The sequence below is a fragment of the Amborella trichopoda genome, chromosome 3 (genome assembly GCF_054954075.1).
Source record: "Amborella trichopoda isolate Santa Cruz 75 chromosome 3, AtrichopodaSantaCruz75HAP2 v2.0, whole genome shotgun sequence".
NCBI lineage: Eukaryota > Viridiplantae > Streptophyta > Magnoliopsida > Amborellales > Amborellaceae > Amborella > Amborella trichopoda.
In genome coordinates, this window is record NC_142338.1 from 19,876,978 (window position 1) to 19,949,066 (window position 72,089).

At 37.1% G+C, this 72,089-nt stretch overlaps 1 protein-coding gene across 5 annotated transcripts; it reads left to right on the forward strand.

Annotated features, from left to right (window-relative positions):
* Positions 1 to 16,769: 16,769 nt before the first annotated feature.
* LOC18435205 (la-related protein 6A) lies at positions 16,770 to 57,274 on the forward strand. 5 transcript variants are annotated; one of them, XM_020667823.2, is made up of 11 exons: positions 16,770 to 17,263; positions 28,390 to 28,471; positions 41,551 to 41,645; positions 46,958 to 47,029; positions 47,128 to 47,207; positions 47,294 to 47,381; positions 49,276 to 49,323; positions 49,446 to 49,514; positions 49,595 to 49,729; positions 50,407 to 50,503; positions 55,466 to 57,274. In XM_020667823.2, exons 1-11 carry the CDS (start codon positions 16,796 to 16,798, stop codon positions 55,483 to 55,485), a joined length of 1,254 nt encoding a protein of 417 aa, XP_020523482.1. In that variant the 5' UTR covers positions 16,770 to 16,795; the 3' UTR covers positions 55,486 to 57,274. The 5 variants fall into 5 exon arrangements, with proteins under 5 accessions (XP_020523482.1, XP_020523481.1, XP_088716436.1 ...); XM_020667822.2 differs by having other exon boundaries at positions 56,857 to 57,274; XM_088860310.1 differs by having other exon boundaries at positions 50,410 to 50,503.
* The last annotated feature ends 14,815 nt before the right edge of the window (positions 57,275 to 72,089 follow it).

The following is a 72,089-nucleotide window of genomic DNA, read 5'->3' on the forward strand; positions in this document are numbered from 1 at the left end:
ATTCCTCATTTTAATGATCCTTTGAGTTTCGTTCGATGTGTTGTATTTCTTTTTCATGCTCTCCAAAATATCTTTGACACACATGAAATTATCATACTCCTTAACAAAAGAATCACTCATGGTTGCAAAAATAATGTTCATGGCACTTTGGCTTTTTCTATGCCATGTCTCATATGCATTCTTAACAACTTGAGCAGCATTGATTGCAAGCGGATTAGGTTGTCTAAAAGTCAATGATCACAATAGACCATCTTTATGAAAAACATAACTAATTTTCCTTCTCCATTTGGAGAAGTTGGCTCCATTGAACCTTTCCTCCTTAAGCAATTCGGTGAGTATCGAATGAAAGTGGATGCAAAGACTAGAGCAAATTTTAAGCCAAAAAATAAGGTAAAATGCATACCTTCAACAAGCCACTTGCTTAAAACGAAGCTAAGTGAATAAGTTACAATTATTTAAATAACAATTACAACCATTTCTATCCTTGTAAAACCATTGTAAATAAACTCAAGTACCAACCCCTTATGTGGCAATTATATATAAAGAAATATTAGCTTATGAATTATACTTTCATAGCACACATTACATAAACTATGTCTCAAAGCTTAAATACAATATACAACTAATCTAAAAAAAATTATGAGGAATAAAATAAACTAAATAGGGAATTAGAATATCAAATTAAAATCGAGAAGCCTTGTTTCGAACCCCTTGTGTTGGGGTCATGCAATCGGGCTATAAGGACATAATTTTGTCCCTTCAAAAGTGGTTCAATCTTACAAGAGTGTCTAATCCAAATAGGAAGTAATTAAATACCTTAAAATCACTTTTTAATATCTCAACACACTGGTATTATCATCCAAAACATAATGCAAAAGATTTGAATCGAATCGGATAAAGAACAAGAGAGTTATGGCTAAACTACATATGGTGGTCCCTCGGACCACCAAAATAGTCTTGTACGAAAAGATTATGTACCCCCATAGGTAAAAATGTGATGAAAAACTTTTGAAAGTTCAGTGACACACTGAGACTAAATTAGTTGATGGATTTGATCTAAAGTAATCAATGGATACTATGCATGATCATGGATTCTCATGCATATAAGCTGTAACTCATGAAGAACCACATTATGAATAATCATGATAAAAACAATGATCAAATGTAAATTCTAAGATCAATGGAACTTTTGTAAATTCAAAACTCTAGCAGCTATAGATGTCAAGAATATGAACTTATTAAAAAAAAAAATTCAATGGAGTTTACCTTAATAAAAGTACATTATGAACTTAAGCATAAAAAATGAGGACCACCATCAAGATCACCATCAAGGGGACTCTAAAAGCCTTTTAAAAGAAATAAAAACATGGGGACTCTCTCTCTCTTCAATTTTCTCTCACAAAGCTCTAGAAAAAGGGGGGTGGCACAAAGTTTTCAAAATGGTTCAAGAGTTGAGATAGTTAGGGTTTGAGATCTCATTATGTGCTTTTAGAACATTGGTGTAACCTTATACTCAATCAACACCCTTGATGTATTAATCCAAAGGCACATGAGAGGCTAATATACCTAGCCACCCATCCCCATCTAACCACTAGGATGAAGAAATGTGATTTCACACCATTATCACTCACTATAACCATAAGTTATACCACTTTATCATTTTGTCATTAACCCATGTTTTTATTCTAATTGCATCCAATATGCCCTCACAAAACACCCTTCGTATTAGAGTAGATAATCACCAAGGGTGAAGAGCAAAGAAGTAATGGGTAAAGCTCACACATGTGAAGATATTCTACTTTATCAAAGCCAATCACTTTATAGATCTAAAATTTCAAACCAATCAATTTAAGGATAATGTCTCATTCACACGTGTATAGAGATATCTTTCAACTCAAATTTAAAAATCCATTTTTTCTTTAATATCAAAAAAATAAATAAATTAAACTTTACACATGTCATGCATGGCTCATGTATGAGTTAATTAAGACATGTGATTAAAGAGGCCTTGAGTTACAATACTATATAACAATATATAACAAGACACTATAAAACAAACCCCTTATAAAACAAGCAATCAAATGCCAATCTGGTCCCCCCACCTAGGGATCAGCCCCTAGCTGGGCGGTGATCCTTGAGTGAGGCGTGGGGTGCCACATGGCACCCCTATGGCCACTCGAACGCCACATGGCACTACTAGGTCAGAACTAAAGTGGAATTTGAGTCAAACAATTCAAAAAACCTCATTTTTTTAGCAAATAAAATTAAGAAAAATTATCTAAAATTCACAATAAATATTTAAAATATTTTCAAGCAATTATTAAGTTTTTTCATCATTATAAAATTGGACAAAAGGTATTGTGAGATCTCAGGCTAATAACTATAAGTATCGAAATATTCCATTGAGCTAGTCCCGAATGATGTTTCGTCGAGTCTCAAATCGACCCAATAGACCTATGTTCCGCAAGCTAAATTAAGAACACATAATTGGCCATATCAAAGCTGTTGAGCTAGAACTTTCGATCATCCGGCTCGCAATGGATTACAGGTGTACCCATGTGAGACATAATCTAACTCAATTTCTCAAAGTACATGTGCACTGACTCTTCCAAACTCGGATAATACACTTGGAAGAGTGTGTTCCCGTATGAATTGACAATGCACATGTCATTTAATAGTCTCGTGTTAGGATACGGACTTATGTTCCATAAGTCTTGACCATTCCAAACAAGGTGAATACTTAATAAGTACTCGGGTTCTATTTTTCTCTTGTGGATTCTCCAAGCCCTGGCCGATTGCAATTAAACATGAGGCTAACTTATAAAATCCTGACTAGGAGGTGACCCTCACACCTCCTTGAGAAATTACTTTCTCAACACGTGAACTCTCTATGCCTCATGCGTACTCAGGGTACAAGAATCTGGGCTCCATTTAGCAAGTGTCAATATTTCAATCTCTCAATCGCTCCTATTGAATGAGAGACTACTGGAATTTAGGCCTTGAGAGGCCATATTTTCAACAGGGCACACCCCAGCTCTTAGGATTTGTGTCTCTCTTCAGATCTCTCTCTCTAGGATGGCCTAAGGTGCACGCCACACCTAGAAGGTTTTCTCTGTCTCTCATCTTGCTTTGAAGCCTAAGGGTTGGGTAGTATTAAGAAAATGATATCCTAGACTAGGTCTTGAGGTTTTGAACCTAAAGTCTAAAGTCTTGTGATCAAGAAGAGTTCATGGTTCCATTGAAGGGCTTGGCCAAAATTTACTTTTCAGAGAGAGAGACTGAAAGTTGATCGTTGATCCCTCTCCATCAGATGATGGTGACTCCCCATGGGGTGGAATAAGCCCGGTTAAGGTAATCTCTGGCATATCTTTTGTTTATTGCATATTTCATTATATTGTCTTTAAATGCCCATGTATATGAAGTAGTGGTTATTTTCTTTGTTCAAAGAAAATTGGTTTAGTGGCATCAAGGTTTTAAGGTCTTCGTTTTATTTTTCTTTGAAGCATGAGTTATTGTAATAAGACCACGTGTAAGTGATCTTTGCCAAAATAAAAGGGTGGATAAGTGATCTTTGCCAAAATAAAAGGGTGGAAAAGAAGAAAATATAAATATAAATACCCCGACAAGATTACATTGGTCTTTCTTTCAATTTAGAGGTAGTTTAATGATGGAAATATCTGACCGACCTATTAAATAAAAAGCAAAATGAACGTTAGGGCATTCCGAAATTCCCAACATTGGATTGGTCACAGATATCTTGGGGCACCACATTGCCTTAGAGTTTACAAAAAATAAAAAAATAAAAAATAAATTGAATCAATGTTTGCAACATCTGACTGTGGCTAAAGATGGAATAAAAATAGGAAAAAATAATATGTAAATATCCATTTTAGTTTTTGTTATTATTGATATGTTCGTTTTTTGGACTTCATAACATTTTTAAAAAAAAATACAAAACTACCAATTTTTGGTTTTTCAAAAACTGAAATCAGGCCAATTTCGGTGTTTGAAAAACCAAAAATTTTAAGTTTTCACTTGTTTAAGAACTGGAATTTTTCTCTCTTGTGAGTCTCTACATATTCTCTCTCTACCTCTCTCTCTCTCTACCACTATCAATTGGGTCAGTGAAATCCAACTAGAAAGGCGTGTTTTCATATGTTTATTTAACATAATTTTAGGAATTTTCTTTCTTACATGGTCTTAGTTTTTTTTTCCTTTTTTATTTTACTGAAATACACCAAGAATCAAAATTGATTTCTTTTTATTTAGTTTTTCACATAGTTATCAGGAGCGGGAACGAGAACGGGAACGGCTCAGATTCTAGGAGCAAGAGCGTCAGATTGAGGGATGCCTAAAGCTCCAGAGCTCGAGGAGCGAGTTCCGGTGAGGGTAAAAGTTACGAATCGAGATCCCATATGAACAGGGAACGTGTTCTCGATACATTGGGATCGAGGTCCTTATTTAACAAGAACGTGTGCCATGTAAAATAGGATCGTGTTCCAATGCTCATTAGGATCGTGCTCCCATAAACAACAGGAACAAGATCCCATTTAAAGTTGAGTCGTGCTTCCCTCTAAGAAAAATGTTTTTCTATTTGGAATGGATCAAGCTCAATTCAAGGTTGGATTACGTTTCGCTTAACTTGGAGCCAATCTCCACTTGTACTCTCTCTCTCTCTATCTCTCTTTCTCTTGACCAGACATTCACCACCTCTTCAACCTCCACACCCCTAATCCAATGGACCCATCTGCCAAAACGTGCCCCTCTGTCTCTCTCTAAGTTCATGAACACATTTATCTGACTTTACAGTGAGTGGACTCTTTCTCTCTCCTCAGAAAGCATAACAACAACAAAAATGTACATACTCATCTCAATGTCCCTTGCTATCTCACTTGCTATCTCCATAACAGCAACAAAAAAGTACATGCAGCTGGGGACCTCCATGGCAATCTCCAAAAGGCCAAACAAGCTCTGAAAATGGCTAAAATCTTCGATTAAAAAATATTAATTGGATTGCAAGCAACTCCATGGTTGTGAAGCTTGGTGATATCCCTGACATAGGAGGAGAAGAGTTTAAGCTCATTTATTTTTTAGAAAAACGCAAGCAAGATGCAGAGAAATCAAATGGTAAGCTGTTAATTTATAGAGAAACCATGAAAGCCTGAATATATAAGAAGATTTCAAGTATGTTATAAAAGTTGGCCTTGACGAATTCAAGGATTGGGGTGACTGGTTTTCTAAAGGAATTCAAATGAAAAACCTTTGCAAAGGATTGGAGAAGCAAATTAACATTTTTAATGGAGTACCAAAAAATTACCCATCTGGAATTAGGGCTAGAATAGCTGCTTTGAGTCTTGGAGTCCCAATTTCTGCGCGTTTTGTAGCTGCTAACCCTACTATTTTAATGTTTGGTGGCTCTGTTTTTGTTCATGTTGGGATCTTCCCTAAGGATGGAGTTCCGAGAACACAGGGATTGCGATCCTAAAATTCTAGGAGTGGGGATCTAATTTGTTCGGGAACGCATTCCGTGGGACAGTGGGAGAGAGATCTGTGCGGTAGCGGAAGCGAGCTCCGTTGTGAATGGGATCGAGAATCCTAAAAATAAGAGTGAGCTCTCAAATATTTGGGAACGGATTCTGGATGAGATCCCGGCCATGGGTCCTGGAGCGGGAGCGCCACCCTAGTTGGGTGCTCTCGGTAACTTTGATCTTTAATCTTCTATAGACTTTATTTCTATTAGTCAATTTACTTTTTGTTATTTTAAATTACTTTTAAATTTTCTTTTAATTTATTATTTTTATACGACCCAATGCTCCGCTATAATCTTACATTGATCGCTCTCCTTCTCATTGTTTTATTGATTAAGCAAGCAAATACAAAACAAACCGAACGAGAGGAAGGTTTAGAGCAATGAGCGTCCAACAAGTGAAGTAGGTCTCTCTCTTTGAGCAACACTTCCCTCTTCTCATCCCTGCCAGTAGCAAATGAAACGGTCCGCTTTACAACAGACTCGTATAGACTTGCTTCCCTTTCGTCTTTCGTTGCTATCTTTGTTGATACCAGAGACGCTTCCTACGAAAAAGCAATGCGGCGAGGGCCGCAATATCTCCCTCCATGGCGGTCCTGTATGTGATCCATGTGATGTTTTTAGTTCTCAAAACCAACAGTTGTAGAGAACTCAGGTCCTAAGAATGAGCCATTGAAGAAATTAGGATTTTTCAGCGTATTCTCTCTCTACCTCTCTCTCTACGACTATCAATTGGATCTGTCTACGTATTCTCTCTCTACCATAATCAATGGAGGATTTCACTGATCCAATTGATAATGGTAGAGAGAGACAAGTAGAGAGCGAATACGGGAGATGATGAAATTTATTTTCGGTTCTTTAAAAACTAAAAATTTAAAATTTTCGATTTTTCAAAAACTGAAATTGATCTGATTTTGGTTTTTGAAAAATCGAAAATGGATAGTTTGATCTTTTTTAAAAAAAATTGCTATGAATTCCAAAAAATGGATATATCAATAATAACTGAAAATATTTGGTAAGTTTGGTAATAATGGAAATTAAAATGGATATTTACGTAAATTTTCTTAAAAAATATGAAAAAATAAGACTTCGAATGAAAATTCCGAAAAAATTGGATTAAATAGTAGCTTTGTCAATTTTGTCAGGTCCTTACTAAATATCTTTTATTGAGGTTTGTATGAGGTGGCCTCCTCATACGATAAAAGTAATTAGATAATTTGTTATAAAATACACTATTTTTAAGATAATATACATATTTTAATACCCATATATCTCAATGTCTAGATGATCAAATGGGAGGATCTCCTGATATCGGAGCACTCTCTTCTAGAGAACTTTTGAAGTGCTTCCCTAGTTCAATAGTGCAGATTAACAGCTTGTATAATTTTTTTCCAATAATTTGTTTTTGTAAATATATTTTCCCATGTTTGAAATTCCATGAAATGCCTATCAGTACATTTCCCCGTTTCTCCTCAGTACTTTTTTTGGCACAATAAATTTTGTCCAAAACTTCATGTGAGTAAGTTAGAAATTTGCCACGTGGCTTGAGAAACAGGGTTTTAAAATGGTTTTGGTGGGGAGTGTGAAGCAGGAGTAGAAGGGGTGTGGCTCGAGCTATGGCTGAAATCTTGCACCCACGTGTGCAGACTCCACAGACACGTGTGGATGAAGACCAGGAAACCTGAGTCTCCAAAATGGTTCCAAAGAAATAGAAGGAGAAGAAGCTTTGGGAAAAGGTCCATGCCCTGTTGTTTCAAGCCATGAGAACCAGGAAATCCTTGGGACTCATCTTGTCGTAGGAGCGATGGAAGAAAGTCTAGGGGTTGAAGATGATATCCATGACATGCAGAACCGGGAAACCCTAGGATTTCCTACAGATGAAGAATTGAAATTTAATGATGAAGGACATGATGGTGGCGAGGGAAACTCGGAAATCGTGGGGTCTCTATCTGTTGTGGAACTTATGGGAGAAAATCTAGAGTTTGATGAAGATGCCGGCCATTCAGACACGACTGGAACTCCTCCTACTTACTCCTCCACTCCTGTCCTTACTGATGAACTCAAAGACAAGATCATCAAACAGGTTGGTCGCGTTTGTTCTCGAGTTTCATATTTGTAGGTCATCACTGATCATATCGTCACGTATGGGAATTAGTGAATTGATGATTGCCTATTTACTTCTGGATATAATGTTTCCGTTTGATTGGTCACTGAAAATTACATATATATCTGTTATACTTTACGTTATTACGGTTATACCTAACAGTTTCCGTTATTACTCATCTATCCGTTTTTTATCTTTCATAAAGCCTTTTTTAAAAAAAGACATTTTTGCCCTTTTTTGGATGTTCAACATCCGAAAACAAGATTTAAAAAAAACATTTACTTTTCAACTTTCGGATGTTCAACATCCGAAATTTTAGGATTTTCAGATGTTGAACATCCGAAAAGAGCGAGACAGTGAGTAACCTTCTTCCACCCTATTTTTTGCTTTATTTTCATTCTTTCACAGTGCATTTGCTTTTTTCTCATTACTTGAGTGTGTGCCTTATTGGTAAAGAATAGCAGATAGTTTTTTTATTTTGATTTTCAACAGTGTTCGTCTTTGGCAGACGACATTTTTTGGATTTTGAAGCAAATTTCACATTGTGAAGGTATGTGGGTCGATTTTTTATTTAGATTGCCACCTGAATTTTGGTTAGGGTTTATAATCAAGCATACTAATTATTTGTTGTGATTTTGGTATAGATTGAATTAATTTGTGGCTCCATTGTGATTGAATTAGATATTTATAATTTGGGGGTTTTGAGAACTTGGAATTTTGTGCTATCTGTATAACTATAAATTACTTAAATTTGGGGGTTTATACTCTTAGATAGTATTAAGCATAGATTTGTGTTAGATTTATTGATATTTTAGTAAATTATTTATTTTTGTAGTTGACAGATTGAGTAGCTTAAAAAATAAAATTTGTATGTGATTGATGATTCAAGTACATATTTATTTTGAATATTTTGCAAAGTATTTAATCAATGAATTTATTTGAATTATGATTTATGATTTATGATTTATGATTCAAGTAACAATAACTACATTTATTTGAATATTTTGGATTTAATACGTTGATTGTATTATAAGTAGCATTATTCTCTATTATTGTTTGAAATTGTTGCTTGACATAAAATTGAATTTTTTCTTTTTTGATGGAGCCGTTCGTTTATCTATAAATCGATTTCTTCAGTTTTTGATTGAACTGCGTGGCTTTTTGAATAAATTGGTTACTAAGCTAACATGAATTCTTTGTTTTTGATGGGATGATTTAGCTACTTATAAAAGTTGGATTCTTGTCCTTACAATGAAATGATTTGTTGCTTATCAATGTCGAATTCCGTTGAAATAATTTTGTTACTCATTAAAGTTGAATTCTTTAGTTTTTGGTCCAGGATGGTCACTTGGAAGGGGACTACTGGCTTCTTTTTTTTTTTATCCATCTAGGGTTGATTATTGTTTAGCAGAGGTCCATTGAATTGGACTTAATGCAGTATTTCACGTGGTTTTGAATTTGCTACTAATAAAAGAAGTGGATGAGGATTGTGCACATCTGGTTAATTAAGCGGTCTGTATAGTAGTTTTTCAAGTAGAGATATTAAATTGGATTTAAGAGCTGAATAGGGGGACTGTTTTTTCATTGTAGCTAATTATGGAAGTTGTTTAGTGGTTTTTAAATAACTCTTTGCATTCTTTTTAGTTGTCTGTTTGACTCAAAGAAATCAATTCTTTATTTGGTCACCATATTCACTGCTTGATTTCGATTTTCAAGTATACGATCCTTAGTTGGACTAGCATTGCAATTTCATTTTAGCACTATTATTCTTTTATCAATGGATTGCAGCAATGTTCTTCTTCATCAATAGTATGTCATTATTGTTTTTTTGTTATCCGGTTAATTTTTACATGTGTAGCCTTATGATTAACATGGTGACCATATAGGATTTCAGTTAATATGGATCGTTTACATCCCGATGGAAGATATCCAAGAGGTCCTCAGGACCCTAGTTTGTTGCAACTTCATCCAGAACATTGCTTATGTTTCATATGAGAAGAACAGGTATATGCATATATTCATCTACCCATTCTATTTATTTATTAATTTTCAATAAATGGTAGTCTGGTTTAAACATCTTATGGAAAGTATATATATATATATATATATATATATATATATATATATATATATATATATATATATATATATATATATTGATTCTAATATGTTGTCTATTTGTTGTATTTCAGGAGAAAGAAGAAATTAGAATTGATGAGAAAAGTTATCAATTAAATGAATGGAAATTAACAAGAGGACAAGTTCAGTTAGTTCAGTCTTCTGGGTTGGGTCCGTTGGCTATCATTTGGCCAGGCCGAATTGATCATCCTTTGGTCGCAGCTAATATAGAGAGGTGGCGTTCTGAGACCAGCACCTTTCATTTCAACATTCATATTGATGAGATGACACCAACACTTTTTGATGTATACGAGATATTAGGATTGGCTGTGGACGGCGACCCAGTCACATGTCGTCCTATCAAGGACCTGTGAAAATTTATTGAAGATAATTTGGGTATAGTCCCTGATGGCAACTTGACAAGCTTGAGGCATACATGGCTGAAGGCAAAATTTAGGAAATTGCCACATGATGCAACCACCCCAGTTCAAGTTTATAGATATACTCGAGCATATCTACTCTTCATCATCAGTGTAACCATATTTGCTGATGCATCAGCTTCAACAGTGCCAACAAGGTACCTGCAGTTTTTCGAAGATATTGAGAGCGTCAGCACATATGTTTGGGGTGCTGCAGCCCTTGCATTCCTCTATCGCTCACTTAGAAAACCTTGCACTTTCAAGCGAAGATATTTTAGTGGTTCAGCCATTCTCATGCAGGTAACCATTTTGTTTTGGTATATGACCTAAGCGTAATATTTTGGACTGCTTTCTTAATATATTTAATATTTATCATACTTAATTTATTGTAGTGCTGGTCATATGAGCATATTATGTATATGAGGCCCATACTACATAGTATCCCTCCAAATATGCCTAGGGCCAAAAGATGGGAGCCACCAAAGAAATATCATGGCAATCCACATAACATAATGCCTCCCATCAGACAAGAAATTGATAACCTCCAACCTAATGAGGTTAGTGTATAATTTGATATTGATTTCTTTCAATAGTATTTGAGTATTTGTAATTATTTTTATTGACTGATTGCATATCATAGAACAGATAATTTGTAATCCCTATTTTAACCCTGATGAGGTCATTTCAGATGATAGGCAACAGGCATTTCAAACTGCAATGTGCCCTACAACTTTGATATTTGACGATATTGTCAAGCCGTACATGCAGGCAATTTGGAGCAAAACAGGGCATTCCTAGGAATTCCTTGGTTGTTAGTAAGAGGGCAAGCAGACAAGTTGGACAACGAGACTGGCGAAACGTCAATGCAGATAAAATCACTAACTAGTTGTCTCGCCATGACTGCACCATGTCTGATATTCAACAAGATACTGACAATGGGTTGCCTTCAGAGGAGTACAAGGTCTGGTACAACTTGGCGTCTCATCCTTTGATACATAATGTCACTAACCCACCCAAAGACATATTGCAACCTCATATTCATGAAGAAGAAGAAGTGGTTCATGCTCATGAACCACAACATACAATGAGACCTCGAGGTTATGAGGACCAGTTGGTAAGTTTATATTGACCTAAAAATTCTTATAGTATTTTATTTACCTATTAGTTCTATTCAATTGTTTAAATATGCTAATTATGTAATCTTGTTGTGAAGGTTAGTGCAGTTAAGGCATTTACAGTCATGTTAGTAGAGGCACTTCCACTTAGACAGAAGTGGTACCCTGAAGTTCTTAATCGTGTTAACAACACGTTTGAAATGTTGGCTAAGTTTGTGCTTGTGGATATGGGTGGCGTAGAAGCCACGATGGAGTATTTACAACGTCAACATAATGACGAAGCTGTACTTGACGAGGCCGGAGATGATAGAGTGGGTCAAAGTAGTCGGGTTGTAGAAGACCTAGCTCCCTCCACACAACTTGCAGTTGAGGAACCCAAAAGATATAACACACAAAATAAACAGTATCAGCCTAAGAGAAGGTGAGGCGTGTAATGGGTCATTTTGTAATGGGTCATTTTGAGGGTCATATAGAGCTAGCATATTTTTTTTATGAAAAGTTATAGTATTTGTATTATTACTACTCATTAAATATATTGTAGAATCTTCAGTATCACTATTAATATCAATGTGTGCTGTTGTGCTTATGTGCCAATATCAGATCCTTTCTTTCTCTTCATTTTTGGTTGCTACATGGGTCATCTTCAGAAGATTTGGAGTCTTGGTGAAATTTTATTGTTAGTGGTTGCATATGTGCATTGAGTTTAGCATCATATCACTGCCTAGAATTATCTAGAATATATTCGATATAAGATTAATGGGATTAATTAATTTAACATTATTTACATTACTTCTTGTGATTGATGGTGGTGAAAATAACAGCTACTGTGCATCCAAAATCATATAATCAGCAATGGAAACAATTGTGATAGCCTTAAAATAAGAAAATGAAATTCACATCCATACGTCCAGAAATGAGTTATTCTCATGTCCATGCATCTAGAAATGATGTCCATTTTTTTATCATGTCAATGCATCTTGATGTCCATGATCAATGTGATGTCTAAACAATTTCGGATGTTCAACATCCGAAATTGACATATTTTCGGACGTTCAACATCCGAAAATGGTACTGTTAAAATCCAGGAAGCTCTTGGATTTTCACAATGAGTTTTCAGATGTTTAATATTTCAGATGTTGAACATTCGAAAACTCACTGTGAATATCCATAATTTTCACATCAGAAAGTATTTTGGATGTTCAGCATCCAAAAACTCATTGTGAAAATTCTGGATATTCACAGTGAGTTTTCCGATGTTCAACATCTAAAAACCCAATGTGAATATCCAGGAGCTTCCTAGATTTTGACAGTACCATTTTCGGATGTTGAACATCCGAAAATATGTCAATTTCGAATGTTCAACATCCGAAAACTCACTGTAAAAATTCTGGATATTCACAATGAGTTTTCGGATGTTCAACATCCGAAAATATTACTTTTTCGGATGTTGAACATCTGGAAACTCATTGTGAAAGTCCAGGAGCTTCCTGGATTTTGACAGTTCCATTTTCAGATATTGAACATCCGAAAATATGTAAATTTCGGATGTCGAACATCCGAAATTTTTTAGACATCACATTGTTCATGGACATCAAGATGCATTAACATGATAAAAAAATGAACATCATTTCTGGATGTATGGACATGAGAATAACTTATTTATGGATGTATGGATATGAATTTCATTTTCTTATTTTAAGGCTATCACAAAGATTTTCAATATTGAAATCATCTATCTCGACACAAAGATTGGCAAACGTATCCATTAGAAGATTTATGACAACAAAGAATTTTGATTGCATTGACACAATTTTGACAACAAAAACACAATATTCACTTAATTCATTAATTCATGAAAATCATAATTCCATACAAGAATACAATATTAACATCAAGTTCACTCTATCGGTTATCTGTATGTTCTCCTATTATGACCCTTTACGCTGCATCGTTTGCACTTCAAAGGCCTGATGATCAGATGTTCCGTCTCGGATATTCTTCATTGTTTTTTTGGCCTACCAGGAAGGCGTGTAGTCCTTAGTGGCAACACTGTCTTGTTGTAAATACCTGTCAACTCAATATCATCCGGGATAGGTGCAAAGGGAGTTTCAAATGCCCTTTTAAAGTATTCCATTGTAAAATACTTAAGGCAGTACACAGTGGGATCTATATGCATATGGTTAATGGCCGTAATAACATGAGCACACGGATTGCCACTGAGTTGCCATTTTCTACAACTGCATATCCACTGGATTAGATCGACAGTGTATGTCTTCCCAAAATAGTGGATCTCAAAAAGCGTGTCCATGACGGATATAGCTTTGTGCAAAAAAGTGAGCCTTCATCTTTCGCGTGTCAAGTAATTCTTAACATGCCGCTCCAAGTATTACCTAATTCCCTCTTCTCTTTAAACCTGGTCATCAATTGTATCCTTATTTCTTCACACATTGTAATGATCGACTTCTCTTGAGCAGATAAAATCCAAGCATTTGAAAGACTCGGTCATGTTTGAGGTAAGATGACTGTATCTAGAACCTAGAAAATAGGCATCTACCCAAATTTTGAGTTGAATATTCTTAATCCAATCATATGTTTCTGGGTCGGTATACTATATATCAAACATTATTTTTTCAAACCCACTAATGGTCACTTTACCAATAGCCTTCCAAAACAGCATCAGCAATACTCAGTATTTGCTGACCTCTTTATAAAGCCCTTGAAGTTCTCTCCTATATGTCGCATGCAAAATGATGAAAAACATGTTGAAAAGCATTCTTCTATTGCTTCTGGCAGGCTTTTATGTCGATCTGATATAATGGTTAAGGCAGGCAGATTAGAGTACCCATTTAAGAGCTCACTCAATATACTTAAAAACTAATACCAACTCTGGTAATTCTCATTCTCAACCACTGCAAATGCCAATGGGAAAAGCCCATTATTTGCATCTGCCACGATGACGCATAATAAAATGCATTGATACTTTCCTTTTAGGAATGTTCCATCAATACCAATTAGTGACTTGCATCCATTGACAAACCCCATAATGCATGGATGATATGCAATAAATAGTTGTTTGAACCCGCCTTCATCTGTGTGGATGCGAACTTCGGTTCCCTGGTTGGTTCCTCTAATCTTCTCAATATATAGGGGGATGTCATGGTATTGTTGTTCATGTGATCCATCTATCATCTCTCTAGCAACCTCTTTTTCCCGTCAAGTTTGCATATAGGAAAGCCTGACCTCGTAATCACATTGAACATCCTTTACAATGTCTTTTGTTTTAATTTTTGGTTGGTCAAGAAGGTGGCCTTTAATCTTTTTTGCCACCCAATCACCGCGTAGTAGTGGCTGATGAACCCTCCCCATTAGACCACCACATGTGTGCTCCTTAACCATAGACTTTACTTTAAAGTATGCGGTGCTGCCAACTCGTAAGCACCGCACTTGTCATGTGAATCCATCTGCCTTGCAACTTGCCCACACTCGTCCTAATTCACTTTTGTCAAACTTCAAAACAAAATTGCTGTGGATTGCAAAATCAACTAGATGATGCCGACATTCATTAATAATTTCAAAATATTGCCCGATATTCAATTAAACCTCATTACCAACTCCTCTACATGGACTCTCTAGTGGTTCAATGTCCTCCATATCCCGCTCTGGTACGAGCTCAGGGTTGGGCACCACTCCAATGTTTTGATCTTGCTTAGGTAAAATGTTACGCCGATTGTTGACAAAAGATATAGTGTAAGATGGAGCAACAATTTCTATACATATAAGATTAAAATAAAACAATTTACAGATGAAAAAACAAATTGTAGATATACATATTCCTTGAAGATGGGGCCTCAACAACAAATTCTTGTTGTGCCTCGGCAATATATACTACAACTCTCTAAGATTCCCCTCCCAACATAAAATATACATCTATATCATCAATAATATCAATCAAATCAAGCCCACTAAATAGACTTGTGTTGTGGTATATAATAGCTAATTTGTTTGGATCACATTTGGTTAAATTTGCAAAATGACTTTTTAATTCCTCCAAGGAACTATTTCCATTATACTTTGCGACTTTCAATTTTCCTCATTTATAAATAACACATCCGTCATTTGTATTCGTCTCAAATGATCCCCCATATCGAAATACCAGTTGCACTCCCTCAGTAGCCATCGTCAATAATATTGTATTAAATGAATAGCAAAGTTACTTTTACAAAAAATCAATACAAAAAAACTACCAAAAATTGGTATATTTCTAACTACTTTAGGGTTCATAAAATCTGAGTATTGCATAATGGATTGAAATAGTGTACTACTAAAATTGTCAGTAGCGATCGTTAATACTCATGTATTAAATGAATAGCAAAATTAGTGTCACAAAAAATTACCAAAAATTAGGATATTTCTAACTACTTTAGGGTTCATAAAATCCGAGTATTACATAATATATTGAAATAGTGTACTACTTTAGGGTTCATAAAATCCGAGTATCACATAAATACAAAATAAACAACAAATTTTATTACAAACAAACAAGTTTAACAATTATTTCGTCAAAACAAAGAATACAATGTATCAACATGATATAAACAACAAATAATTATATAAAAAACAATTTTATCAATATTAAATAAATTCCATTTATTAATCTCAAATACACAACAAATGTTATTAACAAAATTAAATATTCTAAATAATAACAGATAAATAAACTTTAATTAATCAATCGTATAAAGAAAAAGTAAGAACAATACCAATCACGTCCAAATAATGAGTCAATCTCTTCAACTTTGTGGGTTATTGTATTAAGGGACAATAAATGTGTTATGTTCTTTCAATTATAGGCTTTTCCGAACTTTATAAAAATAAAAATAAATCTATCTATTCAACTTTGTGGGTTACTGTATTAAGGGACAGCAAATGTGGTACGTTTTGTCAATGATTGCTTTTCCCCAATTTATAAAAATAAAAATATATAAGTTTCCGCCTGTGCGCGGGAAGTCTCAATGTACAAAATTTTGGATGTTCAACATCCGAAATTTGATTAGTGACTATTCTAGCTGCGGTTGTTTTTGGATGTTGAACATCCAAAATTTTCATAAATTCGGATGTTCAACATCCGAAAAAAGACAAAAGTGTTTTTTTAAAAAAACGTTATAAAAGATAAAAGATGGACAAATGAATAATAACGTAAACTATTAGGTGTAACCGTAATAATGTAAAGTATGACGGATATATATATATATATATATATATATATATATATATATATATATAATTTTCTCTTTGTTTTTGTAAATATACTTTCCCTTCTTTAAAATTCCATGCAAAATGCTTATCGGTACATTTTCCCCTTTTCTCCTCAGTACTTTTTTTGGCACACTAAATTTTGTCCGAAATTTCGCGTGAATAACTTAGAAATTTGCCACGTGGCCTGAGAAACAGGGTTTTAAAAAGTGTTTTGGTGGGGAGTGTGAAGCAGGAGTAGAGGGGCGTGGCTCAAGCTATGGCTGAAATCTTGCACCCACGTGCGCAGACTCCACAGACACGTGTGGATGAATACCAGGAAACCCTGAGCCTCCAAAATGGTTCCAAAGAAATGGAAGGAGAAGAAGCTTTGGGGAAAGGTGCATGCCCTGTTGTTTCTGGCCATGAGAACCTGGAAATCCTTGGGACTCATCTTGTTGTAGGAGCCATGGAAGAAAGTCTAGGGGTTGAAGATGATATCCATGACATGGAGAATCGGGAAACCCTAGGATTACCTACGGATGAAGAATTGAAATTTGACGATGAAGGCCATGATGATGGCGAGGTTAACCCGGAAATAGTGCGGTCTCTATCTGTTGTGGAAATTATGGGAGAAAATCTAGGGTTTGATGAAGATGCAGGCCATTCAGACACGGCTGGAACTCCTCCTACTTACTCCTCCAAGCCTGTCCTTACCGATGAACTCAGAGACAAGATCATCAAACAGGTTGGTCGCGTTTGTTCTCGAGTTTCATATTTGTAGGTAATCACTGATCATATCGTCATGTATGGGAATTAGTGAATTGATGATTGCCTATTTGCTTCTTGATATAGTGTTTTGGTTTGATTGGTCACTGGAGATGTTTTCCGGAATAAGTTTTTCTTCCATTCATTGTCTATAGGCATGTTGATTTCTTTCTTCATGATCCCTGTTAGGATTCTACATGTAGTTACTGTTACTTTGTGATGCTAGTGTTTTCAGAATAACTTTCAATGTGTGTTACCATTCCCCACTCCTTGGCAATGGTGCTCGACAGATTTTTTTTTTTTTTTTTTTCTTCTTGTGGTACTCACTCTCTCTTCCCCTCGAACTTGTGTCCCCATTTGGTTATTTATGCAGATATCAGGGCTGCTGTTATGTTGTCTGGTGTAAAGTCCCTATTTTAGCTGTTGTTTGATTTCTTTGAGTCTGTCCTTTTGTTTTACCTTTTCTTTTGGCATTTGGAAATGGAACCTCATGATTCAATTGTCTTAGCACTTCTAATTTGTGATGGCTATTTCCGTTTTTTTTCTTTATTTGGTGAAGTAACAGATTGCCTGAGCTAGGAACCAAAATACATCAACACCATACACCATAATAGATTGGGTTATGAAGGCAATGGCCCTTTTGACTGTTTCTTGGCTGATCAGAAATCGTTTTTTTTTTTGTAGTGCTTTATGGCTTCATGTTGCTTTTAGCTATCTTCTCGTTTTAAGTGTGAATGAATATTCTAGCTATGTAAAAGAGCACAACTATGAGCTCAGAAATCTACCTCTTCCACCATACGTCAATGTTAATAAACCCATTTGGAGTACTGATGGACAATATGCTTTTCCTTTTCCAAACTCCAAAACATGCAATGCAAATGAAAGAATGATTAAATGGTTTAGATACCCTCATTATATTACAAACTCAACAAATATTTTACATACTCTGATACATAGAATAATAGCATATGCATTATCTCAAGTCCTCCCCCCCACCCCAGCTCGGCTCAAAACTTGGCCACTGACCTGAGCTAGTAACTCAAGTGAGTCCAAGTCGACTTGCCTATGAGTCCTAGTGAGCTCGAAAATAGCTAAAAATAGTGAAAAAATAATGAAAAGTCTTAAAAAAAGGAAAAACAAAGAAAGGGACAATCATGGACACACACAGAAAATATTTAAATGAGCTTCCTTAAAGGATCTGTTTTGTTTTCTCTTTGAAAGGGTTCATTCTCTTTTCATATGAGATGTGGGTGTCCTTAATGTATTCAATATACCATGCAAGTAATACAGTGCTTCTGACGCTCTACAAACTCCTCTTCTAAAAAACATTTTCTATTTGTGGGCAAATTAGAGTGGTATATAGTTGTCTTCATTATCTATGGAATCTACTTTTAACTTCTTCCCTAAGACTCCAAGATTAAAGATACATACTTTGTTAGTAGTTGATTTGATGTATGCGTGCTATAATTAAATTAGGGGGAGCTTGTAATTGGAGCTGTTGAAGTGGCAAAACTGTTTCATTATTTTATCTTTTAGTGTGATTATTGACCTTTATTTGTTTGTTTCGTAAGTACAACTCTAGGTGGCATCTTGGCGAGGGTCTAAACTCTCTTTAGTCACAAGTATAAACTCATGGTTCATGCTAGGGCATTCTTATTTACATAAGCCATATGATAAACTGGACAAAAAGGAGATACATCTAGAACTACAAACGTCAAATATCTCCTAAAAAAACATAAATAATTCTACGGGTTGGCATTTATTTGCATGGCCATCTAAGGACATTTATGCAATCACCTTCAGCTATCAAAGTTGCTATGCCCCGCTCAATGGACAGCTTAAAGCCTCTGAGTACAAATTTCACCTCATCATGAGGTGAATCTTTTAAAACCAAGTGGGCCAGAAGAATTCATTAGGCATGTCTCTTATTTGTCTCTAATGACCCCCCAAGTCTACTGGTCCCTAGTTGCCATGCATAGTGTCATCAAAACTTAGCTTTAACCATCTCATCACTGGTTTCACCCGTCGACATTGCTCATGGCTCATAAATGATGGTACTCAACTCCCTTAACAGATCGTCAAAGCTGATCCTGACAAATATCCTCCTTGCCAAAGCCTTAAAGATGACCCTATAAGATAACCCTGGGTAGAGCGTTAATTCTCACTACATGGGCCTACAACGAGCTGTGGAATTCCCCCAAACCTCCCCCTCCCCCCCCCCCCCCCTTCCCAACCAAAAAAAAAAAAAAATAAAATAAAAAAAACCCAAAAATGGAAAAAGAAAAGGAAGGACAAGAACACCCAAAAAACCCAAATTTGGGAAATGTGAAGCTGATATGGACATCAAAAGCATTAGGATGGTCAATACACACACTATTAGGCAAGTGGATATGGAGGGTCAGTGGCAATGTTGAAGGGCATCGATTTCGTGTGACGATTTCTTACAAAAGCTCCTCGACTCTCTGATTTCCATGTCCTTGTGTTATGAGTTCAGGCACCGATTTAATCTGCTCATAATACCGAGAAGCCGCAAAAAAATCTTTAAGATTGTCATCTATAGGATCTCCTAAAAAATTGATGGTGCCACAAAATAACACAACCCATCCCCTTGTAGAGTTCAATCACCTTAACCTTAGGCTACAAAGCTATCCTAATACTCTCGGAAGCAAAGAAGAAAATCTCACCACACCATATCGCATTCTAGAACCTAATACTTGTACTGTCCCAACATAGAACCCAACAATATGGCAAAACTCCCTCCCGATATGGTTGAAAACTTACCAACCCAACTATATTCTAGTTGATCTAACAAGGGGATGATCCCCCAATCACAATCGTGAATGCCTTGTGTTCCCTAAGTATGTGCTCCCAAAGCCCCTCAATATCGTTTGCCTCCTCCATAGCCATTGACCCAATTGTGTGCTTTATTGCTCGTCATAATGCTTGTTATATCCAAATCACCTTCACATTTTTGGCTTACATGCCTTGTCCCCTCACACCCATTTGAAAGGAGATCTCTTTGTTAAGTGTTCCAATCTTTTGACAACATAGTTTAGCATAGAGAGACATGTCATAAACTATATGTGCCCTAATCAATGCGAGTCTCCCTCACATGGACAACATGATACTTTTTTACGAATCAAATCGATCTTCCACTACTTCAAATAGTAAGACTTGAATGCTTCTCTTTGGCTTAACGATGCATAGCCGAAGCCCCAAACAAGGATTTGGCAGTGAAGGTACCTGATAAGCCAACCTTTGATTCCAACTGTTATAAAAGAAACAAGCCTTCAAATCCCAATAACTCACATTCTACTCAAGGCATCTAACGAAACCAACCAAACCAGGCCAACGAGTAAAGTGTGGAAGTTATCAATGTTAAAAAAGTCAACTGCCCAGCTACTAGGGCAGCTGGGACGCCTCACCTTCTTGCCCTGGGGCTATGTGGAGGCCTAAGGCATGGCGTTCGCCCAGGGCGGGTGACTAGTCGTGCCCAGCAGCTGGGGTAGGCGCTTAGGTCCTATCACTTGGGAACCTGCCTTGGGCCCTTTTGGGGAGGGAAGAAATTGCCCTAGCCAAATGTATATTTAAGCCATTCCCTCTTTCTTCTCTCTTTAAAAGGCAGGGAGGGGGGGGGGGGAATAGGTTATGGGGGTATTTTGTTCCCCCAAATCCCTAGAAAGTGAGACTTCCAACCCAAAAACCTTTTTTTTTTGTGCTTGAATTGATTGTTTTTTAAATTGATTTTGAACTTGAAAATTTCGATTTCACAAGACGAAAGAGGTTGCAAAAGAGAGATTTTGGCATCTGAAAGAAAGCGATAAAGCCTACTTTGATTGGGTTTGGAAAGGTTAGTAGATTTAATTGTTTATGTTTAGGGTTTCATAATTTTTGTGAGTATTACATTATGTTATTACTTTTTGGAAATGCTTATGGATGTACGTTTATGTTATGTGACTTTGTATTTGCGCTTAAATCGCTAAGGGATGTCAGATTTTGGGCAAGTTCAAAGTTTTATATTTTTAAACATGTAAATTTTAGCTTATAAGTAATTAAATTCCAAAATTGAAAACCCCTACCCCCACTTTTCTCCCCCCGCCCCCTCCTCCTCCTCCTCCCCTCCCCCTCCCCCTCCCCCTCCCCCCAAACAAAAGAAAACAAAAAGGGCCTACATATTGTCCACCCTTTGCCCTAGGTGGCTGCCCCCATTTTCTTGAACATTGAAAGTAACCATCAAATCAATAGAAGTTGATTATAGAATCTACAATCACCAGGCTTGTATATTTCTCTTTCTTGTGCTCTTGAATCCAACTTTAATATCCTTTACCAACAATAAATAAGACTATCAATAACCAAAAGGATAGTATTCATACAAAAAAAAAAGAGTAGCACTCATTTTGATTGCTCCGATATACATATAGAAAGAGAAGTCATTCTTTTGCTTTAATGCGTACAAAGAGAAGAGAATGCACAATCTGCTTGCAAAGGAATTTTTAGAGAGCGAAAAGCACTAGTTGGCAAGTATTGATAGTTTTGCATTCGGGGTGTGTGCGAGAGAGAGAGAGAGAGAGAGAGAGAGAGAGAGAGAGAGAGAGAGAGGTTACAATGAGGATATCTCAGTGAGGCCCATTGGCACCCTATGTATTCACTAGATAGATCACACCCTTGATACGAGGTTATGGAGAAAAATAAAGAGAGATTGAATTTTTAGCTGAGAGAAAATGAATCGTATGAGTGATGCCTTAGCCACGGCCAAAACCTCCTTTTATGACATGCTCCCAATAAGAGTTGGAGAGAGAAATGTGGGACAGAAAACATGGGTGAGTGGCTAGTGCGTTGGGCAGCTGTGTGTTTTCATTAAGTAATGTCAATTCCCATTAAGTGATAAAATTAATCAACGTAAGAAAAGTGAGGCTTTTTCGAACTCCCAATGTGGGATTTCTCTTAAATGGATTTATTTTTTTAAAAAATAAAGAAACTTCAAATCTAAAACTCCTTCATTATGTTTCAAACATATTTTATGGGATCAGGAGCGAGGTTAGAACCCAGATTGGGATTGAGACCATGGGATTGAGAGATGCCTGAAGATCCGTGGGATAGGGATCGAGATCGATACATTGAGTTAAAGGGTTTGTGATCCCGATATGAAGGGAGCATGGCCCAAATTTGTCCAGGATCGAAAAAGTATACGGGGTGGAGGTCTGTCCAGCTTAGAATCAAGGCTCCAAAGAGCATTTAACTTGGGCAATCTAGCTTGAGAACGAAGTTCATTGAATGATATGATTGATGTTTTTTTTTTCATGAATTCAAAAACCAAAGTACATTAAATACAAAGAATCTTGTTTTTGAAATATTTTTTAATTTTTTGTTACTATTGGAGTGTGTTCATACGTGAGAAGTGAAATTGAAAATGCAAAATGAGTAGTGGTGATCTAGATGCAACAACTCAAATACGTTGGTGATCCATGCTTCCATTGTAAATGAATCTCGAAATGTGTGGTGATTTTCATTAACAATGTAAAAGAAACTCGATTCCACGTTGGTGGGGGCCCGATTACTTACTCATACATCCATGATGTGGGATGAGTGTGATCTGGATCCCATTAACCAGGGATTTAGATCCCCAATTTTGTGGATCGAGATCCTAAATTAAAAAACTATCTGGAATCGAGATCCATTGTCTTGGAGTGCAGAATTGAGCTTCTGGAACCGGAGCTGCCACCTTCTTGGGAGATCCTGGTAACAATGGTTTCAAACTTTTCTAAAAATAGTCATCCATTAACATTGTTATTATATATATTGCTTAACTTGTGCACATTTGAGCAATCTGTAAAATTGTGCTCATATGAGTTCAATCTAATTGAGAGTTGTTACCATGCACATTCCCACACATAATGATATCATTGTGAGGCGTTACATGACCTTTCGGATTGTGTACATATGATATTAGAGCTTTAGAATGCATGATTCAAAGCCTATGGGAACCCCTTATAGAAAAGGGTGTATGATACTTAAGGAGATGTTTCTAGAGAATAATAAAGAAAAAGAAATTAAAGGAAGTACTCTTATGCAGATGCAGTTGGGTCATTAAATTTCTTGTGTACTGTGTATGTTCTAACTTTGTTTTTGTAGTGGTGGTTGCCAGTCATGGCATGAGTGATCCTTTCATGGAGCATAGAAGCTCCTTAAAAAGGATTTTTAGATACCATAGAAATACCAGTGATTATGGCTTGTGTTACAGTGATGCAAAGTTAGAAATTTAATACTTCAGTGAAGCAAACTGGGGAGTTAGGAAAGATGAGGTTAGATTGATATCAGGGTGGATTTTCACCTATAGAGGAGCACAGATATCATGGGGAAATGTGATAAAGATTGTATGTTACTTTCTATTATGGAAGCAAAGTATATAGCTATTTTACAAGGCAACCAATTACGTGTTTTATTTGTTGAATTACATTGTTTGAAAAGATTCCAATAGTTATCCATTGTGACAACATAGCTACCATAGCTATCGCGAAACATCTTATCTACTGCAACAATGCATAGCACATGGGTAGGAAATATCATTGTGAGAAAATATATGGACCATAAGAAAAATTAAGGTAGTTTCCCTATCCGCCTTATGATTGATGATCTGTTGACTTGTGAAGTGCTTCAGTGTAGGGAGTACACGATGTAACTCTAAAAACTTTTCAGTGCTTTACAGCAGAAAACAGAACGTACACCTTCTGATAAAATGTCTAACTCCCACTATATACATGGGCCTTTGCTGAAACTTTACAGGGAGAAAGTAGACTTGAAATCAATTAAAATAGGCATAACTGAAGAACGTTGCTGACACGTGAAGAGCAGGGGCGTGGAGACAACTGAAATATGTAGAGAAAACAACAAACTAGTTTCTTTGCCTAAGATCACCCCCTAATGACTTCTTACACCCCCTTTTGTGTCCCTCGACCGATAGGGTACCTAGAAGGCAAAAGACCTTTCCACAGGAAAAATTTGGATGACAAAAATGCGGATTGAAGCTTAGGGCTTGATGAGAACAAGGGTTTTCTCACCTCTTTCTTGAACACAAGCTCTCATGTGGAAATCTCACTAGCTTTCTAGGCACCCCACAAAATTTCCTCACTTTTGTCTCTCTTAAAACCACCCTAGGTTTCCAAACAGCTCTCTCTCTCTCTCTTCCCAGTCGTTAAGGACACACATTGAGTATAACGGGAAGAGATGAGGCGTTTATATAGATTTGTTCTAGGGTTATAGTGTTTGCCTTCTTTTAGATAAGGAAAACCTGAGGGACGAGAGAGAGTAAACCCTAACCTCCAATCTTAGATCGACCATCGTGTTGTAAGGGTTGTAATCACACCCTAATCCCCAATAGTAATCTTTCGAACAACCTTCCAATTTGGAAATGATAGAAACTTCCCAGAAGATCAAGAATTATAGGAATCCTAATCCAATTAGACCTTGTCCTTATCTTTGAGAATTTTTTTATAAATCAAATCTTCTAGAAGATTTTGTCATAACCTCCTAGAGCATTTAGAATTCAACATAATCCAAAGTTTGTTTTATTTGGATTTGATCTCCTTATTTGATTTAGGAGTTCAAGTACCAAGGGGGGCCCCCACGTGATCTATTTTGGCCCCCTTTGCCCATATGTGGCCAACATGGCCCACGTGTCACATATTTGCTGTATTGCCCCCACTTAATTGCTAAATGCTAAAACTAGATATAACAAATTTTTATTTTCAGAAAAGTCCTTTCTGTAAAAAGCTATTTCATACTTCCATAAAAGTCTTGTTTCTAATTTAGCATAACATAGTACCAAGGTGATTGACTGTATTTTCCTTTCTGTGAAACCTAGGAAAGATCTCATTGGAAGATTGAGCATGCCTTGGGAAGAAAAATTCCTTTTCCACTAGGCACTTCTAGTTAACACTCATCACGACCTACCCCTCAAACCAACCCAATAGACCAATGACCCACAAGTACTCTCATGCAACAATCTCATGAATGGCTCATCAAAGCTAGCTAATAAAGCATACATGGTTATAAGCTCACCTGGGATTGCAGGTGTGCTGTTCAAGGACAAGTCATATCTAGCCAATAAATTCTGGTGATCAATTTCCCCTACTTATAGGTAGATAAAATTCTCTTTCTGGCATATGCACACGTCATCCCACGTCTAGGATTCTGATCAATACCAGGTCATGTGGAAATCACGTGTGTGTTTTGTGAAGAATGAAATTGTTGAGGTTACACCTCTTGTCCTTACGAGCCCCATTCATTACATAGGCCACTATACATCCACCGACTGGCAACTAGCCTCGACAGGGTACCCATGAACCTAATTCAGCAGATGCATCTCGGGATTTAAACCCAAACCAGTCCAATAGTGCAAATCTGACTCTATAAGCCTCGGCCTTCGACAACAAAGTCAAGGTTTAAGTCCCAGCATGTTCTAGTATCGTCAGCCAGCCCACTCTAAATCTAAATCTTATAGAGTTGCTGATCGAGTTCTATCCAAGAGTCCACTATCAGGACATGTCATACCTTGCTGTAAAACCCATAGAGCCATGAATTCCCACTGAAACCAGGAATTTGAAGAAAATATGAGTACTCAAATATAAGAAAAAGAATACAAATTTGGGTGCTCTTATACAAATAATTATTTGATACAAACAAAAAGAATAAAGGGGAAAAGTTTATATAAGGTTGCAACCTTAAAATGTAGAATTAAGGTGCACCTCAAAAATCCATCTTAAAATGTTGTTTTGATGTTGGAAAACCCTGAAACTGGTCATCTCGACATCGAGAGGTATGAATATGAAAAGAAAAAAAGATTTTGAGTCCTAAAAATAGTGTATCTTGTAACACATTATCTGGACCATCCATTTTCCCGATTTTCAAGTATTTATATATCTACTTGATTTGAATCATTTTTGGAGTCTAAGATTTTATAATTAGAGATGAAATAGATTCCCAAGCCATCCTAAGAATTTTTGACACAAACTTATATTTATGATAAAATTTGAAGGTGCGCCTTAATTTGATTGTTTAACGTTGCAACCTTATACAAACCACACCCATAAAAAAGGGATATTTGGCTACCCATATGTCAAGGGCTTGGCCACTCAAGCTGGAATTAATGGGTGATAAGGGAGATAAATAGGAGTAGAGAGAAAAAGAAAGATGAGAGCTGAGATGCAAGTAAAAAATGATGTGGGGAGAGAGATTAATGGAGGGAGAGGATGGAAAAGCAAGAATTCGACAGAGGAGAGATGAGGTGAGGGTGAGAGAGAATTGGGAGAAGAGATTAAGAGTAGAGGAGTGAGAAAGAGTAAGAGAGAGGATAGAGGGCAACTGACATGATTGGGTGCTCTATACAAAATATTAAAAGCTAAAAAAGTTAAAAATAAAGGGATTGGAGAGAGCACACCCTTGTGACAAGCGCGCGTGTCAAAGTGGAAGCAACCCACAAGTTGGGGTGCTTAGCCACTCGAGCTAGTATGTATAGGTGGAGAGGGACAACGAGAATTTGATAGAAGGGAGATGAGATGAAGGGTGAAAGAAAGATGCAAGAAAAGAGATTAAACTAGGGAGAGAAGTGTTAGAGATCTAGAGTAGAGAAGGCAACCAACATGCGTGGGTGTTCTATGCAAAATATAAAAGCTAAGAAAGAGAGGAGAGAATGCACCCATATGACTAGTGCGTGTCAAAAGTGGGTGGAGGCCACCACCAAGACGGGTTCTCAACCGCTGTGGTGGAGGTAGAGGGAGGGGTGCTCAGAGAGGCAAAATGTCTCCAAAAACCCAGCCATGAAAAGGCTGTTCCTGCAAAAGATATAGAGAAAAGCAAAAGATAAAGGAAGAATGGGGAGGAAGGAAGACACGGGCATAGAGAGCGAAGGTAAGAAAGGCATAAAAGGTTTGGAAGAGGGGGGGGTTGTCTTTTTGTTTTTGGTGGGGTGAGGGAAGTAGTTTAGGAGATCAGAAGTTGCGGTAATTAAGGAGGACAAGTTCAAAAAGAGGTGTAGAGATGGTGTAGAGATGCTAATAAACCAGAGCAAGATGCTAAAACCAAAGACTGATAAGATTTGGTGGGGGCCCGGGATGGCTGCACCCTCCTTTGGTAAAGTGTGGACATATGAATTAGCCTCCCACTTGGAGTTGGACTTGGACTGGGTAAACCAATCTCAAGCTGTTCAAACCAATGAAAATTGGCAAAGGAACCTGATCCACACCCCTTCAAAAGCCAATAGATACGGATTGGACTTGTAACTCGTGGTTGAGATTCTTGGAATTGGCTGAGTAGGGAAATTGGCTTGGCAGGAGAATTGGCCCGGTCTAATTATTCTCCTTTTCGTCTTTCTATAGGAAAAATTTTTTTTTTTTCCTTTCTGGAACATTCAGTTTCTTTTTACTCCTTGAACAAATTTTTTGAATTATTAGAGTGGCCTTGTTCAGCTAGTCCAGCTAGTTTGTGTCGATACTAGTCGTGGTGGCTAGTCATATTCTACCTTTTCCTGGCACGATTAGGCTGGTCCGACTTGTAACTGGATCAGATTTCAACTTTCTTCTATGACTGGTTCCAAAGTAAGGCTGCTTGGAGATTCATTGATCTTGTTTATTCTGGAGAAGTTCATTCCTTCCCTTCATATCAGGGCTCATGAATGATTTTCAATAGGAAAAAAAACAATATATGATTTCATTTTCCAGATAAGATTCATTCTCTCATTTTACTTTCAAGCCTTATGGTTCGGTAAGATGATGGAGTGACTCGGTTTTCAGGTGTTGTAGTCTTTCTTTATTTGAAAGGGTGTAGCCGCGTAGCCCATTGTGGAGGATGTGCTTTGGCATTGTTGGTTTATTTATTTATTTTGATAAATGTGTGTTGTTCCATGTATTATTTATATGTGATTAAATTAGTTTCTTTTAATGGCATATTTTACACATTACATTTACTTTTTGTCAACTATTTAACTTTTTTATTTAATCAATTTTGTAGCCATTGTTTTAAATCACAGTTCTTCAGGGAGATTTCAATTTTGGCATGTTGTGAGATTTTTCTTTCTGTGCATATGATCAATAAAAATTGATTTTTGTCCAGGTGGAGTATTACTTCAGCAATGAGAATCTGCATACAGATAAGTTTTTGATGAAATATATGAAGAAGGACAAAGAAGGGTTTGGTGAGTGCTAATGCGTGGTAATAAGTACTCATCGTACTACTCTTTAGATGCTATTGTGTTCTTCTTTCTTGTTAGCATTACTCTATTGAAGAGATAAAGAAAAGGATACACCAATATAATTTCGGTAAAAATTTTAGTACGTCTCTTTGAGATACAAATTCAAGTGTGTAACTACAAGAGATGCTCTAGGCACTCCTTCCCTCTCTGAAAGATCTACTGCCTCGTTGACTCTCTCCACGAATTATGGAAGGTCCTAAGGTTACTGATCAAAGAACAAATATCTTATAAGATGTTAGCTACTGCTAAGGATAATTCGATCTCTGCTACTCCACAAAAGCCAAATCCCCTTCATTGACTATGTTCTTCCATTAAGACTCTAGAGAGCAACCTAAACAATAAGATCCATGCTTCACCCTCATTGGAGTTGCAATTCTGCAGTGTACCCAAGTAGGTTGTTAACTATTTGTCCCCATTGGTATCTTCTGATTCCACCAGTCCTGGCAGCGCCAGATTCCTCATTGAGTGTCATCAGTATTCAGCTTCAAACGTACCTCAGTTGGTGGTCCTAACTGACATGTCTTTCAGTTTAAGGCAAAATGCCCCTTGTGACTGCTTTCGCTTGATTCTTCAAATCAGTCACCAAAAAACCCCGAAAATCTTTCCTTGCACTAGCCCATGAAATTGTATTAGCCTTAATTCTATTATAATGCTCCTCAACATCAACTATTTATTTCTAATCAAATGAACCAGATTCTTGCCAGAACTGAGAGATTTTTGAAATCTAGTTTGGACAAAGAGGGAGAATACTGCTGTTGAAACAAATTCTGCAATTGATTCTGGCATGAGCACTTGTAACTCAAAAGATTCAAAGCATTGGACCAGGTGTTATTTACTCATTTTCCAGTAATCTTATTCGTTGGCATTTATTTTATCACACCCTCTCTTCTCCCTCCATCTCTCTGAAACATGTTTGCACATAGATCTGCCCATGACCGAGGCTTACTGCTAAGTGCTAACTGCGTGCTAATTTGCTCCAGGTTTCATATTCTGTATTCAGAAATAGAAATTGTTAAAAGTCCTGTGGAATTCACATCATTACCTTCTTATTCTCCAGAAAATCTGTCAGACCTTGTCACATCGAGATGAATGTTATGTATAATTTATACTTCTGATATATTCATCACTATTTTTCTCATTGTACACTAATCATCCATCATTCCTATCATTGCCAATGTGGGGACTGCCACTCCGGCCAGTGCGCATGAAGCGAGGTCATCCAAGTGAATGCATGACTTCTGGGGATGAAAAAGGGACCTTTTATGGCGGCTTATATACAAGTGACTTAGCAAATGGCTAGACGGACCTTCCGACTTTATAACAACCAAGATATAAATATCTTGCCAACAATTACACTATGATACATGGATGCTTATATATGCTTAACGTACTGTTTAATATGTTTCACCATCAGTATGAATACCAATTACTGCTGGGATTTTTGTAAGTAATGGCATTAACTACAGAAATTTAATTTAATATTGTGTATTATGGTATTTTAAACATAAGTATCAATGTTGCGGATGCACATATTTCTGTATTACATGTGCTACAATATCTATTTGGGAAATTATGGCTAATATCCCTTATAATTTTCGAGATAAAAAAGTACCAATCATTTTTATTTTTACATGCATAATTTCCTGAAGTCCTTTATCCTTTATATACCCAAAATAGCCCCCTATGGACCTAGTAGGGCTATAATGCTCTCTAGATTTCCAGAGAGCCTTACGGTTCTAATAGAACTGTAGCAAGACTGCTATGACTTTAATAACCGTAGCAAGAGTGCAACAGTTCTAATAGAACGATAGCACTCTCACCCCCTTAACATGTCAATATATATATATATATATATATATATATATATATATATATATATATATATATATATATATATATATATATATATATATCTGTGTGTGTGCGTGCATGCGTGCGTTATATCTAGACAACCTTAGGTGTGCAAGACATATTTACATAACTAAATCTTGCGTGCAATGGTGAATCTTTCTACATGTCTAAATCTTGCACACACAACTCTACTTGTGCAAGTTATATTTATATGTCTAAATCATGCATGTCTAATTCTTGCATGCAACCGTAACTATCATTAGAACTGTAACGCTCTCAATATAGTTTTAATAGAATCATAGCAGTCGTGATACACAAGTCACTTAGTATCGTGATACACAAGTCACTTAGTAGAATCGTAGCAGTCATGCTACACATCTGTTAGAAAAGTAGTAATTTCTGGAAGTCCGGTGGGCATTGTGCTTCTAATAGGTACCTACAAGGGATATTTTGGGTGTAAAAATATTTTAGGAAAACATGGATATGCATGTTAAGAAATAAAAATGGCAGGTACTTCTTTATTTCCGAAAACTATAAGGGATATTAACGATAATCTCGCTATATACTTTTAATGACACATTTGAAAATTGGAATTTCTTGGGAGCTGGAAGTTCTATTTTATTGTATCACTTCCTAGATTGTACAGAAAGCGCTATGAGAAACTAGCTTAACTTTTGCTTCCATCCCCCCATGGAAGTTTGCCTATCCTGTTTTTATGAAGTTTGCCTCACCATTTTTTTAGCTTCCTGAATCCTTTCGCTCTCTCTAATTCTCTTAACTTCTTTTTTTCTCTAACCATGACCTTTCTCTCTCTAAATCCTCTGCTTTTAACCATGCCCTTCTCTTTGTAACTCCTCTCTCTTGAACTATGCTCTTTCTCTCTCATACATATTTTAACTCATCAAAAAACCAAAAAAAAAAAAAAAAAAAAGGAAGACGAAGAAAAAAAACTGCAGGCAGCAGGCAAGGATACACTTTAAGGGCAATTATATACAGTACCATTGACACTCCCCTCAAACTAAAATTAGATGGTCGTCCTTGGAGATCAACCTATTGTAGTTTGTCAACTTGAAACTTGTGCCTGGTTGTGATCATTGCTGAAGCTAATTTGTCAAAACATGTGCACAGGAGAGAAACTGGAAATGAATTGATTCCGCATTAAGTGATACTTTGTCTCTGTGATTCATCCAGTCATGAAAAGCTGGGTTTATTGAAATCCGAATGACGCTAACATTGTCTCCTAGCTTAGTTATTGAAATCTCCCAAATTGGTATGGATCTTGGCGATCCCACTCTCTTGGAGCGGGATCTTGAGTGGATCCTGCTTCTATATATGAGGAACACAATCTCAATCCCCTAGGGATTAGTTAATATAATTCACGCACATGTTAGCTCGATCAAAACAAGTTTAATATATGAAAACAAGTTTTGAATGCATATCAATCAGAAAAAGAAAATAATTATGCTACGAAACCATGTTCTATATATTTTCCAAGAGGATTAAATATTCGTAATACGTATTTATTGAAAAAAAGAAGTCTTTAATGCCTGTTAACAAATAATGAAAGAAATATAGCTGAATATTTTTTTTATGCTGATATCCATATCAATTAAAGAAAAAAGATGATACTAAATGCAATGGTTTCATGGTGGGTTCGAGTTTAGCAACTTCGGATGAACATTCATCCCTTTTATCTCTCCATATTTACTCTCTTTCTTTCTATGCTTATTTTTTGATTTATAATGAAGAGTAAGGGAATAAAGGGGAGAACCTATTTTGACCGAAATCTATTAATATCATTTATTAAACATTACAATATATTGATCGTATATATCTTTGTAGGCCCCCCCATCGACATTAGATTTATTTCTGAGCCCCTAAACCTTGAAGCACACTAGATGACCCAAAGGACACACTAAACCATAGTCCAAACCTAGACCACAATCTAGCCTTAGAATCAGTGTTTTAAAATGCGGGATGCAGCCCTGATGCGGTGGGGGGCCGATGTGGCTCGATGCGGCCGGGATGCGGGTGCATCGCGATGATGCGGTCAATAAATGTAAACAAATTCTAAAAAATAAGTTAATGCACAGAAAAAATATATGAAGGTGATATATGTGATAGTAGGTATTTTAGTTTAATGATTAACTTCAAAACTATTAGCTGTCGGAGATTCTGTATTCAGTTATCCACTATCCCCTGATAAAAACTAGAAACTTGAAATCAACTTCATAAAGCATTCAACAATCAACAACCATCAGCATAAATTTGCATCATAAGCACAACTATAATTAAGCACAACCATCAACAACCATAAGCACCAAATAATGATATTACAAAATACAAATCAAAAGTTAAGCTCAAGAAGAGTTAATAGTTAATAAATAATAACTTAATACAATCATCCATTTTGAGAGTCAATTTTGAAATTTGAAATTCATTTTTTCAAATATCAATCAGACAAGTCATCTTGAGAGTCGTCATGCGCATCATCAATATCATCCTTGACGGCCTCCTTGTATTCTTCTTCATCGGTCTCCTCTGAGTCAGCTTCCTCCTCGACCTCTGAAGCTAATGTGCGAGTGCGACTAGACCCAGCAGCTCCTCTACTCCTTTGTGCTCTAGTATTAGGTCGATCTTCTTCATTAACTCCTGTTGCTAGCTCGACATCAAGCCATGTAAGATCCTCACCCTCAAACACACGCTCTTGTCTTGGATCCATGGTCCACTCATTTATGGAATCACCATCAGGTTCATATAATTGAATAAGGTTGAGCTTCGTGCGATTTTCATACCTCTCCCTAAGCCGCTCGTTATACCGCACATAAACCAAATCATTCAACTTTTTTTGCTCCAACTTATATTTTGTTTTGTATGGAGCTGTGGTAGAAATTTGAAATCAGATAAATTAGATTTTAGATTAGAAAATTGAAATTCAAGAAATAAGGATTAAGGAATAAGGAGTAAAGGACTTACATGCTCAAATGCACTCCAATTGCGCTCACAACCAGATGAGCTACATGTGAGATTCAACACTCGAAGAGCGAGACGTTGTAGATTTGGTGTCTCGTTTCTATATAATGCCCACCATGCAGCTGTATAATATTTTATAATTTAGAATATAGTTAAAAATTAAGGGTATAAAATAAACAATGGAACTATACATAAAGTAAGAGACAAGTAAGATTATTTTTAGGTTTTTGGCCTTTACCTGTATCTGTAGTGTCCCTATTTCGAGTGGCAATATCTCTCGCAAAGTTTCTCAAGGCTAACTTGAACTTAATCAATTCATGGCTCTGGATCTCATCTTGGATATCTTTGTCTGGCACCAACCTCTCCAGCACATCTAAGAACCCACCATTTATTACACGATCTGACTCAATTGATGGGTGCTTGTAGTGAAGAGTTGGGTTTAGAAAATAACCGGCTGAATGAAGGTGCCTGTGAAGCTGGGTATCCCATCTCCTATCAATAATTTCACGTATATCCTTTCGCATATTTTCATCATCCTTTAAAACATCTTTTATTTCAGTTTTTGCCCTAGTCATTGCCTCATATACGTAGCCCATGGCGGGCTTGGCATCACCATCAACCAGTCGAAGCACTTTCACTAAAGGGCAAGCCACCTCCAATGCAATAATTATTTGACTAAAAAAAGATGTATTCAGAATAATTTTTTCAGCCTTTCTCCCATCCTTATGCTTTGACCATTTGCTTTGACTCCATTGCTCTGAAGCAAACATGGTCCTCAAGGCACTTTTTTGAGTGGTTAGGCTTCGAAGAGTGAGAAATGATGTGGCAAATCTAGTGATACCCGGTCTCACTAATGCTCTCATCTTTGTAAAAGACCTCATCATGCCTTGGACTATGGTGTGATTGTAAATAAATCGAACAATAAATATAGCTCTTGAAATCACCCCACTAAATAAAGATGTTGTACTCATTTCCTTAAGCATAAGATTAATACAGTGAGCTGCACAAGGAGTCCAAAACATATGCTTCCTTTTCAAAGTCAAGAAATGCCCAGCTGCAACATAGTTGGCACCATTGTCAGTGATAATTTTTACCACATTTTGCTCCCCAACAAAATCGACAATCTCATCCATCAAGCCAGATAGGTATGTACCATCATGTGACTTGTTTGATGCATCAATAGACTTAACAAAAAAAGTACATGTTGGGCAGTTAACCAAAAAATTAATGAATGCCCTTGATTTACCATCGGACCAACCATCACACATAATAGGGGCCCCATATTTCTCCCACCCTTCTCTCTGAGAAATCAAAATTTTACTCACATCAAATACAACATCCTTCAACAAGGGCTCCTTAACCTCATGTAGTGAAGGAGGAATAAGTCCTGGGCTATATTGCCCAATTGCCTGGACCATACATGCAAAACTATCCAGAGTTATAGTATTAAAAAGAATGCCGGCCAGGTAAATCCACTTTGCAATCCACTTACATACGACTTCTTTTGTTCTTTCTTATATTTATTGTCAATTGTGGTTTGTTTTGTTTTGTTTTTCTCTCTTGAACCACAATTTCGGGGCTAAGGGTGAAAAAAGAATCCATTGGCCCCTTAGAGAGGTGTTCTTCTCTCAACACTACCACCAATATTTATAACCCTCTCTCTTGAGGTTGGAGTATGAGTACCCCTTTGCCTCATAACAACTTCAGACATATCATCATCATCATCATCAACATCGTCAAATAATTGCATATCATCACGTAATTCATTTCTTTTTCTTCTTTTTTTTCTCTTTATCATTTTTCAATCTATCCAAATATTCTCTAATCCCCTTTTTTATATCATCTGTAGCTTGTGGGCATGCTCTTACATTCCCAGAAATTCTGGCTAAATGCTCTTTTTGTCGAAAAATACCGCCCATATAAGTATTTCCACAGAGCAAGCATATCACCCAATTTCTATCTTTCGGATATTTTAGTTTAGCATATTTCCAAGCTAGATCCTTGTTACTAGAAGATTGGGAATAAGATATTGCCCCAAAAATAAGTGTAACAGTATTATTGTAAAAGAAGGAATAAAAAGTTACCGACTCTGTGAAGTAGTGTTTGATTTCTTTACGGCTTCTGAAATCCCCAATTTCTTATCACAAATTCACCTTAACATCCTCAAATCAACAATCAAAGGCATCAAATGAACATCCAAGTATCAAACAACCGCCAAATCAAAGATTTGGATGAAAAAAAAATTTTCGCCAAATTTTTTTTTCCCTCGATTTGATGCAAAAAAAGCCACAGAAGTGGCTGGAAATCTTTGTTTAGGGGGTATAATAACCCCCCAAACAGTTCCCCTAAACTTTGGAACTACAAAAAGACCATTTTGCCCCTCCTCGAGGGGCAAAATCGAAAAATCTTACAAAATTGGCAACCTTGAAACTTTTCACGTCGACTAGATTCGGAAATAGGCCAGCGACGCATACTGCACCACTGGGCCCATTGAGCCCAGCGACATGCGCTGCATCGCTACTGCCTTCCTATTTTGGGAGACTTTGGCCTATAAATAGACCATTCCAATCATTTTTGGAGCTTCTTCCATTACAAAACCCTAAACCTATCCTCCTAATCTTGCAACCTCCAAAACCCAAAAAATTCCTAGGTGATCTCAAATGCTAACCTCTGAAATATAACGAGCCCTAGTGGAAGACAACCTTTTTCTAGCCAATATAAACCCTATACGCAAATTCTTAGGCACATTATTTCTCAGAGTTCAAGATAATTCGGTTCAGTAAACCTCGAAGGTGAAAGGAGGAAAGACTTATCATCTTCTGTTTGATTCGGGCCCCCAACTCTAGGTTTCGGGCCTAAAGGCCTGACTTTCCAAGTATTTAATACCACCACCTCTTCTTTCATTATTCTTTTTTGTTATTTTTCCTTTATTATTTGCTCTCTTTATTTTTGAAATTATTCTTACTGTCTTTGCTAAGTTTTCTCGAAGTTTCTTTGGTTTTTCTTATGCTAATCTAAGCTGCCCCGGCCAACAGGCCGACAGTTTGCAGAGGTGGTCTTTCAAGTTGATTTTTTCATAAATTGTAATTTGACAGAGCCCAATCTTTACCGATATGTTAAATAACAAGTTTGGACATAGATTGTGATGGGATAGACCTCGAGTCGATTTTCCACCTCAAATTTGCATATAAACAGTTTGGCGCTCACCATGGGGCCCTTCGAGCTTAGATTTGTATAAAAACCAGCTAAAACACCCTTAGAAATAACACTCTAGGTTGTTTCTAGCAACATTGAAACAAGAGATAAAAAACACAGGCTGGAAAGGATATCCCGAGGGATGTCTGGCCTAGCGGCGCATTATGCATCGCTTGGAGTAGTATAGCTTAGCGACGCACAATGCATCGCAGGGGTATTTCCTGTCTCAGATTCCCCAAATCTCTAAACAAGGTGACGCTTGTGTTTGGTTTTCTTGATTCAGATGGTTTGAGTCATTTTTTAGTTCTATTTTATCTACTTTTGTTTAGCTTTTTCATTGTTGATCATATTTGCTCTACTCTTGTTGAGTATCCAGTGTCAGGGGCAACTTGAATTTTCTGATCCTAGGCTACCCTTGACGTGTGCGTCTTTGATCTCTATTTTTTAAAAACCGTTAATTAGGAGGTTCGAAATAGCCCTGCAGAGGTGCTTTCTACTCAAGTAGGAGACCTAGAAGTCACCCAGAACCCTAAGTACAGGGCCCTCCCAAGGACGTGTAGTGGGCTTTGTGTCATCTGGATCTGTGGAAGGCTCTTTTTATTTTCCAATTTTCCTTTCAGATTATTGAAAATTAAAAAATAAATAACATTTAAAAAAATTCCTTGCTTTTTAGTTGTTATCTATGATTTCCTGCTATATTGTATTTCTAAGGAATTTAAAAACAAAAATTTGAAAAAGACGAGAAATGAAAATTTTAGGATATATATCTCTTGCTTTTTTCTTTTTTCTTTTTTTTTTTGTCATAATTATCTCTACGCTACGCTTGCCATACCTATTGGTATGTTTTTGTTTGTTCTTGCAAATTTTTTATTAAATAGAATATGTGCTGCCTAAATCCTGACTGTGCTTGTCACTTTGCACCCACTCACCAAGAGTGTTGTTTACATGCCTTCTGCACACAACACTGAAACCGTTTCAAATTTTTTGTAAACCCCCAAACCAAGGCATTAAAAGTCGTGAGGGGCACCTAGCTCGTTAGAGTCATGACAGTTGGGGACTGCACAACCTTAAGGTGCGCATCCCTCTGCTAATTCTTCCTCTAAGAGCATCCCACACATAATATGACCTCAGCACTTCCATAAGGGTTGGCTCGGGACTTACGTGGGTGTACCCAAACCAAACAGCATTTCATCTTTCATAGATTGGAACCCCATCTTAAACCATCTACCTGTAGAACTTAGGCTAAATTTTTTAAATATCTGTGTGGCGATTGCTTAGACTAGGTTAGAATAGAACACCTCCCCCCCCCCATTGTCTCATAACCGAGTTAGTGGGAGATCCGGCTCGTGCACCGGGTTTGTGGCCTCATCTCGTCTCAGTCCAAGGCATTGAGCCATCGGTCCAAGAGACACCACACCCCTCGGACCCATGAAACCATGGCCAATTGTCCTGGTCTCCTAGTTAGCACTCCTTGTTGGTTCTACTTAGGAACCATGGACCACCAAAGTCCAAAGAATAAAACCAAGAACTGACCACCAGTCCGGTCAGTCTAGTTGAGCCGAGTTACGAACCTTGAACAACCTTCAGCGACTGGCTGAAGTCTGGTGAACCCTGACGGCCAACCATTGTCCAACCATTCGAGTCCAGGTCTTCCCATTAAGAAGAAAACTCCTAGTAGGGAATCCAGTTCCAGCCATCGGCCTTTGCACCAATAAAACCTGGACTCATGTCAGAGGTCTAGGGCATCTCATCAAACCCACAACCACCATAGTAGTCATACAGGCCGCTTTCAAACCTCAATCAATGGGAGGCCTCTCTTGCAAGCTTATCTCCATGTCTTAGCGAATCAGGGCTACGCTATTTGAGCACCAGATGGTCAGTTAATTCAATGTAACAACTCGTCGGCCAACAACCAACATATCTGGTCCAGTAGCTCCACAAGCCCAACCTTTGGGGTAACCTATCCAGCTGGTCTATGAAGTGCAAACACAATTGCATCAACCAACCTTAGGCGACCAGTCAGCTACCCAAGTCACCGTTGTGTTGACAGCTCCGTTAGTCAAGATGGAGGAAAACATGAAAGCTTCAGGGCACCCTGAAAGATTGGGAATCTATGACTTCTCAACCCCTTGGAACTGCGTATAAGAAACCCTTGGGAAGTTAGAAGATCTCCCAGCTGGGTTTTTCATTCCAGATTTCAAATAAAAATCCTTTAGAAAAGGCGATCCGGAGACACATATCCAAGCCTATCTCCTCAATGTACCAGCTCTAAGCAATAGGACCCTATTGGCTTAAGTGATGTTCTAATACAACTTCTTGGAGAACCACTTTTATGGCATCGAGATTGATAGGGAATCATTCTTACATCACCCTGTCGAGACGTCCAGACGTTTTACCTAACTCTCGCTACATCAATCCTCGACCAGTCTAGCTTAGCCAATTAACTGCCATAGAGCAAGAGACTGGCAAGTGCTTCATTGACTGTGTCGCAAGATTTAAAGACATGGCTTCTTGGGTTATTGAGTGTCCATTCTCTAGTCCTGCATGGATTGGATTAGTTATCGAGAATGCTGCTCCTGAGTACAAGCACTTCTTCAACAAGGGGAGGATGCCCTATTCGTTTGACACCATGTTAGAGAGAGTCGAACTCTATGAACCGGTCAAACCGCACGCGGCTAGTGTCAACCGATCGGAAATCTAAAGCCAGTTGCCCCCCCATCCCGCCTCTCCAACCAAATCCAACAAAAAAAATAAACATAAAAATAAAAATAAAAATAAAAACAAAAAAAAACATAACAACAATGAGACCTCATCTATCAGCATGGTCAATCAAGGCAAAATCAATTAAAAAGCCCAACTCGAGACTAATCGTTCAAGGGCTTTGGGATGAAGACCGGGCTCATTCACTACATGGCGGATGCAAAGCAACACGCCCAGGGAATTCACACCTTTTGAAGAACTAATGGGCGATGTTCTCCAGCGGTTATAGAGCATAAAGTTCGTCAAATTGCCTACGGTCTAGATTCCTCCCCTTCCCATCGAGATAAATCTAGTTGGTCCTTGTGGCATCATAATTATGGCCAGGTCCATTGCTGCTACTAAGTCCCCTGTTTATGCACTTGGTCAGGTCCTCATGCTGCCACCATGTGCCTGGTCCGTTGCTGGCAAGGTCCGTTGCTGCCACCACGACCAATGCTGCCTCTTGCAACATCAAGAGGATGGCCTTTCACCATCTTGGCCGCCGGTTGACCAATACCTGCAGTACGCATGCCGATAGCCAAATCTCCTCTTCTTAGCACTACTAGGGCTAAGTTGATGGCCCTACAACACCAAGGAATGCCTTTCCCTCAAGCATAAGATTCAAGACCTACTCAATGAGGACTTCATAAGCATTGGAGAAAATACCGAGCCTGCTAACCAAGCTGCTGGCATCTCTATCGACCTGAACTTCGAAAGCATCAGCTTGGTCGAACAAAGTAGGAGGGCAATTCCAGCCATGACAACAACTGCCGAGGCTAATTTACTTAAGACTGCTGAATTGAAGAACCTCCCCAAGCCAGAAGAACATCCAATATGGCCTTGGGGCATGGGAAAGAACCAACACAAGAGTTCATCGAGAGAAGATCAAGCTGAGTATGAGCTCAATCAAGTCTCGGTGACTAGGGATCCTCAAAGCAGCAAGAGTGAGGACTGCCTTACCCCCATAACAACGATTCAAAAACAAGTCGAAGAACTAACCATCCCACAAGAAGCTCCCATGGTATAAAAAGGTATAAACCCACAAGAGGACCACACCATCTTTATGATGGAAAGCAGCCCAGGTGAAGAGAATCCAAGTCCGCTCAGTTCCCAAAAGCGTACTCAATATCTCCATCCCCCCAGGAAATGGAGTGGATCTTCTGAAAGTTCTAAGAGGGCCCCCTAGACCACTTTCACCAGATTTTCTTGATGACCCACCTTAGTGGGATATACACAATGACAAAGAGCCAAGCCTAGAAGAACTAACCGAATCACCCTTTAAGGCTAACTGAACAGATGATATTGAGGAGGTAGATGCTAGCACGCAAATAAAATTCAAATTACCAGTTAAAAAAAATTAATTCCTACTTCTCCAGTTTTACAATTTGCCGGTCCATGCCTTTGTGGATTGTTTACATGACTATAATGATTGCCCTATAATTCTCATTTAGTGTGGTCTTATAAAGCATGGTCATACAATCATTTGATATTTAAACAAGTTATTATCTACACTTCATTGTCATCAACTTGTTATAAGTTAAAAAGGGAAACCTCTTCACAAGGAATAGGGACAATCCAACGTGAGATCACATAGATGGAAGTTTAAAAGAGGGTGTCCACAATGTAAAAAACTGAGAAAGAGGTGTTCTCGAAAACTAGACAATATGAAAATATCTAATTGGTACCACCACCTGTAAAGCTAAATGAGAATAAAAGAAACCATTGAATTTCTCAAATAAACTTTTTTTTTTTTTTTTCTAGAAATTTCGAGCATTATGGGGGACACAATCAATGACCTATTACTTCATGGGTTTCAATTTCTGTATATTTTTTAGCTGACCTATTAATTTCTTGTTGGTCCATGGAATATAGAGTTAGGAATTATATTCAGTAACTTTTCTTCCGAATATTGGCAGCTATATTTAAACGAACAGCCATACTATATTGCTCTTAAGCAGTTAACGAGATGTGATTGTTTATAGTTTTGCGATTGTTCTGTAGTTTTGCAAATGGTAGTGTTGTCTCTGATTATTGCCTCCATTTTCATCTTATTAATTTGACTTGCATATCTGTATGACGTAGAATATGGCTTTTGAGTCCTCTAGCACTTGTATTCTTATGGGCATCAGCATCCTGATGCGCTGTGCTTCTTGCTGAAACGATATGCTTTTTGAGAAGCTTATATGATGCTTTCCTCTTCTCATTTCTCTAAACAAATAAGAAGAAACTCGAAGTTACTGAAATTTTTCAATGATTTGTTGCAGTTCCTATTTCACTCATTGCGTCATTTAGGAAAATGAAGAAGCTTGTTCAAGACAAATCATTGGTGGTCGCTGCACTTGGAGCCTCATCTCAGCTGGTATCTTTTTTATTTCTCTCAAAATTTATAGAATCAGGCTTTTCATTGCTTGTTGCCCATTGGGAATAATACTCATGAACACTACCATTAACACTGCCATGAACAGTACAGTGCTGTGAACAGTAAAAAGTATCAAAACTAGAGAGAGAAAGGGAAAAGAAGAGAGAAAAGATGAAAGAGAAGAGGGGAGAGTGATATGAGATTCATTCACCCCATGCCCCATTAAAATCTTTATTTATAATGTTTGTTTAGGGTTTATAAATGACAAAAACACCCTCAATGAAAATAAGTATCCTAAATGATATCAAAATGACAGAAATGCCCCAATACACAAAATGAGTTATTCTTCATCACTCCCCCTTAAGCTGGAGCATAGATGTCACCAATGCCCAGCTTGGAACAAAGGGCTATACGGAATTGAACTATAGACCTTCTCAGTAAAACATATCAAACTGATTTTTCTGAGTTTGGTTACGATTAAGCGCAATGGTGAATATATTGACCAATTGATCTGATGACTTCACATATGGGGTTGTTATTTTCTTGTTTGTCACTCTATCGTGAATGAAGTGACAATCCACTTCAATATGTTTTGTTTTTTAATGAAAAACTAGATCGCTCGCAATATGAATGGCTACCTGATTGTTGTAAAACATCTTCATTGGTTCAACAATTGAAAAACCCACTTTCTGCATCGAGGTTTTCAACCACCCATGGCTCGATACTCGGTCTCTGCAGTAGATCTGGTCACCCCATGTTGTTTCTTGCTTTTCCAAGTCACTGAATTTCTTCCAACGAAGGTGCAGTACCCTATAGTAGATCTTCTATCCGAAAGTGATCCTTTCCAATCAGCCTCAGAATAACTCTCAATGTAAAAGTGGTCATTCTTCTTATAGATGAGTCATTGGCCTAGGGCTCCTTTTAGGTATCTCAAGAGTCTTCTAAATGCTTCCCAAAATGGTGTTATGGGAGAATCTGTAAACTGAGTTACTACATTCACAACAAAGACTATATCTGGTCTAGTGATTATTAGGTAGATAAGTCTAAATGCAAGTCTTCTATATCTACTAGGATCTTTTAGTAAGTCACCTTGATCCACTAAAAGTTTGGAACTTTGATTTATGGGTGTGTCAACCGGTTTAGCCCCTTACACCCCTGTTTCTGTTCATAAATCAGTTACATATTTCCTTTGGGATAGACTAATACCCTATTATGATCGAGCTGCTTAAATCTCAAGAAAATACCTCAGTTGCCCCAAATTTTTTTGTTTGAACATAATGTTGCAGATAATTCTTCAACTTCTAAATTCCTTCTTGATCACTGCTTGTAATAATAATATCATTAACATAAACAACCAAGATAATAGTTCCATCTGCTTGTTTTCGAATTAAGTACTGAATGATCCACTTGGCTTTGCTGAAACCCATATGGCATAACAAATTAGTTGAATTTATCAAACCATGCGCATGGTGACTACTTTAGGCCATAAATTGCTTTGTTTATCCTGCATACCTTGTCTGATTCCCCCCCTGAGAAGCAAACCCTGATGGTTGCTCTATATAGACTTTCTCTCGTAAATCCCCATAGAGGAAGGCATTTCTAGCATCAAGTTGTCATATAACCACCTTATATTTGTTGCCACAGATATAAGTACCCTAACTGAATTAAGTTTGGCTACAGGAGCAAATGTCTCAGAATAATCAATACCAAATGTCTGTGTGTATCCCTTTGCCACCAGTCTAGCCTTTAATCTCTCTACAGATCCATTTGACTGATACTTAATGGTATATGCCCAACGACATTCAACAAGTCTCTTTCCTGTTGGCAAATTAGTGGGCTCCCAAGTACCATTTGACTCAAGTGCAGCCATAGCTTTCTTCCATCCAACATGCAAAAGATCTTCCGGATAGAATTTAGGTTCTGAAATGGAAGAAAGTGCTAACGTAAAATTCTTATAACAGGGAGACATATTTTCAAATGTAACAAAATGAGCAATAGGACGTTTTGTACAAGATCACTGACCTTTATGAAGTGTTATTGGAAGATTAATACTTTCAACTTTAGGAGTGGGTCCAGGAATAGGATGAGGATTTGTAGACACAGATGTTGATTGGTCGACTGCTTGAGTTGGTGGTGATGGCCCTTCTTTTAATTTCATTCCCGTATACACTTTGAGAGGTTGCTCGTATGGAACACTAGTAATAGGGGGAGAGACATGCTCTACAGAAGGAGACACTTGAGATAATGAATTATTAATAGAGAAAGGAATAAGAATGGAAACAAGAGTAGGAAAATGTAATGGGTTGGAATGTCTTGAATTTATCTCTAACACTTTACCCTCATAAGAATAGGACGGAATATTTTCAAAAAAGGTAGCATCAACAGATACAAAGTTCTTTTTCAAATTAGGATGATAACATTGGTAGCCTTTTTGGGTATGAGAATATCATAAAAGTATGCACTGAATAGTTTGGGGATCCAATTTGTCTGTTCCAAGACCTAAGACCTGAACAAGGCAAACACACCTCAAAACTCTAGGGGGCATAATAAACAAAGGTCTATTGGAAAAAAGAAAAGAATGTTGTGATTTTCTATCTAATACAGAGGAAGGCATACAATTTATTAAATAACAAGCTGTCAAAACATCTTCCCAAAACATTTTGGGCATATGCATATTCAACAATAAAGCACAAGTTACCTCTATTAGATGACGGATTGTTCTCTCTGCTACCCCCTTACGCACTGATGTGTGATGTAGAATGCCATGTGTGGGTAAATAATTATGAAAGTCTCGAGAAAAATATTCTTTAGCATTTTTTGAATGCAAAACACAAATAGTTCGTCCAAACTGAGTTTGAATTTTTTTATGAAACAATCGAAAATAGACAAAAGCCATAGATCTGTCTTTCATTGAATATAACAATGGCATCTGAGAAAAATCATCAACAAAAATTAAAAAAATATATGTAACCACCGAAACTCTGAACTTTAAGAAGGACCCCAAATGTCTGAATGAATAACTGAAAAAGACACAGACACTCATTTATTAATTCTAGAAGGAAAATAGGTTCTATGATGCTTTCCTAACTCACAAGCCTTATACTCAAAAGGTGACACTGACTCTAATGAAGGGACTAACATCTGCGAATTATTGATAGATGGATGACCAAGTCTGTAATGCCATTGAAGAGGGGAAACACTGGAATATGGAGCAACAACCACAAAGCTATGATCAAGATAGTAGATCCACTGATTATCTTCTTTGTATTTAAATCGAAAAAAGCACAATATGAGAGACAGAAAGTCACTGAATATTGAAGTGATTTGGTTAATTTACTAACCGACAATAATCTGAATGGAAACTATGGAACATAAAGAGCAAAAGATAATGAGAGCGAAGAAGTTGTTGACCCAATGCCTTAAATAGATACACTAGTTAATATCAATCGGCTAGAGTGACAGTAGTAGTGCCATTTGGTTTACTGAGACGAGAACATAGACGATTCACCAATCATATGATTAAAGGCTCCTGAATCAGTGATCAAAAGAGAAGCCTTCTGAGATGCAAGGAATGCAGAAGTACCAGTATTAGCCAGAGTAGCAGTGGAAGAGGAGGGATGAGTAGATGGCTGTTGGCTATTCTTGATTAACTTATTGTATTCTTCTTGTGAGAGCAACACTGAGTCACTAGTAGAATGTATAGTCTACTTTTGATCCTTGGAGCTAACTTGGTGCACACCATCACCTTCAAAAACATAGGACACCTGGTTAGCCCAACTAGGCTTACCAAACTTATCCCAACATTTTTCAGTATTGTAATTTGTTCGCCCACAATGGGTGCACTTCCTACTGCCTCGGCCTTGACCTCTACCATAACCTCCTCCCGACTCAGGATCACGTCCTTCGTTTTCACCACCACAGCCTCCGCCATCATCTCTACCCATGGAGGAGGTTAAAGCAAACTCATCACCAGCGCTAGTCGCTGATAAAGAAGAAGATATAGTAACCCGTTGAAGGCGAGAGTATACATTATTGAGAGAGGGAAGTTCACTACTATTTAAGATCTGCCTTCAAACAACATAATACTCTGAATTAAGGCTAAATAGGAACTTTGTCTATATTCCTCTCTTTTCTTTTTAAGAAGTTCCATATCACTAGCTAGGGATTGATAAATACTCAAGTCTTCCTACATACCTCGAAGACAACTATAATAATCACTGAGACTTTTATCTCCTTGCTATAAAAGACATATATACTCTGATAAAGTTGATAAATCTGAGAAATATTTTTATCAGAGTACATTTCCTTTACAACTTCCCATACTTCCTTAGGAATATCATAGAACATATACTATTCCAAAGAACAAAAGAATCTCAAATAAGCAAGGTATGAAAGTATATGTCAGGTCACACACTAAAAGCACCTTAAAAACTTGCTGGAAATTTGTAAATTCAATGATCGACAAGGACAAAACAGCAGATAACATACAATAACTTCTTGATCAACTATATGAAGAACACTAATGTGTTTAAAAGCCGATGCACAAAGCTCTGTCCACTATAATACATGATGAAACCTCAAAACAAGTCATTCACAACTTCTGAAACACACCTTGCAACATTCACCCTTGTTCGTCTCAGCTTTTCACATCCAAGAGAGGAACCTTTAAATGGCACGAACATGCACCACATACGGAAACCACCATGTTGGCCTCACACAGAGAGGAATATTTCTTGACGAAATCAGCACTAATAGGATTGGGGTTTTCCCTCTCCCTTTTGCGTTTTTTTTTTGTTAAAAAAAGGTAGCTATTTCTTTAAAGACGAGTGAAAAAAACTATTAAGTAAATTAGTGCTCTGATACCGAACAGTGCTTGTGATCAGTGTCATGAACAGTGCCTTGAACAATACCATGAACAGTAAAAAGTGTCAAAACTAGAGAGAGAAAGGGAAAAGAGGAAAAGAAAGAAAGGAGAGAAAAGATGAAAGTGCTCTGATACCGAACAGTGCTTGTGATCAGTGTCATGAACAGTGCCTTGAACAATACCATGAACAGTAAAAAGTGTCAAAACTAGAGAGAGAAAGGGAAAAGAGGAAAAGAAAGAAAGGAGAGAAAAGATGAAAGAGAAGAGAGGTGAGTGACATGAGATTCAGTCACCACATACGCCACTAATATCATTATTTACAGTGTTCGTTCAGGGTTTACAAAGGATGAAAATACACTCAATGGAAATAAGTATCCTAAAGTATATAAAAATGACAGAAACGCCCCAATACACAAAACATGTTATTCTTTAATACCCACGAATGCAGGTTGTAAGTGCAAATGGGAAGAAAGTCAAACGATTGCATCCATTGCCTGCTACAGATGCAACTACTGCAAAGGTAGTTTTTTTTTACCCCTTAGGGATTTCATTTATTCTGTATTTTGCTTCTTTGACATTTAACTATTTCTTTCTAACATTTAATTTCTGAAATTGTAGTCACGTACTGTACTGGTGGAGAACCTACCAGAAGACCATTCAGCTCAAAACATTGAGAGAATTTTTGGAGATGTTGGAAAGTAAGTTGTTCAGTTGTATTGCCTACTTGCTCTTAAGCTTTACAGATTAAAAAGAATGTGTAATATTGTTTTTTTTGTAATGCCAGGGTGAATAGTGTTCGTATCACCGAGCCACAATCCAGTACACATGCATTCGCAAAGTCTAATAAACCAGAGATGATGATAAGTAGCAAGGTATTCATCTGGATATCATAATACTATACGTCAGAACAGTTGGAAATAATCAATAGTTGGTGGGTGAGCCTTGTGTTTTTTGTGAATTTATTATTGTCTTGTGAACCCTGAACAATCATTTATTTCTATAGTGTTTAGCAAGTTTTTTTTTCTCTATTTAATTTGAATAATAGATTTCCTGCACCCAATAACAATCTTAACTTAATTTGGTTTCCTAGTTCCCTGTCTAGTTGTTGATGGATGCCATGTTGGTTACTTGGGAGGTCCATAACCATTACTTCTTTATTCCTCCAAAGTTGTTGCAATTGTTGCATCACTTTGTCCTGGTCAACTTCAAATGCTTGATGCTATGTATTGAGATGTGAATAATTAAGTGTATTTGTTTATGTATTCATGATGCTTGTTATTTTTCTAGAAAAGGGACCATCCATAAATGTCCTTTATATGTTGATATATTTTTCCACATACACACACACACACAAGCCATCCACACATATATAAGGTATACGTATATGCTGACACATGCACATGCATATGTCCATGTAGACATGTATGCATATATGTATTGATCCGTAGGCAGATATTTAGAAGGTATATGCAAAGGGATTGTATACAAATGAAGAGTATAGCATGTAGCCTCGACTTTCATATGGATAATGGGTGGGGTGAGGTTTTTTTTCCTTTTGTACAGAAAATGGCATATTTGACCAGAACAACTGTTCATCTCTATCCTGCAGTTGGGTTTGGAGTTTGTAGAAAGAGATGTTTTAGACCATTTATACAGTACCTATACTAGATTTTTTCCAGAGTACTGAATGGGGACATGCACATTGCATTTCCCTTTTCTTTTCTTTTTTTCCTTTTTTTTTAAGAAATACTAAATGATCTAAAAATTCAGCAAAAGTTATTTGGTTTGAAATTGTATAATTTCCATTTGGATAAGATATTTAGAGAAATAAACTATCACAAAGAGTTCGAGAAACAGACTAATAATAAAGGAAGTGTTCATAAAAGAAGTAATGGCTTGACATTTCACTTTAAAGGAAGAGTTCCAATTAAAGTAGGAGACAAACACTAGGAGATTCTTTTCTCATTGAATATAGGAATCCCCATATACTATCAACTTAGGAAAGAAGATTCCAGAGAAGGTAAGGGAGAAATTATTAGTAGGAATTGTAGGAAAGCTTGTATTGTGTGTGGATATGATTTTCTTTTGTTTTGTAATCTTTATCAATGTGTATATACATAAAATGGGCTAGTTTTACAGTTAACACCCATTTTTAGTGACCAAAACCACCTTGACAACACATTGGTAATCTGACCTGTTGTGTACACCCGCCATCCAGCTCACGGTTTTTAACCTTTTTTTTCTTAAAATCTTACTGAAAGAGTTCTTACGCTTATGTCTCTTGCATTATTCTGTATATCTTATCTCTTTCTCTTCCGGAACAGTATTGTAATTGGAAAGGGGTGCTCTCTCTCTCTCTCTCTGTCTGTCTGTCTCTCTCTCTCTCTCTCTCTCTCTCTCTCTCTCTCTTTCTCGCTCTCGCTCTCTCTTTCGAGTTTTCAAAACCTCAAGCTTGGTGGCAGACTCGGTCATTATGAAAAACCATTTCAACTTGGTCTGCTGGATATTTGCAGTGAAAGGAAATAGTGAGATGGAAGTTCGTTTGGTTATATTATTATCAGAATGTTTCTGTGAGAGTTTTTCTTGAGGAGGTTTGGAACAGTTTCATGAGGAGCTCATGTAGGGATCACACAATTTAGAGTTTATTTTTACATGTCACTTGCCATGGCAGCATGTTCTTGTAATATATATTCATTGAGTTGTGGGTTTGTTGATATTGGTTGGTAAATACCTAATTGTATTATTGATGCCCTTGTGATTCTCTAGTTACATGCCCTTGTGGAGTATGAGACAGTTGAGGCTGCTGAGAAAGCTGTAAGAGGATTCGAGCACATTTTGATCATCCAATTCATTGTTTTCTAATTGATTCCCCTATGAACACCTGTTAGTATTAGCCATTCACTGCTGCTTTGCCTTTCTATTGCTAATTTGGGCAGGTAGCTGTTCTTAACGATGAAAGGAACTGGAGAAGCGGGATGCGGGTCCAACTTCTTCTCAAGCGTATGGTAATATGAAAATTTTCTTTTATCCTCCTAATCTAGGTGTTGATGTTGGCATCTGACTCTCCTATATGGTTCCATCTCAGGGCATGTATGGAGCGGCCCCAAGAAGCCGGAAAGGACTGGTTGCTGAGAGCAGCAATAGTGCATCGAATTCTGACATTGGAGATGAAGCAAATTACAAAACTCATGAACTTCACACGGAGAAGTCTGATATGGAGGTGAGTCTCTTCGTTATTATTATGGTTATTTTTTTGTTCTTTCGGCAGAATTGGGAAAATTTTGGCATTACCCTTGATGGACCATCACCACATTGGCCTCATAATTTAAATAAAAGAAAGGGGTTAGGATTTAATGAGGCTACTTGAAAGTGGTATGCATATGAAAATGAAATAGTATTTCTGTCTTTGTTTTCAGAAACTTCAAGACAGACTGGAGCTTCCTTGAGCTTCCAAAGACTAAAAATAATCCCTGCATTTGTGTTTACATGTGTGTGTGTGTGTGTGTCAAATCACAAAGTTGTGGGTTTGTCTAACACAACGTGAATTACTGGTTGCTAGTTTCTTCAATACATGTCGACTTTTAAATAACTAGATACCCACGAATGAATTGGTTATTTCATTAATTTATTATTCGGTTGTAAAGGATCATCCTGTTATTCTTCTGGACATCTTGCACACCTTCAAGATTTCTTTGAACAAATGGCACATCTTTGCGAAAATATTCATGCTGCACGTGGGGCTCTTTTTCTCAATTTTGATGGAGTAGTCATTTTAGGAAGAAGAAAACTTGGATCTTGGTCATCTTGCAAAGTCTATTCAGTGATGAATCTTGAAATAGTTGCAGTACTCATAATCTGATCTCCGCTTGGCTTGACCTGAAATGGTTTCATTTATAGCAGGTAGAGAGGCATTCACCAAGTGAACGAGAAGGATTGAGAGGTCGAAGACGAGGCCGAGGAAAAGGACATGGTCAACATCACAATGATGGTCATGGTAATTTTCATGAACTTCATATTTAAAATGACTCAAATACAAAATCGTTGTGTTATGATCAAATTTCCATGTCTTCCGAAATATTAAAATTTGTCATCCAATTTCTCTGTTTTGTGGACTTCATTTTATTTGTTGTCCAAAGCTGTCCCTTGCCATCAAGGTGAACATCTAGAAAGTTTAGGGAATGTTGTTTTGCACTACACTACAACATAAAAGCAAAAGGAACAGCGGCATATTTGGCACCGACATAATGATCTCTAATGCTCCCCCAAAAACCACAAAAGCTCCCAGTTCTAACGGTAACTTGCCAGAGATTTTCGTAGAAGACCCTAACACTTGAATCCTAATGGGAATTGCTCGCCTGAGCCAAGCATGTGTCATCACCGTTCACTTGGGCATCTACGCTTTCAACGCTCACTCCGTGGCTTACTAGAATGTACCAATAGGCAATATGCTCGGCGTTGCCAGTGACGACACCCAAGTCAGCAACAATGGTGTCTGGTCGTGCCTTCTCCAGAGCCCAACAAATTTTGTGGTTGGCTTTGTGTGAAGACCCGAAGTACGCATATGCTTAAAGAATGATATTTTGCATCATGTAAAGGGATCGAAATAAGAAACGAACATGGCACACCATGAACACACATCTCATTGAAAAGTCTCAAGTTTTATACATGGATAAAATCCATAAGGACTAGTACAATACTAGTGAGTTACAGACCTAGCCTATTCCTCCTCGTCTTTGGCAAACAGAGCATCGATCATAGTCTAGTGACTTTTAATCCATTCTAGAGATAGGCTCTAGTTCAGCCAAACGCTTGGGACACTCAGTGAAGCAAGTCGAGGCAGTTCCTCCCTCCTATCCCCCTCCAATAAAAAGGGCAAGAAAGACGTGGGAGAAGCATGCCGCCACCAACTGTCGTACACTGCGCTATATTCTGACAGCTCTTTCTTCGTGAGACATTCTTTCTTCTACGTAGAGCATGCCCGCCGTCGCATTGTCGCAGGCTACAGCACGCTGTAAGAGAAGGGGCGAAGAGGGTAAAAAAGTGCCTGTCGAATCAGCTGGGTCCGCCACATAACTTTGGTATCACTGGAATGGGCGCATCACTCGATGCGAAAATCACAGAAACTCGGTCTAGCCATAACCAAATGCTTGTGGCCAAGGAATGGAAGTGTGAAGATTGCGTCCTCCAGCCCCTTGAACCACCATTTGAATTTCAATAGTTCATCTAGAATCTGATGATACGAGTCAATCGACAAAAGCTTGGCCTAGTCACCGTAGTAGGTCAACCCCCGCATCTTGATTGTTGTTTTTCTCCCCCTTAAGGGCCTAAGAACGGGGATATGCTCGTAGGCTCACACCTACAATACAGGAAAGTATAAGTAAGGTGCCCGAGCTTCTCAAAGTCACAAAAAATGAACCGAAATAGCAAAAGAAGATAAGGCAAAATACTTAGAGAAATAACATCCCTCCTTGCATGAACTGGAAGTGAAAGAAGGCCGAATACTTGAAGAAATAGTATCCATCCTTGCATGAATCGGCTTCCTCAGACAACTTGGTTGTAGAGGCCACGGTAAATGCCTGCAAGAATGGCTGAGATAATTGAAATCTCCCGATTGCAACCGGTCCTTAGAGGGAGCCTCAGCCTGAGTCATTATTAGTACCTCGAGGTCGACCCACTCGACTCTCGATGGAAATCGAGCCCCCAGGAAACGCCTACCTACCGGAGCATGTCGCTGTTCTCGATCGGTGGATTATAAGAGATAACTTTAAGCTTTTTACTCGAAATACGGGCCAGTTCCTCCAAGGTCAAGGTGACCCCACTTGTTGGGAGGAAAAATATATTTGTAAGCAGATTAAATCGCTTGGCAAAGGTTTCAAATAAGTTGAACTTCATGTGGGAAGTCATCATGTTAAAAACTCCCACTATAGACACGATGGTGAGGGCAATGACCAGCTCTGCCCAGTCTCAAGTGGCGAGGTTCCACTCTTGAAACCAAGAGAGGATCAAAGGGAACCCTCGGATCTGTCGGAGCCTCTCCTTGGCCAAAACCGAATGGGTGATGTGATTCAGGAGGTCCTCTGGGAAGGGCCTGGACTCCTTATAAGAGGGGATATCCTCCTCTCTAGCAGTAGGAGCATTCCTCCAGTGTTGTGATATTTTCAGAAAAACAGGAAAAAGGGGCACAAAAATATCCGAGTAAAAGGGGATAACTTGGAAAAAGGTGGTGGGTTGAATGCCAAGGCACCCCCTATTTATAGACCTAGGAACCTGCAAAGATCTAGGGCCAAATGGGTACAACGTTGTCACCGTTGACGTCAATCTTGGCAATAGTAATGCCGAGACTAGTGAGATCTTGTTCAACACTGATGCGCCACACAGTGACCATGTGCGTTTGTCAACAGTCATGACCCAAAAAATTTGAAAATTTGGAGCCATATGACTTGGCATGGTGACTCTTGACATTGGCGCCTTGCCTTCATTATCATTACTAGCAGCGGCTAGCGTTGGCAGCATTGATGTTATCCAAGATGGGCGGCGACACGGATCCTGCACCAGGCAAAACGATTACAGGGGTCTTTAATGGCCATAAAAGGCATTCTTATAGCCCTTCTGCACCTCAAAAGGTTATGAGGGGCTATTGAAATCGCGAACAAATCCCAATGACTCGACCCCTGTGCATTTGGTCAAAAGTTCCAAAGGGACAACAGACTCTCTGTCTCTATAGAAGACCCTAATGGAACAATCAAGAGATCCAACATTAGCTACTGTCTTCAAGAGAAGTCCCCTCTCGCTAGATCCCGGGGCATCAAGATGACCATCAAGTCTTGAGGAAGCATGTTGTAGGCACAATCTTTCCCTTATATATGGATAGTTCTCAGCAATGAACACTGAACTTCTGGTTGTGGCAAAAATATATACCCTTTCACAACATGGATTCTTCTAGAAAAATGTAACATGACTGAAGTAAAACTGACCCAATGGGATCACCGAGATTCTGCTCGGGTTGGCACACCCAGTGTTTCAAAAAACGCTAGGCGGCACCTAGTCGGCCAGAGGGGTCCATGCCGCCCAGCGCCTAGGGGGGTGCCCAGAACCTGGGTGGCCCAGTAGAAAGAAAAATGTTTGTAGTCTAAGTGTCTAAGTCTAACAGTATAACTATGTAACATATAATCCATATTTCCATGTATGAGGAGAATTTAGATAGTCCATAATCCATAATTCCATACAATGCTAGAACCATACAAGCATACACACAAGAGTTAGATAGTCGAAACTAAAAACTCAAAAACAATATTTTGAGGTTTCTCTCTCTAAAATGGGCTCTAGTGGGTTTAGGTTTCAAATGAACCTAAAACCCACCTTTAAAAACAATTTTTTTAGAAAACAAAAACCCAAAAAAGATCGTCAACGAAGGGCATTTCTGCTACTGGGCGGCTGCGTGGGCGGGTGCCCTACCGTCCAGGCAGCCGCTCAGGCACAACCCGCTTAATTTGGTCACCTAGGCGATGCACCCAAGCCCCGGACGGCCTAGGCGGTCGCTTAGGCGCTAGGCAGTCTGCCTTTGGAAACAATGGGCACACCATAATGATCAACGTTGTGGGAAGATCTCGAATCAGCTGAGCTTGACAATTTAGAGATTGGGTATGGATCAAAAAATTGGACCTGGTGGGTCAAGTCCGGGTCCGGGTCCAAATCTTGGACGTCTATGTAGAATCAACTCGACTAGGGTTGATATTTAAATAATATTTATTATATGATATTTAAGTAATATAACTATATATGTTTTGTTACAATATTTAAATAAGGGTGCAGTTGGCATGCGGATGCATCTTGTAGCTGTAGAGGTAAGGTGCACCTTCAAATATTATCATGGTATATAATTTTGGTGTAAAATGTTCTTAGAATTATCTCAAATTCTATTTTTATATCTAATTATAATATTTTAAATTTAAAAAATGTTTAAAATCAAGTAGATCTATAAACATATGAAAATCTTGAAAATGGACGGTGTAGATAATATGTTGTAAAATGCACTATTTCTAAGACCTAAAATCTTTTTATTTTTCATGGTCATACATCTCGATGTCGAGATGATCAATCAAAGGGTTTTTCAACATTAAAACTACCTTTTCCAATGGATTTTGAGGTGCATCCGTAGATCTACATTATAAGGTTGCATCCTTAGATAAACTTTTTCCTTTAAATAATGCATGTATATATTTAACAAATTTATGAAATATATATAGATATTTTGATTTTTTGGTCGGGTCCGGGTCCCGCATTATATTTTCAAGTCCGGGTCTAGTGACTTCCGGTTCGGGTTCGAGACCCATAATATTTTTTCAGGTCTAGGTCCAACCGATCGAGCACGTTGCCACTCTTATTCCCACGTGAACTTTAACTTACTTGAGGCATTGTTTGAGCGGTTTAATCTACTTACAAATATATTTTTTCTCCCTACATATGAGGTTATCCTGACATGGAGGAGCTGGCATGTATTTCGAGTCTGAGGGTTAAAGCTATCCCCTATCATCTGCCGACCTAGAATGACAACTATGCTCCGGCAGGCAGGTGTTTCCTGAGGGTTTGGTTTCCATTGAGAGTCGTGTGAGTTGGCCTTGTGGTACTAGTAAAGACTCAGGCCAGGCCTCCCTCCGAGGTGCGATTGGCCACTTTCTTTTTCTGCCTTGTTGGACTTGTATTATTCCTGACTGGTAGGAAAACAGTTCTCTCGGCCTTAATCCTGCTCGTCGCAATATTTTGAACCGGGAGATTTCAATTGTGCCAGCCATCCTTGTGGGCATTTACCGCGGCCTCTACGACCGAGTTGCCTGAAGTAGCCGGATCATGCAAGGAGGGAAGTTATTTCTCCAAGTATTTTTCCTTCTCATTTTTATTATTTCACTTCACTTTCTGCGGCTCTGACAATCTGGCTCTTCACTTTTCTATATTGCAGGTGTGGGCCTACGAGCATAGCGTCGTTCTTAGACGCGCAAGGGTGAGAATCAAGGTAGTCGAGGCAAGGGGCTTGTCCTACAAGGATGACGGGGCCAAGCCCTTGCCGATCGACTCGTATCGTCAAATTCTGGACGAACTGTCGAAATTCAAATTGTGTATCAAAGGGTTGAAGGATTCGATCTTCATGTGCCCATTTGGTTCTGGCTAGACCGAGTTTCTGCGAGGGTATTTTCCCCATCAAGTAATGTGCCAGTTTCGGTTCTACCAAAGTTATGTGGCGGACCAGGCGAGGTTTGACATACGTTCTTTTATTCCTCTTCGCCTCTTTTCCTACAGTATGCTGCAGCCTGCGATGATGCAATGCCGGGCATGCTCTTCTTCAAAGAAAGAGCGTCTCGTGAAGAAAGAGCTATTAGAATGTACTACAATGTACGAATGTTGGTGGGAGCACGCTTCCCCTACACCGTTCCTGCCCCTGTTATTGGATGAAGATAGGAGGAGGGAGAAAACAACTCCACCTGCTTCACCAAGGCGTCCCAAGCGTCTGGCTGAACTAGAGCCCGCCTCAGTCGAAGAGGCTAAGGAAATGATGGCGCGTCTCTTAGAATGGATTGAAAGTCACTAAATCATGATATATGCTCTGTTTGCCGAAGACAGCGAGGAATCGGCTAGGTCTTTGATTCACTACTACTGGACTATTTCTTATTGACTTTATCTATAAATAAAACTCGGAACTTTTTAACAAAATCTGTGTTCGTGGTGTGCCCTGTCCTTTTCTTATTTCGATACCTTTAGGTGATGCGAAATATCATTCCTTCATCATATACGTACTTTTGGTTTTGACACAAAGTTGGCCACTGGAGAAGGCATAGTCAAGCGCTATTGTTGGTGACTTGAGCATCGTCACCAGCAATGTCCAACGTAATGCCTATTGATATATTCTAGTAAAACCATGAAGTGAGCGTTGGAAGCGTCGACTCCCAAATGAATGGTGATGACGCATAAGCTTGGCTCAGGCGAGCAATTCGCATGAATCAGATTCAAGTGTTAGGGTCGGGGTTTTACGAAAATCTCCAGCAAGTTGCCGTCAGAACTAGGAGCTTCCGTGGTTTTTGAGGCGCATTATGGAACATTATGCCAATGCCAAAGATGCCACCATTACTTTTGCTTTAGTGCCCTAAGGTAGTGCAAAACAGCATTCCCTAGGCATGACAAGTGAATGCATGTGTATGTGAGAGAGAGAAAGCACAAAATTGAAAATTTTTCATTTGTAGTGATTCTCATTTGGGGCTTTACGCTTATTCTCCATCAGGTGAACATATACAAAGGCTAAACCCAGACTTAGTGCTTATTTTATGTTCTCTTTCTTTCTAACTTCTTTCCTCTCAGGAGCTGGACTGGTATGTGGAATTTCTGGTAGTGAAGCTCCGATGAAGCAGCCACCAGGGCCCAGAATGCCTGATGGGACCCGTGGATTCACAATGGGCCGTGGCAGGCCACCACCTCAATAACCCCAACAGAAACACACGTTTAAATATGATATCATCTGTGACACAAGAACAGGAGCTTGTGTAAGCATAAGCTTGAAATCTTATGCTTGTTTTATTTTTTTCATGAGAGATGTGTTCAGATAAGCCTAGGTGCCTCAGTTTTTGTCATGTAAAGAAGGGTTATGAATGTATATTGGGGCCACGACAGTGTTTTTAGATTTTATTGCATTTGATATGTGTGGAGTTGAACGGGTCTTCGAGTTTTGAGAATGGATGTTATTTTTCCCCGGTAATTAATGTGGTTTTGATCGCTGTAATTCCATGTGCTTTGTTATTTTAAGGTTTCAGGGATTTAGAGAATCTGATTCTTATATGCAATTTATTTGTAGGCTTATATTCCTATGCGATGATCACTATGCACGTCTAATACGACACTTTTTGTTGAGGAAAAGGTCTAGAATCTCTCTCTCTCTGAGGCAGGGCTATAGTTATTTGTTGTTATACAACAAAAAAATGGTAATGAAGTCAGTGTTAAGTCTATTCAGATTTCATTTTATTATGTCTATAAATAAGTGATAATGATGTCCGGGTTTAATCAAATTTGCTTTCATTATATATGTTAATCTAGAATTTTACTACTATCTTAAAAAACTTGGGTAAATGGAGGGTGTAAAAATTTAGTGTTTGGTATTAGATCGGCCCTCTGTACTGATTCGGGAGCAGCAATTATTCATGGTCAAAAACTTTATGAACAAACCCAAAATAAGCCTTGGTGTTTAAAGAAGATTTTTGGATTGTATACCGTGAGATCATTTATTTTTGTTATAAGGAGGCTGCAATTATTTCTAGTCATTAGATATCAAATTGGATGGCTTACAATATGTTACAAAATTTGAGAAATGTTTTTGAATTTGAGTCCAATAAATAACACTCTTACAACTTCTCGATTTGAAATATGATGGACAAGAGTAATTCTGATTTCTTTGTACGGAAAGTAAACAGTCTCTTCGTTTATTTTCTTTTATATTTTAATAGCTTTTCTTTGTTCTCATTGTACCTTGGGTTTGGAACACTGTTGCCTCAAAAGAAAATTATGTGGCCATTTGGATACTTGGAAAAAAAATATTATGCGGGCAATAATTTTCAAAGGACATTGCACATTTCTGCCTGACGCATTTTTTTTATTTTTTTTGGCAAGTTACCTATATTTGATCATTTTCTGGTGCCAGCCCAAAAATTAAAATTTAACCTGTCCTAATGCCCTTGACATTCGGTGGAAACGGGGAACCAGCCCCCCTTTCTCCTCACTCAATTCCCATTTACAGGGGGTGCCTCCACCCTCTTCATTTATGATGAATTAGTGATGCTAATTGGGTGGGAGACTTTTTTGTTTTTGTTTTTTTTGAGACAGATTGGACGGGACACTTTAACGAATGTAAGTCGGAAATGTTTTCACTATGTGGGTAGCAGTTTCCTGGTGTGGCAAGAAGAAGACATGCATGACATTGTCAACTGTGGAGATGTGCAATTCTAATTGTGCAGCATCACAGGAGGGCTTATGGCTCCAGAGGTTCTTGCAAACTTATCGCGTATTTAGTGCTGGAGAGCCCGTAAACGTGTATTGTGATAGTATGGTGGCATTGGCTTTCCCAAAGGGCCCAAAGTATCACATTAAGATAATGCACGTAGATATCAAGTTTCAATATATGCACGATATAGTTGACAAGAAAATATTGTTATGACGCATATTCCCACAAATAGAATGGTAGATGATCCTTTGACCAAGCCTATGCTCGAGAAATGCTAGAGAAATGTATAAGGCTCATGTCGGAGGAATAAAACTTTAAAGTCCGTAATTGTTTATATACCATTGATGTTGTTTGATTCTTTCCATAACTATATAATAATTGAGTGATTTATTATTAGTTTTTTCAATGTGCATACCAGTGTTCGCAAAAATCGAACCGGAAGAGTTAACCGGACATGGGTTTAAAAGCGGTTTAACTGGCCTAACTAGTAAACCAGCCAATTCAACGGATCTAACCGGGCAAGTCTTGAGCGGTCAAAAAAGTGTTGAAAAAAAAAAAAAAGATAGAAAAAAATATACTAAAATATGAAAAGCATATAAAAAATGATTAAAACAAAACACATTCAAATGACGTTAAAAATTAACGAAAAAATACATTTTAACCCATTTTATATTTTCCGGGGGCTATTTTTAAAATTTTCTAAAAATATGAGAAAATATGAAAGTGAGTATTAATGACCAAAATGATTTTTAATCTTTACCCTAATATAAAGAATATTTAAAAATGCTTTACAACTCAAATTTCTTATTTTTGAGAATTTATACACATTTATTTGAATTTTTTTTAAAAAAAAATTTGGTTGATCACCCTAACCGGCCAAAACCCTGGCCGGTTCTGATCTAACCGGGCGGTTAGCGGTTAGATCGGGCGATCTTGCGAACAATGGTGCATACACATGGTATGAATGCACATTCAATCTTTTGAACTAGGTCGCATTGTCATTATAAGATAAAGTGTCGGCACGCTTAGTCCGCTACTTGCCCAGCATAGAGCACCTTCAATGTTGGGGATATTGGAAGATGATACACACATTAGTGTGAATACCGCCTCGATGAGAGGTCAAGATGAGATTCCATGGATGGGAATCAATGTAATCTACATGACGTCCCACTAGATCATGTAGCCTGTATCATAGCCACGTATGAATATTGAGGATATCTAGGTTAATCGCTTCAAATCATGTAGCCTATATTATAGCCAGATGTAAATATTATGGATATACAGGATAGTCGCTTGGGTGCAACCCTAGGGCACACTGGATGCGAAGCGATGCACGGCGACAATTAAAGTAAGACCTGCGTGATGTAAATCTAATGTTGATCATACTATTTTGAACTATTTATAGTATGGCGTGTTACTCATACTACATGTGCTTTTATATATATATATATATATATCAAGAGAGAGAGAGAGAAATTTGACATAAGCCTCTCTCCTCTCCCTGCCAATGCCATCTCCTTCATCTGCTCTCTCTCCCTCCCTAAGAGACTTAGTGGCAGTTGACTGCTACCTTGATAAACCTGTGTGGAGATTTGAAGGAGGCCACCTCGTGGAGTTTGGAGACACCGTGAAGGACCAATAAGTCGGTTTAGTGCTATGCATTTTTTGTTTGATAAGGATTAACTTAAGTAAATTTAATGGGTAAAATAATAGAATGAAGTCCATGAATGTAAATGCATTAAAATGAAGTTGAATGAGTGATTGAGTGTTATGAATAAACTTGATAAATTTTCGGAGTAATTTCCTTGCAAAATCTCCTTGATATAAACAAGGTTTTACCTTAAAATTTGCCTTGATTTGTGAAATGCTGCGTTATGTTTGAAAGCACGCTAAAACTTATGGCAAGGCAACTATAAGGGTCCTTGCATCAGACTTTTTGGTGATCAAACGGCACTCGAATGGGCCCAAATTGATCTTAAATGAAAGATTAGTGTGTCTATTTCAAGTTTTCTTTTTATACCACATTGAAATTTCATATGGATCGAGAGATATACCCCAAAGTGTCGAGGTATGTTGCTGTCTACAGTCGCTGTAAATTCCAGTGACTGACACCTATTTTGCCCTAAAATTTTGACCTATCAAACAATGTCCAAACATCTTCAAACCGCCACCATTTGAAATATCCATGAATGAGATTAAAGTTGCATGTTTCAAGGATTTTGAAATTCCCCATAAATTGAGAGTTATGCCCCGAAATGCTGGGGCATATCACTATCCACTATGTCATCTTTGAAAAGTGATAAGTGTGAGTGCTAGGTGGTAATTTTCATGTGAATACCAGCATATTATGAGGACGGTGCCATGCAACTATGCGATATGTGATGAATGATAAGGGCAATGCTAATGTGATGATTTCATGACAAATATTGCATGATAAGTGTCGTGATGCTATTGATGATGTCTAAGCGTAAATGCCATGTGATAGCTCACATAATGAATGCTTTATGCTAAATGTTATAATATTATGTGAACTGAATGCTTAATCATGATAAGATCCTGTGATAACGACCACTACGCGATGGGGAACCCATCGGTAGTGGATACTGTTATGTTATGGTACCGTGCTACTGGCCACTATGCGATGGGGCACCCATCGGTAGTGGATATTGTTTACTGATACTGTTTTACTGATGCTGCCCGCTACGCGATGGAGCATCCATCGGTCGTGGGGGCTGCTATAATGACGAAAGTGATGCCGGCTAATTCCGTAACATGCTAAATGATAGGATGCAATTAGGGAAAACTGAAATGGAAAGGTCATACCCCCCGAGATTTCTGAGATGAGACTACTGACTGACGCTAAGGTAAGTACCTATCGATCCCCCAATGTGAGCTGGGGGGCCGCGTGTGTGAGTATGAGGGCATTACAAAGTGGATTCACCCACTTGTCATTGCCCTCCCCCCTGAAGGATGGTAGAGGTCCTAAGCAATTGGATTGGCTTAGCTTAATGGATATGGCCTCTACTTCGGGAGTAGGTGATCTAAGGAGTGAGTGGGTAATGATTGATTAATGAATGTGAGTGCCGATGATTGAAATGAATGAATGATATCTGTCATTGGATACAATGCCCATAATTGATGCACTGACCTGATTTCTTATTTACCTGATTATTGCACTGCGACTTCTTATAATTGAATAAATTTGTTTATGACGTATAAGTAGACTCATTAATGATGCATAGCATTTAGATCGAGGATTAAGGGTGTGTGGACTTCAGCAGAAATTGGAGCCAGATTCCTTGAGAAGATATTTAAATCTTGTATGTGACTAAGCAATCTAGCCCTAATTTTGTATAATTTGGAAAATGTAACACTAGGCCCTATTGCCCCGGACTCATATGTAAAAATTTTGGGAAGAAGTTTCATGAAGTACTTTTTATGGATGTATGAAGCCTCCAAATGTTATTTCCCTCTGTGTTTTGAGTTATTGATGTAGTTAATTTCCATGGTTTGCTTTGATTATCAAGATATAAGCATTGAGTCCGCTCCTCCCTGAGTGACGTACGATACATTGGGATCACTAACCCGCACTCGGTCACCCTCTGTCGCATACAGTAAGGGGGTCGGGGGCGGGGTCGTGACATGATTTATCTTCCGAGTTCTAGTAATCAAAAGAGGGAAACCTAAGAGGTCATCATCAAACACTTGACACGCAAAAAGGCGAAATCAATTTTAAAAAGTACGATCAGATCTGAAGAGAACTGTAACCTCCATCTAATCCTCATTTTTTAGAGTTTTTGTAATTGGTTCCTTTGCATTGGACCACTGGTACCGCTGGTATCTAACATTAGAAGATTGAAGTGAAAGTTAATTTGGTCTTTTCACTGGTACATATTTCAGGGGTGTTTGAACAACATAAAAACGAAGCAAATCGTAAGGAGAAAGAAAAAAACAAAAACTAATTATTGAGATTTTATGCTCTTTGTTTAAGTCAATTAAGGATTACACCCCTAACAACAAAGGCTCTTCATGAGTTTGAAAGTAAGACCAATAAACTTTCTTCAATTGTTGTATGTTTCATACAACTACTACAAAAACCCAGTTTTTATTTTGAAATATTTAAAACATCTTAAAAAACCCTACAAATTTCTAAAAAATGTAGCCATCCATTTATTTTAATCTCCATCATATTTTCTAACTAGAATTAATAAATAATTATAACTCAAAGAAACTCACATAAAAATCGATAACAATAGACCAAAATAAATCCATAAGAAATAGCTAAAAACAAGTTTAGCAGTGACCATCCAACGTTACTAGCGACAATCCAGTGACGACAATCTGACGGCTACCATCAACGGCGACTACACAATGTGATCATTCAGTGGCGATCAACATCTGTGAGTAACCAGCACGTCTCATCTCTTCCTCTTCCTCTATTTGGTAATACTCTGTTTCTTATCTCTGTTTTGCTCCTTTTTCTTTCTCTTTATCTATTTTTATGTTCTTCCATCCTTATATTTGTGTTGTTGCCTCAAATTTGGGGTTTTTGGTTTCATATCTAAGGTCTTCTGGATCTAAGCTCTTTATCTTCTCTCCCTCTTTATTTTTTACACATTCTTTTCTCCTTTCAGTTTTTACTCTCTTTCCAAACCTCTTTTTCCTTTTTCCTTTATTTTTCTCCTTTTCATCTTTTCAACATTTTTTCTTCTCTCCCTCTCTCTCTCTCTCTCTCTCTCTCTCTCTCTCTCTCTCTCTCTCTATATATATATATATATATATATATATATATATATATATATATATATATATATATATATATATATATGTGGGAAATTATGGCATAAGCCTACTAGCCTATAACTACATATGAGCTTAATGGCCCAAATTCAATCTGAGCCAATCTGGTGATCACCACTTATTTTCATATTTTAATTTTAATTTTTTACAAACTCAAATCACATAGAATTTTAGGTGTCTATTCTTATCATCAAGGCGCACCTAATACAAATATTAAAAAAATAATTTACAAAATATAAATTAACCAAAATATCCCTCAAAAGTTTCGAGGGTATTTCGATCAATTTATTTTATACGAAATATGTTTTTATATTTTTATTGGATTTTTTTATTTTTAAAGAACACATAACTAAAATTTCAAGTGATTTGGATTTACAAAAGTAAAACAAAATTCAAATACAAAATGCAATCGTGATCATTGGATCAGCCCAAATTGAATCTGGGCCTTTGGGCTCATATGTAGCAGTAGGCTAATGGGCCTACGCCATCATTTTCCTATATATACACACACACACACACACATTTTTCAAGTTTCTTTCTTCTTTGTTAACTCTTTTTTGGTCCTATTTTCTTCTTGCTTTCTCTCTTTTGTATTTCCTTTTACCATCCATGACATGTTTTGCCCCTTACGGTCTTTTTGTTGTTCGTCCTCTGTGTCTCTTGCTTGCCTTAAGAAGTTAGCTCTATCTCTTCCCCCATTTTCTCTTGCTTGCTTTGAGAAGTTAGCTTCTTTTAGCTCTTTCACCTCAGCCTCTCTCTATAACCCCTTCATTTTTCAGAGAGAGAGAAAGATTTAGTGGTTTCTTTTTTCTTTTCTTGTTTCTTTTTTTTTTTTTTTTTTTTTGGGGTGGAGGCACCTTCTCCCCTCTTTTACTTTTATCTGTTCTTTTTAACTCTTTCTCTCCTTCAACCTTCATCAAAGATCTATCTTTACTTTTTGTCGAACATTTTATCTTTTTCTCTGCTCTCACCTTCTTTCGGAAGATGTTGACTCCTAAGCTTGGGTTTTTCTTTCCTCAGGGGGTTTGAGACCATGTTGTGAGTTTTTCTAGACTTTTAAGTTTTTCTCATGAGCTTGAAATACCCCTGGATTAGTGTAAACACCTTGAAAAGCGTAGACCTACGTAGGAGCCTGCTAGAGCCCTCTCACGGAGGTTCTTATCCTTTTAGGAGTATGATCTTCTCATTTTGGCTTTATACGATGTCTGCAACTGTTTACTCTATCATCTTGTTTTGGTTCCTTGACTTTCTTCCTCTTTGGTTTATCCTCCAACACATTTCTCTTATACCCTACTTCTCAGCCACTTGTTGCCTCAACACTCTTTAGACGCTGCCATGTTTATTTGAGATGATATATTGGGCAGCTTCAGTATTGTGTGTTGATTCAACCCCGGTTTGTGTGCTTATTATGGAAGGGATTATGCTTGAGCAGTCAGGGATTAGGTCGAGGATACATTTGGAGGTTCTTTAAGTGGTTAGTGGGGATTCTAAGCTTGTTGCTAGTGTAAGGTCTTTGAGGTCCAAAGTGTGGTTATAGTTGGTGAGTGTTTGGTCAGTCTTTTTACAAAGCAGAGATTCTTTCTCTACTTATTCTCTTTGTAATTATAGTTTGGAGGTTGCTTCCGTTATTAATGAAAACCTACTATTAATATTCCAAAAAAAAAAAGGCCAAAAACAAGAGAAACGAGTATGTAACTTACATACAAACTCAATATTCCTCCTAAAAGAAACTAATCAAAAATAAAAATTCTTCCCAAAAGAAAACTTAATAAAAACAATCCTTGATACGCCTGTTCCCTTGGGCATAAGACCTACATAGAAGGATATTGTTTTTAAACTTAAAACTTTGAGATCCACTTTAGAATCACGACATGAATTTTGAGAAAAACAAAATGAAGTTCCAAATACTTAGATCTTATAGTAAAAAAAGGATGCTCTATGTTCAATATTAAGATACCATTTTTTTCAACAATATGTAATGTACATTAGATTTTCTTTTTTCTTTTGAGGATGGTTATATTAGGATGCGAAATCCCAGGTTTTGCGATCTTAAAAATATTCTTGAATTTTGTCTGAGAGAGTGAATGGAGGATATGCTTTGCATATAAGCTTTTGGTGCTTTTACTGCCTAAAACCTGTAGTGCCTTTTAGCATTATTCCCCAAATTGTAAGTTCCCCAGCATCCTCGAGACAATTTAAATACTTTTGGGTCCCATTTAGTAACCCAACTAGGAGTCCACCGACCCGCAAATTACTGATGAATTAAAAATAGTATTAAATTTTTAATCTAATTGTATGTTGGCCCCGTATTGACCAAAATCATATTTAAATTGGGGATCAGTTGCCTTTGAGCTTGTAGGTTGAGTGATTTTCCTTCTTCTTCTTTCTTTTCTTTTACTTTTTTTTTTTTTTTTTTTTTTTTTTTTTTTTTGACAAAAGTTAACAAATTTTTATTACTCAAATAATTACTTTTACAACAATTCTAACCAACAAGCTATGCATTATAAAAGAATTCTTAATTACAATATTATAAATACAAAACTTTATTCCCCTGACTAACAATTGGCCTACTCTCAATAACACCTATCTTTGCCAACTCGTCAGCAATGAAATTTTTTCTTCCTATATACATGCACAAATTGACATATCATATCAGTAGGTATATCCTTCAACTCCACTGATAGTGTACACAAGGACCACGGGGCTTCCATCTCTTTTTGTGATCCACTTTATAATATTTAAAAATTACTTTCTACAATTGCCTTCACATTAAACTGCTTGACCACTTAATAACATTTGAATAACGAACCTGGACACTTACCTCATTTGATGTTACAATCCCCACCATGCAATAATATTTTTGAGGTATATTCCATTTTAAGGTCTCTAATAACTCCGCCAATCCCAGCTTGCCCAGGATTAACATAAGAACTTCCAACATAATTTAATTTGATCCATCCATCCATCATAGGAGCCTCCCACACACCAAAATATCCTCTTTTCCATAGATCTTTCCCTGACTAACTCCTTCATATTGCGCATAAAATCAATTCATGAAACTCCCCACAATTCGTTTTTAATTGACGGCCACTTTGTATGGTGAACTCGAACTTTCTGACATTGGTGAACTTTCTTCTTTTGAGCATTTTCAAAATCCCCGAGGCCAACCAAGGCCTGCGGTATTCGCAGTGGACATGAGAGCTCATGTACGCTTAGAGTCCTATGTTCAAGGCAGACAACGCCTTACCTGCCTAACGAAGGGTAATCCGATGAAGCAATGCTACAGAGTAGAGGCACAGGCCTATAAAGGTAAAGCCTGTAAAGGTAAAAGGGGCTTAAACTTTGTGATCTAAAACGGCATATTTCGTTGAAATTGTTCATTTGGAAATTCCCCGAAAAGCTATTCATAAGTTCTTCTCTCCATCGGAATAAGATCTATCTTTTTTATCATAGGTTGAATCGATCATTAGAAGAAGAATTAGGCTAGAAATTAGGATATATTCTACGAAAATGAAATTTCCATGGAAGAGAAACACATGAAAGGCTTTTATAGAAATTCTCGTAGAATCGAGAATGAAGTTTTCATTCTGTACATGCTAGTTCATGAATTAGTAACTGCACCCAATCTCCGAAAAAGTCCCAATTGTTCAAACTTTCTAGTTTTGAAATGGGATATTTATGGAATCCCCATTAATAGGATCAAACCTTATTCCATGGTATTTCCATGAGAAACATCTTTCTTATTCTTAAGCAAACCCCTAAGAGGGCTTAGTTGATCTATGATTGATGTTTTATCTTTTTTTTTTTTCTTGTTTGTTCGAAAAACATATTGATCAATTCCGATTCTTTTTTTTTCTATCGATTCTTTTTCGATCGAGACGTATAGATCCATGGATCTAAGTGTCTATATATATTCTTTTTCATGGATTAACGAAAATGTGCAAAAGCTCTATTGACCTTTGTCATTCTATGAGTCTCTTCCTTTTTGTGTACGTCATTGTCATTCCCTTTCAGCATCCATTAATTCAGAACTTAAATGGGAACTTAATGAGTCGATCCGCCTACACGTCTTAATTTTACTGCTATATCGGGAGTACTCCACATATTGATTGTCGTAAAACAGATAGTGGATTTGTTTCTATCTTTTGTTGAATCTTTTTCAAGGCTTGATAGATAATTTGATAAGCCAATGATAGTTTTTTTCGTGTTTTAGTCATTTCTTTCTTCAATAATTCCCATAGTGCGGCCCCTTTTTGCCTCAAAAACACCTATTTTCCACTATGAAAACACATCCCCTACTTGCATAGAAACATTAGTTTGCATATCCAACACTTCAAATACCAATTACCAAATTGTTTTAGCTTTTTTTTTGGGAAAAATTTCATACAGAATCCTAATTCCCCATCTTATTTCATGGTAGACCCTCTTTCCATTTTTGTTTCAAGCGGCATAAAAAAATCCCTAAGGATTTCACCGTACCCCTCGTCTCTTATCTCCCTCATTTAATCACTTTTGACTATAAAAATTAGCCACTACAAACCTTTTTATATCATTTCAACCAAAAAACGTTTCAAAAACTTTTTTAACCCACCCCACTATATCTTTTAACTCAAAAACGTTTCAAAAATATTTTTTTATTATATTTTTTTGCCTTTTCAGCCCCTCAATATGACGTTGAGGGCTCCCTATCTCTTTCTCATATTGGGTTGAAATGGTATAAAAAGGTTTGTTGGGACTAATTTTTGTGGTCAAAGTGAATAAATGAGGGAGATAAGAGATAAAGGGGTACGGTGAAATTCTTAGTTTTTTATGCCGTTTAAAAGAAAAATAGAAGGATGGTCTACTATGAAATAAGATGGGGAATCAGGGTTCTATACAAAATTTTATCTTTTTTGTTGTTGTTGTTCAATGGTAGGAATCAAACTTGACAGCACTACTAAACGTTACCTACTAACCAATCAAACCCAAGCCCAATTCCTTGTTTCAGCATAATCACATTGTAAAAACCAGTGATTAATTTGTTTCCTCATCTTTATTATGCAGTAAACATACATTAGCCAAAAGTATGCCTCTTTTTTTAAAAAAATCAATTGTCAAGAGCTTATTCAAAAAGAGATCCGTACCAATTTTAATAGTGATCCTTTGAGATCCTACACACATGGGTGGGGGTGGGTCCTATAGGATCATTACTCTTATTAATAATAATATAATGTTATAATATTGCTTCAAAATAATTTAAAAATATTAGATAACACTTCTATATTATAAAATTTAAAAAACAACAAAGTTCCTATATAAAGTACAATTAGTATCACAAAAAGTATCAAACATTATTAATTCACTTTACTCATCCAAAATAATCACAACCTAACTAATTGTAATATTATATATTAAAATTGAAATTGCTGGTTTATATTTTTTTAATTATTTTACTATGCAAATAAGAACAAATCTAAAATATCTTATAATACCATCTAATTTAAAACAATATTATTTACAACAATAAGAAAAATAATACATTACTTAACTTATAATGTAAATAAATGAATAAATAAAATACAAGATTTAGTTATCTATGTATAATTATTATTTTTATAATAAATGTCATTAAAAATTATTAGAAAATGCTTCCATACCATATAAGTAAAAACAAAACTAAAACCCCCAATATGTTTTAATGTTATGACTCTAAAAGAAATTCAAAAAAATATGTTTACTTTAAAAAAAAAAAAATATATATATCAAAATTTAAAAAAAAAAATGCTGCTCGATAATATGCACCCTAAAATTTCAAGTGATTTGAATTTGTAGAAAAATAAATAAAATTCAAGCACTACCGAATATTCATGATCGTCAGATCGGCCTAGATTCAATCTGGGTCGTTGGGCATGTTCTATGAGCTAGTGGACTAATCCCAATTTTTCATATATATATATATATATATATATATATATATATATATATATATATATATATATATATATATATAAGATCTTGTTAGCCGACAGGCTGATAGCTACAGTGTCAGTCAATGGCCCAAACTGAATCTGGGCCGATCTAACCATCACGACCTCATTTCGTATTTGAATTTTTATTTCTTTTCTACAAATCTAAATTACTTGACATTTGGAACGTCTTTTCTTCAAAAATATAAAAATCTAATAAAAATATAAATTGAAACAAAATACCCCCGAAATATTTTGGGGTATTTTGGTCAATTTATATTTTACGAATTATTTTTTTTATATTTTTGTTAGTTGCGTCTTGATGAAAAAAATGAACGCCTAAAATTTTATGTGATTTAGATTTGTAAAAATAAAATAAAAATTCAAATACGAAATGAGATTGTAAACGTCAGATCAGCCCAGAATAAATCTGGACCATTGGCTGGCACTAAAGCAATCAGCCCACGGGATAACAGAATCCAGTCCCATATATATATATTATAACAAAACCTACCATCTTGTTTTCATGTTAGCCATTTAATTAGTTTAAATGGTGACAAATTTAATTACACGTACAACATCTACAAAAATTAATAATAATAATATGATAACAAAACCTACTATATAGTTTTCATATTAGTTAATGTTACCTAACAATTTAATTATATCACTTAATTAATTTGTGCGCTATGGGAGGCAATTGCTTGCCTTAAAGCCAAAACGTTCACTCTCCCTTTGATCCCCCGCATGAAGTAACCAAGTAAGTGGGGAATTGTCCCACGCCGTTGATTTTAGTAAGCGTGAAGCTCTGTAAAAGAAACAAGGTAGATGCCATCGGTGGCTCGTGCATATCTGGCAGCGTCCAGCCTGGGGATATTCGTTACATTGTGGGGCATTTTATCGTCTAAAAAAAAATCGCCTCTAGGGGCTCATTTGGATCCGATTTTATGATTAGATCCTATTCTTGTCAGGATTGTTTGATTTCTGTTAGGGACTCTTTCAGATCCAGTTTTATGGTCAGATCCTAGAAGGTTTATCTTTTATTTGGATCGTTTGATTCTAGTAGAGATTCATTCATATCCAAATTTATGCTCAGATCCTAGAGGGTTTATTCTTGATCTAGATCGTCTAATTCCGAATCGAGCTACGGAGTTTTTAATCACCGCTTTGAACTATTGGATCCCATAAATCAATCAAAGGAGCCCAAGTAATTTAATGGAAAATTGGTAGTCCCATGAAGCAAACTATTGGATCCCATAAAGCAATCAAAGGAGTCCAAGTTATTTAATAGAAAATTACCAACGTTACACATCATAATTTCAACATATTCTATCACTTTATCGATGACTCTAATTTTTTTGAAATTGAAAAATAGTATCTATGTGATATGACCTAATTTTTTTGAAACTGAATAATAATAATAATAATAATAATAATAATAATAATAATAATAATAATAATAATAATAATAATATTAATAATAATAATATTAATAATAATAATAATAATAATTTGTAATGGTTCATTTTTATAAGGTGGACGTTTGATCCATCATCTTTTTGTTTTTGTTTTTCATTAGATAGTTTGTTATTACCACCTAGTGACAACCAAAAAACCCCCTTTTTTTAAAATTTTGACACGTTCTTTATGAGATGTGGGGGGTTAATCTCTCACTCTCTCTCTTATGTGTTTTATGGGTGTTGAGCTTTGATGGGTGGCATGTGCATGTGCTCTCTCTTTTAAAAAAAAGAAAAAGAAAAGAAAAGGTGCTTTGTCTCGCTCTCTCGCTGATGAGGTGAGCTTCTTACTTCTTATTGATAACAGGAAACATTGAGCATTCTTTACAGTGATTTCTCTCTCTCTCTCTCTCTCTCTCTCTCTCTCTCTCTCTCTCTCTCTCTCTCTCTCTCTCTCTCTCTCTCTCTCTCTCTCTCTCTCTCTCTCTCTCTCTCTCTACCTACCGAAACACCCTTGATTTTAGTTCTCTCTCTCTCTACCTACCGAAACACCCTTGATTTTAGTTCTACTCCGGCAACGATAGTAAATATCCATCTCAAAGTGATATATGAGTAAGTGACTTCATTTTTCCTGTAAATTCATTATTTGAATAACGGATATTTCTGTAATACGCCCAGAGATATTTCTGCATTTAATTAAAGTAGTTCCGATACTATATGTTTTACATATTTTTGTATTTTTTTGTAATATTTCCAGCATAAATTATTGTAAGTGTTATGTGCAAGTGGCCTTACTTTTCCTGAAAAAAATTGTTTAAAAATTTGGATTTTTGCTCTATAAGTTTTACGTATTTCTGTAACGTAATTATTTGAAAATACTGGAAGTGTTATGTGTGAGCGTTATGTGCAGGTATTATATGTGCTAGTGTTATGTGTGATTGTTATGTGCGAGTGTTATATGTGCGAGTACTATATCTGCAATTGTTATGTGCGAGTGTCATATGTGCAAGTGTTATGTGCGAGAGTTATGTGCGAGTGTTATGTATAAGTGATTGCTATAAATTGCTTTATGTGAATTCATATTAATAATTTCAATGATATTTTGAAAATACGATATTATTGTGTCCTGATATCTACTACATTGATATATGGCCTATAATTGACATAATAATTTCTCTTAAATTTATAAGCATGATAATATGACATAGTGATGTCTCTTGTGACTATATGTATAGCATAGACATGTTGATGTTTCTTGTGATTACATATGAGATATGCTTCTGATAAGATATGTGTGTATGATAACGTGCTTTTCATAAGATAAGTGTACATGGTAATATGCTTGTGATAAGATATGTGTGCATGAAAACATGCTTCTGATAAGATATGTGCGCATAGTAA

What these genes read in the sequence shown, in the direction of transcription:
- LOC18435205 (XM_020667822.2), top strand. Translation starts at nt 16,796, where the DNA reads ATGGCTGAAATCTTGCACCCACGTGCGCAGACTCCACAGACACGTGTG. An exon ending in GAAGGACAAAGAAGGGTTTG is followed by an intron (nt 28,472 to 41,550) that starts GTGAGTGCTAAT and finishes GATTTGTTGCAG; the next exon opens with TTCCTATTTCACTCATTGCG. An exon ending in AACTTCTTCTCAAGCGTATG is followed by an intron (nt 49,515 to 49,594) that starts GTAATATGAAAA and finishes GTTCCATCTCAG; the next exon opens with GGCATGTATGGAGCGGCCCC.